We start from the raw sequence: 71542 nt of genomic DNA on the forward strand, positions 1-71542 counted from the left end.
GTTTTACGTTAAGACCATGGCTTTTCCCATATTTTATTTGCTTCCTTCTAAGAGATTCAACTTCTCTTCAATGTAAAGTGAGATTCATATGGTTCTATACTAAGACCATTACATTATCCCTTACTTCATTCACCATGTTATTAGAGAGCTTCCAATTCCTCACTTCATTAAGGGTCAGTGTCCTCAATGGCACACTTCATTGCTAGTATGCTTAGAATTTGCTATGATAGCAATTGTCACAATTCATATCATTTCTTAACTTGTTGATCTTACGATTTTATTTCACAAAAAAATCTCACAAGTAAAGGTGGTGTGATCTTTTAGACACCCAGCATCATTTTAATACCTAATCGATGTGGTATTCACAATTTTGTTCAATACCTACGATATTCTCCTTTGATTATTTTCTAATAGCTTATCTGTAATATGAGGTTTACGATAATCTGTCTTGATAAGAATAAAATATATTTCCTTCCATAAAAAGAAAAAACCACTTAGGTACTTTTTTTATTTTAACTTTCCTTTCCTATAATTAAGTTTCAAAAAGAAATTTTACTTCAATCAAATGAATCACATCTCTCTATTTTGACAATTTAATCTCATTAAAAGCAATTAAATGAATGGTTAAATGTTAGTAATTGTAAAAATATATTTAAAGATGAGTATTTGTCAATTCAGTCACTTTATTTTATATTTTAAAAATATTAGTAGTATTTATACTTAATATATAAAACACTTTAATAATTTTTATATTTTAAAAATGTCAATAATATTTATAAAGAAAAATATATTTAAAGGTATATTATTAATAATCAATTTTACTGTAAATTTTAGATATTAAAATAATTAAATAAATCAATCATGACCAAATAAATCAATCAAAATAAAAAAACTTAAATCGAATTAACCAAATATAATTAATTTCAATTTAATTTAACCTTTAAAAATATTACATTATTGTACATGTAGTATTTAATATTCTGAAAAGATGGCCATATTTCAAAAGATAAAAATAAAAAGACGGAAATGTCCCTTGACCATTAAAACTCTCCAACAGCAAACTTTGCAAAATTCTTTTTCTGAAACAATTTTCCATCTTCTCTTCAATTCTCTTGGTTACCGATGTTTTGATCACCAAACCCAAACCGAAATCGAAAGCGAACGCCAGGTGCTTCACCAGATCCAGGTGCTTCACCGGTTTCAGCCACGGCCGATCCAATCATTTCTCAATAGATTTTACTTCATTTGACGTGGGACGCGATCCACTGGATCGAAGATGCCGGTGGCCGCTTCTGCCATCTACTTCTTGAATCTCCGGGGCGATGTCCTCATCAATCGTCTTTACCGCGACGATGTCGGGTAACTCTCTCTCTCTTTTTTCCTTCAATTCGAGCTATTACTTTGATAAATAGAATTAACTTTTATGAGTTTGGCGTGAATGCATCTAGGTTTCTCCTAATAGCTAATTTTCTTTTTCTGTGAAACGGCGAGGTTTCAGTGAGTTTTATGACAATTCTTTAGTTTCTTTTGGTATTGTTGTTGTGTGCGTTTGATTCGTATAATTTTCCATTTAGGGGAAATATGGTGGATGCCTTCCGAATGCACATAATGCAAACGAAAGAACTCGGTACATGTCCCGTGCGACAGATTGGAGGTTGCTCTTTCTTCTACATGAGAATCAGCAATGTCTACATTGTAATTGTTGTCAGCAGCAATGCTAATGTAGCTTGCGCTTTCAAGTTTGTTGTCGAGGTAGTCAAAGATATCTTGCTCTTTGTGTTTATATAGAAAAGATTTACCTCATATTCCTCTGGAAAAATGTGCAATTTGTGTTTTTTTTCTATGGTAGTTGACAGTAACACTGTCGTTGTTGCTTCTTTTGCAGGCTGTTGCATTGTTCAAATCCTATTTCGGTGGTGCTTTTGATGAGGATGCTATTCGTAATAATTTTGTTCTGATTTATGAATTGTTGGATGGTATGTGATTTAAGGACTGTTGAATGTACCTCCTTCCTCATGCATTCTCTTGCTTGGTTTCTACTGTATTCAGACACTCTTCTTTTGGCTTGATGCATGATATTCTATTGCATTCCTATAATGTGTATTCACTACCTCTGATTCTTGACTCATGGTTTATGGACTGTGCTAGGGAGCTTAGATTGGCATAATTAGTGGTAGCAGCTGAAACATATGAATATTACTTGCAGACTCAATTGGTCAATTAACTGACAGTTAAATAAGTAAATATAGTTTGTCTCTTTTAGGTTGCATGCTAACTTCTATACCAGACATTTATTCTACAGAAAGGAAGGGTGAAGAAAATCATTTAACCGTGGGTTCAAATTGTTGTTTGATTGAATGATTAAACGTTTGATTTCTGCATTGACATTGCAGAAATCATGGACTTTGGCTATCCACAAAATCTTTCTCCTGAAATTTTAAAGCTTTACATTACTCAAGAAGGAGTGCGATCCCCATTTTCATCCAAGGTAAGTTGTATTTTATGTTGTACCGGTTATTGCATTTTCAGGATTGATGCATGTGGATGATACTTGTATGGAAGATCTAGGTCTAATTTGTGCTTTAAATTTCTATAAAGTTGCATTCTCATTAATCATTTTCATTTGCTGTGTGCAATAAATCAATAGCCCTCAGATAGGCCTGTTCCAAATGCAACATTACAAGTTACAGGTGCTGTTGGCTGGCGAAGAGAGGGACTTGTTTATAAAAAGAATGAGGTGATCTAGCTTCTGAGTTCTGTCAACTTCCTTTCTTTATTGAATGTGGCAATTCCGCTGGTTTTAACATTTGTTTGTTTTAGGTGTTTCTGGACATCGTGGAAAGTGTAAACCTACTTATGTCTTCAAAAGGTTGGTACTGGTTTTGAAAGTGTTTTTGTTTGTTGATACCTTTTGGTTGATCATAAACCATTTGGTGATTGCAGGCAGTGTTCTGCGTTGTGATGTTACGGGAAAGATTCTTATGAAGTGCTTCCTTTCTGGAATGCCTGATTTGAAGTTGGGCTTGAATGATAAAATTGGGCTTGAAAAAGAATCACAACTAAAATCCCGTCCTACTAAAAGGTGGCTTCAAATTGCATTCATGTTTCATCGTATTCTGGTTTGCTTTATTCGTATATCATCGTCTTGTTTTCTGTCTGGTCAATGTTGCATTTATTCTTTTCTAAATTTTTGTATGCTTTGTTTAATATATTGCTTCCATCTGCATGAAGTCAAAATTTTCTGATATTGGTTTCAAAGCATGAAAATTTAACTTTATGATTTCTATCTCTTACAATGCTACATTTTGCAGTGGCAAGACTATTGAGCTCGATGATGTTACCTTCCATCAGTGTGTAAATCTTACAAGATTCAACTCAGAAAAGACTGTTAGTTTTGTGCCACCAGATGGTGAATTTGAATTGATGAAGTAAGCTTAGGAGTCTTCTCCCATATTTTATTTTGTGGGTCAAGTTTATGTTATTTAATGTGTAACTTTAGTTGTAGCAAAGTTTTGTTACTTTATATAATTGTGACGGTAAGTCCGTTGCGTCTGAGACTGCCATGCTGCATTCATTCTTTGCTCACCATGTTACTTTCTGAATGCTTCTCTTGATCATATAGATGCCATTTGAACCTAGAAATCTTTTTGACATAGATTGTGAAAATGAATGCTTAATGGTGCGGGTCTCTATCTGTTGCCTTTTCTATTGGTGGTGAATGATCTCAGTTTGCTATGTTTCTGCAATACATAATTCTTTTATATATACTTGTTTAATGTTCCTTTTGACGTGATGAATGCATAGGTACCGTATCACTGAGGGTGTTAATCTTCCTTTTCGGGTTTTGCCAACAATCAAGGAACTTGGTCGAACACGGATGGAAGTAAACGTTAAGGTTTGCAATCATACATTTTGAAATTGGCCATAATGGAAGTTAATGGTTCCTTTTGGCTTATTTATATTAATATTTCAGGTTAAAAGTGTCTTTGGAGCAAAAATGTTTGCTCTTGGAGTTGTCATCAAAATTCCTGTCCCAAAACAAACAGCGAAAACGAGTTTCCAGGTCACATCCGGTCGAGCAAAGTATAATGCTGCTATTGATTGCTTGGTTTGGAAGTAAGTGTTTTCGTTTGTTAATATTCGCATATCTTCTGTGTTCCACTTTAATATTAAGAATCTGCCTGCCTGCTTTCTTCTCATCTTAAGAGTGGATTAGCCAAAACATTTTTTGTGTGCTGCAGCCCCAACCACAAACCTATCCGTGCACCAATCTGTTTGCCAATAGCCCAATGAGTTTATTATCCTTGACTAATCATTTGTTTTCACTCTATATATGGTTTATCTTTAGATTGAGTTGAGTCATTTCTAAATGATATATTCATGTGATTTTTTAGGATAAGAAAATTTCCTGGACAAACAGAGCCAACCTTGAGTGCAGAAGTTGAGTTAATTTCCACCATGGCAGAAAAGAAGTCTTGGACAAGGCCACCAATTCAGATGGAATTTCAGGTGCCTAAGTCAATTACTTTTTTACTGCTTAATAATGTTAGAGTCATTTTGCTTTGTTCTACTGCAATATTTTTTCTTGGAAAATATAGAAAAGATATTGCTGTACTTGAAATTGTTCCTTTAGTTTCCTTTTATAAATTTCAAATGAAAATGCTGTACTTGTTAACCTCATTGTTTATAATGTATGTCATCGGTGCTCTAGTTTTCCTTTTTAATCCTTTTAAAGGTAGTTGAATTTCCATGTATGCTTGATGAGTTGAAAATTTGGAATTGGGGGGTGCAACGTGGGATAGTTGGATGTTCAATGGATTATAAAGGGAATTAAGGTTCTATTTGGTTCTCTAAACACATCTTTGAAAACAAAACCTCTTATTTGCATTTTTGATGAAAATGCCAAAGAACATCAGTTCTGGGTGACTTAAGCAGGGGAGCTTGACACCTTACCATGGTATGGAAGGCACTTAGACAAACGAAATACAGATGTAACTTATTGGCATTTTTCTTCTCAGGTTCCAATGTTTACAGCCTCTGGCTTACGTGTCCGGTTTCTTAAGGTCAGAATTCTTGTGTATTCTGATTGTATACGTGATTCCTTAAGGTGAACGCTGTGTTGACTTCGTCAATATTTTGCAGGTTTGGGAGAAGAGTGGGTATAACACAGTTGAGTGGGTTCGCTATATTACCAAGGCTGGCTCATATGAGGTCAGGTGCTAAAAACATGGGTGCTGCTGTGACATTGTGTCACAGAAGTTGAACGGTGATGAAGATATTTTCTTGCTAGCTGTTTCAGCAAAGTGATTCTTGCATGTATTTTACCTTGTGGGCAAGGTGAATGAGCCTCCATTACCCACTAAAGGATGCAGCTTGTGTTCATGTTTCTTGAATTATTAGGCATTTTTTCCCCCTCATAGTGGAGTTTTGTTAATATGATTATTTTGAGTATTTGGTTGTTATTTTTCATGTAAAGGCTAGCCCTTATTTAGAACAAAAACACGGTCCCATTATTTCATGATGCTGTATTACTTGTCGCATATTGTCACACATATTTTGTTGTAACTATACAGAGTCAGTTTTAAACGAGTATGACCAGGGTAGCTGGAACCTGGAAGTTTGGATTTTGGAATTGGATTCATCTGAGGTCAGTGTAGATTGAAGTAGTGAATCCCACTGCTTTGGGCTACACATTGCTGCTCCCCTCCTAATGTTGTTGTGAAATTTCAAAATTATTCTCTTCCATCAAACCTTTATGCTTTTGCTTTTCTTTAGTGGGAAAAGTTCTTTTCAAGGTGCTGTACAGCAATGAAAGGGTTATTAGCATACCATTTTAAGCATCATTGCTAGTCTTTGCTCCATCATCCATGTTTCTGGGAGATTCTGAGGCACATCAATGTCTTTTACGCATAAAAAAAAAATATACATATTCAATTTCATTTTAGTTGTAGGTGGTTCAATGCTCTCACCTGGTCAGGTCGTGACCCCTGAATATCGAATTTGAGATTACTGTGGATGGGTTTTTGGCCTTTTCCCATATAGATTCCGACCCTTTTTAAGTTCAAAATTTTTTGCTCTTTGCAGGACAGCTTCCAAAACTTGTAGTATCCATTAAATGGATATGACATTATTATGGCAGTTACATCTGTATTTCATTCAAGCAAGCAAGCGTCCATCAATGACTGTACATTGCTGGAGTCTTGTTTTTGTCTGTCAGACATCACATAAAATCACTATCATATCTACCACATGCCCCAAGCCTACTAAAAATTTTGTTACCAGGTATTTGGATCCTTAGCAAAAATTAGATTCATCATCATTTTATTCTCAATTGCATGAACAAGGCTCCCAATCTTGGGATCAAAGTCTACTACTACCTTGCTTTTGTCAAAAGGGCAAAAAAAAAGAAAAAAAGAAGGCCAATCAAACTTCTTTTTTTTTTTTTTTGCCGACTACAACAAGCAATATGAATTCTAATGTACTATAAAATCTAAAATCAAATTCAAGATCGGCGTAGAATAACATAAGTATAAACTTTTGTGAAAGACAGACAGAGGTTTGGTTTACTTAGTCGGGGCATGTTCTGATCTCACTTTCCGCTGAAAAAGGGGAAAAAACACAAAACCTTTCATAACCTGCCACGTTACCTTGTCAAACATTACTGTAAAATTCAATCGGCTTCCCCACAAGAAATTCTGTGGGCAAATAAAGGGTGCTTTAAAAAAAAAATTTAGTATTAAAACCCTAAAAATAAAAATAAAATAATAAAAAGAAAGAGAAAACCCTACTTAAAGGGGTATAATTTTTATCTATTTTATTATTATTTTAATTTTAACTAAATGGGCTTATTTTCCGGCATTCATTCCCGAGTTTTTTAATTTTATTTGTACTCTTCCTTTTGAGTTCCTTCCAGTTCCCCAGTTCTCAAAGTAGATAACTCACACAAACTATTTAGAACTTGCTTCGCATTACACTTCTTTTTCGTTTCTTCCGTTTCGCATTTTCTTTGGAAGAAAAATAAAGAATTTTAGTTTCGAAGAGAGAGAGAAAGAGAGAGAGAGAGAGAGAGAAGATGGAGTCGAGAGAAGTACAAGGTCCGGCGGCAGGGGGATTACAGGTACAACAACCGCAACAGATGGTAATGGACCCACATCTTCATCATACCCTTCGAACTCCGGCATGATCAGCCCTAATCCGACGCCTGCCATCCCTCCTTCTTCCACCCCACGTTTCCCTTTCAACTCCTTATCTTCTCGCCTGCCGCCGCTGCATCATCAGCATCATCAACACCATCAACATCAGCAGCAACCCAAGCCGTTGGATTCGCTAAACTCCGTCGGGTTTGATGGATCGCCGCAGTTACGGTACAACACGGAGCCGGCCATGAAGAAGAAGCGTGGCAGGCCTAGAAAATATGCTCCTGATGGTAACATTGCTCTCTTACAATTGGCACCCACCACTCCTATTGCTTCTAACTCCGCGAATCACGGTGGCGGTGATTCTGTCGGCTTAGGAAGTAGTAGTGGCGGAGGTGCTGCGTCAGAACCACCTGCTAAAAGGAACCGTGGCAGGCCACCGGGTTCTGGAAAAAGACAGATGGATGCATTAGGTAACTAAGGGTTGAAGAGTCAAAGTTATAGTCTTTTTTTTTTATCATATTTTGTTGTATAATTTTTGTGTGTGTTTCTGTGAGCAGGTGGAGTTGGAGGGGTGGGATTTACTCCTCATGTGATTACCGTGAAAGCCGGCGAGGTGGGTTTGTTTTATAAGTAATATATGAAGTTATAATTGCCGTTGTTTCAGAGGGAATGGAAAATATTATGTATCTGAAGGCAGGCTTGAAATTGTGTGAGGGTTTCTTGGCTGAATGCTATTGTATTTGGGGGATAACTAAAAGTTCTTAAATTGAATTTTCAAATGTTTTAAGCTTCCTGTGTCGGTGAAATCATCCATTTTGTTTATTAGTACCGTGAAGGAATTTCTTCGAGCCCTTCGAAATACAGCTCTAGAATAATGATTTTGAAAAATTATTAAGTAACTCATCCTATAATTCCTAAGTGGAGCACTATCAAGTGATTTAGCTCTAACTGGATGTTTGCTCACTCCAAATGCTGGGCAATGGAAATTGTGTATAGCATGTGGAAAGTAGCTTTAGTCATGACATGTTTACCCTTTTCTTGTTGTCGAAGATTCATTGACAGAGATACTTCTATAATTGAGTGTTAAAGTGTGGTGGATGGATTAGTTTACCTCTTCCAGTTGATAACTTGAGGCAGAATGCATACCGTTATTCCATCACAGATGGATCTATCTTAAATAGTATTGCACGACAACAAACTTGCGATACTTTCTTCTTGGAAATATTCTGATTGCTTATGTTTGTATATCTTGAAACTTGTTATTTGTGCCTTATTGCGTAGTCTTTGGGTTTGCAGGATATAGCGGCTAAAATTATGGCTTTTTCACAACAAGGACCTCGCACAGTCTGTATTCTCTCTGCAAATGGTGCCATCTGTAATGTTACACTCCGTCAACCAGCAATGTCTGGTGGTACAGTGACATACGAGGTAACTTTGACATCATTTAAGATTTATCTGATAAAGTTAGCTTAGGCTTATTAACGCATCTGCTCAGCACCTTGGCTTAGATAGGATTGCTTTCATATTTCCAAGGCTGCTGAAGGACCCTTGACAGAAAAAAAGAGAGTTTCCTTTCTCTCTGTCTATGTCATTTGTGCGTATTGCACACACACCTTGGTGTCTTTCTCTCTTTGGGAGAATACTTTCTATATTTTAACATTTAATTTTAAGAAAATGTATTTTTAACCTATCATAAGTTTCTTGTCACATGTTAGGATCACAGTCCAATGCCCTCGTTAGTGTGGCTACATTTTTTTTTATCCAGTCCTCATATGTGCTAGTTGGGTTTTTTGGAGTATGGTTGTGCTAGATGAATTCTTAGATACAATTATTAGGCTTAGAGCTAAAATTTCATGTCAATAAACACATGGGTGTAATAGGCAGTCACAGATATAGGATGTTAAGGCCAACTAATTGAGAAGAGTGAGCTGCAAGTAATATGCAGTTATCTGATCCCTTCTTGGACCTTGAGGAGTTATTATGAGCCAAGGACAGTTCTGGAAGATCCTTGAAATTTGAGTCAATTGTTGTTTGCAAGAATTGGGGTAAAATATTGATCCTTTGAATGGATGCTCCCTCTTTTTGTTTTACCCTTCCATTCCCTATTATGCTGTTTCTTCGTAAATGCAACTAATTTGCTGAAAATACCATTGCCACCAATTTAACAACAGCAACAGCAATAATAACAATCTTACAAAATAAAACATAAAGCATAGCTGCCATCTTTTGAAGGATAGCTAACAAACCATCAAAACACTGCAATCCGTATGCATAGACACATATGTCCATGTAAAAAACACCATATAGATTGTATGTACCCAAAAAAAAAGAAGAAGAAGAAGAAGACAGCATATAGATTATATGGTGGGAAACCTTAAATTGGAAACCCATATGCCAGAAAATGATACACACAGACCCAAATGAAATGCAGTCTTGGGTCAGTCGTCTCCTATGCACTGCTAATTCATATTCAAAGTATCGAACATCCTCCATTAATAAGAGCTAGCAAAAATAAGGTTGATTTGAGAGCGAGGGAGTGGGTGAGCCAGCATGTGAAAGTGAGAGATTGAGAGGAGGGATGAATAATAATCCTATGCAGCCATGGTTTTTTTTAACTTACCCCATGGGTTCTATCACTAGAGTTTATTTCAGAGTTTATAGCTAATGGCATCAAACACACGTATTAAGCTGAAATCTCATCCTTATTTGGTTATAAAGACATGAAATATTTATTACCAAAATGGACTATACAATTTTAGCAGTTTGAATTATTTTCCCTTTATCAATTATGCGCAATTTAATTATGGCATAATTTTTTATTGCAGGGCCGATTTGAAATTATTTCTCTGTCAGGTTCCTTCTTGCTTTCTGAAAATAATGGTAGTCGCAGCAGGTCTGGTGGTTTGAGTGTCTCCTTGGCTGGATCTGATGGTCGAGTGTTAGGTGGTGGAGTTGCGGGGATGTTACAGGCAGCATCACCAGTTCAGGTATATCTTTCTTACTTTTGTGTTTGCAATTGCCTTGTTCATATGTATAATTACTAATTACCATAAAATTATAATAATGTGATGACATATTTTCTGCATGCACACCTCAGAAGCCTTGAGCAGCTTGGGATTGAAACTTGGTTGAATTTAGTTGTTTGCATCACAGAAGCCATTATTTACTGTGTAACCATGTGGGTATCAAAGGAAGTGTCTGACTTGTCATGGCATGGCAAATAAGTCAATGTGTTTCGTTCATTCTTGTTTCATGAGTGTGTTTTTTTATCTCCTGCCAGGTTATTGTTGGCAGCTTTATAGCAGATGGGAAAAAACAGAGCACAGATATTTTGAAAAGTGGACCTTCCTTACTAACACCAAATATGCTGAATTTTGGAGCTCCAGCATCAACGAGTAGCCCTCCTTCGCAAGGTGGCTCTAGTGAGTCTTCTGATGAGAATGGCGGCAGCCCTCTTAATCGGGGGTCTGGATTCTACAGTAATTCTGCTCCATCTATTCATAATAACAATATGCAAATGTACCCACTTTGGACTGGCCACACTCCACAATGAAGATGCTACTGAATTAACAGTAGAGCACTTTGGGCATCGACTTGGCGATTGTTCTTGCATAACAGCTAGAGATCAAATTCCAAATGCTAACATGCCTTAAAGAATAGGAATGGTAGAGATTCATTTTTCTTCTAGATCGAGTTTTTCCTTCTTCTTTTGAGTAGTTTTCAAGTTTTCTTCACCTCATCGAAACATGGCTGCTGTTGAGAGCTGAGAACATTCCTCCTATTTCTTAGAATCTCAAATTTACTTTTTCCGAGTATTGTTTCTCTACTGGTTGCTGTTGTTAGGTTTCAGATGTAAAACTCATTTTAAGAATATGATTATCACAGGGAGTCCTCCATAGCACATAATTGATTAATTAAATTTTATTTTATTGCTTTTCCTAACCAGTGTTTTTAGAGAAGAAATCTCTGAGATTAATTAAGATATCATACATAGTAATATTGTTATATTAAATGTTGCAAGATTTAAAAAAAGAGTAAATCCGTATAGAAAGAGGACAAAACATTGTAAGACAGTGCTTGCACAGTGCATGCCAGCCAGAGTTGTAAAAGCTGTGGACATGTTCAAAGTCTAGGTCTGGGTGATCAATCTTCTGGAATCCTCTTTGACAGATCCAAGTCATATGAAATCATGGAGCATCTACGACCAAGGAAAGACTTGGAGAGTGGGCTTTGGAAACATGTTCTGTCTTAATGATGGAAGTGTGAATAAATTATTAATGATCCAAGCCCATTGAAGCCACATGCAAAGCACAAGCACAGAAACCGCGTGAGGAGAAAGTCTGATACCACCCGAGGATTGTTGGGCGGCTCCTAACACACGACTGGAAAGTTGGAAACTGATTTTCCACCTTATTTCTTCATCATTACAATTTTATTATTCCAAAAAAACCTAGCAGGGTTTATGTATATATACAACCTTACCTAAATTCTTGTTATTTTCATTTTTAGCCTTCTGAACCTTCTTAATGATGCTTGATGAACTACCTCGTTTCCTTCGGTTAATTGACCACATTTGTATATAATAACACGAACAAATGTGCCAAGTGCCCGTCCTAACACATATGTGGAAATTAACAGATTTTGGTTGCCGATTTGGTTTACCTAATCTGTAAGTGAAGACGATGTTTAAGCTAAAAACCTTTTATCAATAAAATTAATGTATTGACTTCAATTTCATCGTGTTTTTATGATTATTCGACTTTGATTAAAAAATATTTACTTTTATGATTAAATTTTAAGAATAATGGATAAATGAAATTCTGTTTATATAAAAAATTTTATTATCCATTGATTTAAGGATGAGATATTTGCTTTAAAATTTTATTAAATTTAAAGTTTAACTAATATAATGTAAAAACTCTACTTTGTTTATGAAAAAAAATATGCATGAAAAAGTTTGATATGTAATAAAATCTATAAAAAAAAAAAGAAGGAAAACAAGTAATGTATTGGTGAATGAATGAATTGGATATATAGATAATATAGTGGGCGTTTTAACTCTATTGTTCATCATATATACACGTAGACACGAATTCTAGTAGGAAAAATACAAAACGCATAAATTTCAACGCGGACTTTTGCACATGACATCGTAATCGGACTTCAATCACAACGCTGCTGCTGCTGCCGCCTGGCGCGGATCCTACACAGATATTGTCTCTTCCCACGCGCCTCTCAATTCTTTGCAGTTTGCACTATAAAGTCAGTGCCAAGGGCCAAGTGTTACTGCATTTTTGCACCCTCAATTCTGTTTTGCTGAATTACAATCTCCTTTGGCATATTCTCCCATGAACTCAATGATTCTGGTAAGACTGTGCGTTACTTATTATCTTCAACAATTCAGCCCTCCTCGATGCCTTATAATCGAATATTATTAACTAAGTTGAGATTTAAGTACCTCAAAATTAGAGATATCTTACTCTTTATGTAGCGAGCCCGAGAATTGATGAGCACACTCGCATGGATTGAGAGTGGTATTTGCTCAATCACAAGTCTTATTCCAATTCCTACTACCAAAGAGATATGCTTGTACACAAGCCAACGGCTCTTTTGGCCAGCAAAACCCTTTTACTCCCAACCAAACTTTACTACCTAAAAAACCCATTAAAATACCTACTGCAATTTATAATACCTTTTCCTTTGCTTTGCTTGTAAATACTCCCTCCTCCCTCCCTCCTTCTCTCTCTAGCCGTTGCTTCGCCTATTCAACCGGAACTTGTCAAACACTTTCCCCCCAATCAAAACCCTTCACGATCATAACAACCTCACCAATCCCCGTAATTTTCCTTACCTTGAAAGCCCCACTTCCACATTTATATAACCTGTTCCATTGTCCTAGCCATAGCACAGCACGCACGGTAAGAGTCATTAGCGTAATATTTTATCTTCTAACTTTAGTTAGTTTCATGGATTGCTTGGTCTTGCCTGTCTCCTTGTTGCGAAGGCGCAGCACGACATCAGGCCTACGCTACCGGCCTCTGAGGCAGGATGGATATGGCGATTTGGACCGACAAGTGACGGTGGTGGTAGGGAAAGAGAAGAGGGAATTTTTGGTTGACCCTTTCGTGTTAGAGGAGAGTCCATTCCGGGCTTTGATTGACACAATGAAGAAGGAATATGGAAGTCAAGTTGATGCGAGAAGGGAGAAGAGGAGGGTGATTTTCGTGGACGTGGATGCTATCTTGTTCGAGCATATGCTTTGGTTGATGAACAATGATTGCTCTTCTCTGTTTCAGCTCAACCTCGAGGAGATAATCGACTTCTATGCTCAGGATAATTAGAGTGGAGAAGAGAGGTACATTGGTTTAACCAAAATGTGAGTTGATTGACATATCCTCCTGTAATCTAAACACTACAAGCACTCACAGAAACGGAAACAGTATAACTATTTCTCTCTTTATTCATCCTCCTCTTTCTCTTCTTTGCCTCCTTTCTTTTCTTTAATTACCAGGAGATTGACACTCCATTTTATACAAATTAATGCTGATTCCTTTCAACTGGTTGTTACTATTCCATCGATCCTTCTCCCAGGTTGTGATGCAGCCCTGTTCATGAGCTGTATCTTGCGTTTTACAGTGAAAAACAATAAACACGCTTATCTTCTTTGGGGTGTCGAAGAAGTAATAATGTTTCTAACTTGATTTCAGCTTCTCCAATTCACAATATATTTGGGTTAAGAGCAGTTCACGCAGATAATTACAGTTGAAAATAACCAGTACTAGTACTTAAGTATACTTTGAAAGTTTCAGCTCTCAGTTTTGCTAATTACTTTGCAATTGTCATAATAATACAACTTTGTTGCATTTGTATGAAATGATGTGAATGCCACAGATTTAGCCCATCTCTAACTCACGTAACCTTTAAGTACATTAAATCCAATCTCGATCACAGAGAGATAAATGTACTTAATTAAAAACAACAAGAGGTCTACACAATCCTTGATGAAACAAATGAACAAGGCGTAATGATCATAAACGCAAAGAAAACATAGGTGTTGTTTTCATGTGCTAATTAAGTAAACTATCCTGGACAAAATCTATCAGTCTTTTCTTATTCTTTTTCTCTTTCTCTTTATCATTCCAAACATATTTTATGAGTACATTAATTCAAACAAGACGTTAATTGAAAAAAATTATAGTCGAAAAAAAATCATAAAAATATCATGTAAAAAAATTAAAATCACAAAATGTATAGGTATAATTTTCTTGATAAAAGTATCTTTTGTCTAATTCCAGACTTGGACCGATCTGAACCAAAGTAGATGCTGAAAACTTTGGGTTTGTTGGTGCATTAAGAGAAAGGTTGAAATTAAAATTATAACCCAAAGAAAAGAGAAGATTGAAGTTAAAATCAGGTCAAATGTTAGAACTTCTATCGGAAAAGCTACCCAACACAAAACTTAAAGCCACAAATTTCTAAGAAGAATTTAGCTTCAACAACGATTTGACAGACAGGGAAAGAAAAAAGAAACCCTAACTCGTTTATGTATAAAATCCATGTGAGCATATCCAAACTGGAACCTGGGTTTGGGGTTTTAGGCCTACTGGAGTCATGTTGGGTTGGGCCCTAGAAAGCTTTCCATGACCAAAGTTCAGTTTTGCATTATGTATATTTTTTGGGATAAATCCAAGTGCTTCAAATGGTCACTAGTGATTCAAATATCTAAAAACCAAGTTAACCATAGATATATTCTTTTACTAAATTTGAAAATCACATTTATTAGTGTAATTCAATTACAGAATTCCTTCAAGAAGGAAGCACCACCAAATATCAAATTCACATCCATTGCTTTATTGGGGGGTGGGATGCGTCCTTTATGTTTTCTTTAGTATCTTAATGTTAGGGTATTGGTATGGAATAGGGGGTTCGGATCTCAATTTGATTAAGGCATTCTGTAATTGAATTACATTAATAAAATCTATTCCACTTGCAAAAAAACAAAATAAAAAAATTGAACTTCACATCAAAATTGGACCATGTAAACTTACCCTCATCATCTCCTTCTAGTGTTTAGATTCTGATTCACAGTCACATACATGAATGACCCAAAGCTGGTTTGCTGTGCAATTTTTCTTTCAACGCACAACACAAAATTCTTCTACTTTTCCAATATCAAAGAAAGAAGGCCAGGATATTTGATTAAAATGCTGACTCTTTTTGCTTAGGATTTACATAATTGCTAATTGCTTTTTAGTCAATGGTAATCATGATGCAGTTTGGAACTTATAAGCACTGTTGATATGTTGTTAGGGACAGCATCATTTCTTAGTATTTCAAACTTAATTTCATTTTCCTGTCGTGGATCGGATGAAGAATAATATTTTAATATTTAAATGTTAATCATGAATTTGATTTGTCAATTACTATATTTATGCATTTTTTTAGCATCATTAATCAAAGTTATTCAATAAAACAAACCCAAATTTGGGGTCAAGAAAGGGGACTCTCCGTGGTACGTTGTCATCATCGTTGTCGTCTACCCTATAATCAATGTCGTTGGGAGCCAGAAAACAAGCTACTTCTTGGAAATGAGGTTTAGCCCTAATTGATAATTGTTTATTGGGGGTTGAGAGTTGATTAAATTAAAATGAATAGAAAAAAAAACGAGGTTTTTTTCTTGTGAGAATAGAAAATTTTGATTATCCAGAAAGGTGACAGCTTAGAATCAAATGTTGTAAAGCCTAGGCATGATTTGATATTTAATAGGTAATAGTGTACGTATGACTTGGTCAGCTCTTGTTTGGAAAACCAGGTTTTGCTCATAATTGTTCTACCACACTTGCACTATTTTATTCATCTTTGGTATGCTAAGATCTTCATCTTCTAACTACTATTCAGCTAGCTTCTCAAAGTCATTTCATCATCATTTTGTTCTTTGCTTTCTCTACATCATCATCTTCATCCCTATCACCGGTTGGTTATTTCGGTTTCGACCCAATTTTACTCAATACTAGTAAGCTCAGTTAATGAAGATCTATATATCAAGCATGACTTAACAATTTAAGCAATTAAAAGATTTTTTTTTTCTTGGCATCTTCCTATTTTGATTTATCCAAAAAAAAAAAGAACTTTGGCTTACTTTCTATACTTAATTATCTAAACAAATTGACAATGATTTTATCGACCCAAATCTGGTTAATTTGACTAGGACATAAAACACTGCTACTTAAGTTAATTGTACAATGTTATACCAATCATGTCTAGGGGAATTTTGTTTGTTTTCATGTTCTTATCACAAAGAGCTATAAGTCTCACCCTCCGTTTATTCTTGTCATTAATTTAAGGTATCATATATATGCAATGCAAGAGGGTATAAACGATTCTCTTGTTATGCCACTTCTTGATGCTATTAGAATTGGAGGAAGGATAACTAACTACAAGCACAAATCAAATTTGATTTGGTTAAAGTAAAAAAAGAAAAATCAAATAAGAAAGAAACTGGAATGATGGAAATTCTATATATATCACCAAAAGTAAATAATCAAATTAATCAAGAATTGTAGAATTCTCTTGACTAAATTATGAAGAATAGACAATCTTACTGTAAATTATGTGTGCGTGTATCTATATATATATATATATATATAATTACTGTTTTTTTTTTAATTTGGTACATAATTAGAGATTGTTCGTAAGTAGTATAGTGCACCTATAGCCTTTAAATTAAGGGGTTTTATTTTCTGATTGTTATATATATGTATGGATAAGTTTAGAAGATAATTAACATAAATATAACAAAATCATAGCATTTCCATTCACTCCAAGGTTACCATGATCGCTGGTTAAGCTGTAGAGCATGTGAATTTGCTTCTTTTTTTCTTTTTGTGCAATTAGTTTGCTTTTGCTTTCAATACTCTCAGAAATTTTAGTAGATTAAATACTTTGGGAACACTTCTAAATATATCAAAACCAAAAGTAAATATTATATCACGCAAGGGATGGTTCATGAACTGTGTTAACTCTTGGGTATGTGTATTCAACTTCTCAGATATTAGTGTTTAGTTCAAAACAACAGACTGATCAAAACGAAACAAAAAACCCTGGAATAAAATGGGCATATTCCAGAACTAAAGTTCTTTAGTACCAAAGAGACTAAAATACAATTCTATCTTAAGACAACGCACAATGAGAATAATATGTTTCAGCAATGTTGATAATTGGCGCAAGGCAAGCATTTTCTTTCTCCATAAAGGAACCTTGGTATAAGGATTCAAAGTGGAGAATAGATTCATTCACTGACAATAATTTTTTACAAAATATATATTATTTAAGTGCACTATTGATGGAATACCTAACTGATAGTAAACAGACTAATGAAGATCATGGCTTATGTTATTTCTTAATGAAGCGTGGAAGCATTGATTTTGAAGAGGCTGTAATCGTAAGCAAGAAAGGAATCAGCATCAAGATGGATAAACAAGACCATTATTTGATCACAATATGCAATCAGAAAAAGCTTTTACGGCCAATTTCTTTCGCATGAGGTATCTATGTTATAACATTTGTTAAATCATTGTATCGCTATCTTTATAAACAGGAAATTCAGTCTTCTGATTGAACCATGGAAACTTTAATCCTATCAGTCAGATGGAGGATAATCTTATGGAAAATGCCCAACTCTTATAATTAATAGCTAAAAAAAAAAGGCAGTGATGGTATTTAAGTAAAAACTAAAAAAGGGTTATCGGATTTGGGAGCATGCATAGCTGCCAATGCTATGAATGGAGAGGACTGTTGGTGGAAGAAAGGCTCTAAAATCAAGTTTGTGCAGATGGAAAAGCCTAAATAAGTTAATATATCCTTTTCCATGTAAGAGTACTGTTATTCATTTTAAAACCATTGCCCTACTGTACCAATTCATTAACAAACACCAAAAAGAATATTTGAATATATACAGAGGCACTTGCTTTAATTAAAGATATTTAACATAGACTACCTTTATAATTAAAGAGTGCCCCATGAGTTCAAAACATTTTGACATTATTACTTATAATTCTTTAAGTATACAACTATTTATTTAGAGTTTTACTTATTAAAGCAAAAACAATGTTTAAGAAATTATATAATAATGAAGATAAAATAATATCTATAATTTTTTTTGTGAGGAAATAAAATCTGTCATCCATCCCATTGATAAGGAGAGGGAGAGATACTATATGTTATGTTTCTTTTGGTTCTCCCTGGAAACTATGCACAGGCTGATCTCTAGGGAATTCTAAGGAGGGTGTTGAAAGATTTAAGGACAACATTTTGATTCTTATAGTACACACTCCCACCCCAAATGGGTGTCCAAAATAATCAGAAACAGAAGTACTGGAATCTGAGTAGATAGCCACAAAGCAACTGTGCTGCAAGCTGAATGTATTTATGAATGACTCTTGGCTCAACTTTATATAAATTTTGATCACCTAAGCTAATAAGACGCCATCTCTAATTATGTGACCAGAAAAAGGCTTCTGTTACCATCTTGTTCATGGAGATATTAATGGAAGCTTGTTTTTGAAACAATAATGGGTTTATAAAGGAGCAGTTTTGTACTTGTTAATGGAGAGGGTGCTTAGATTTTTGGTTATGTTTTGGTTTAATTCAAAAAGATTTTAGAAGAGAAGAATTTCTTCTGATAGAAAAATATATGTATAGGAAGGAGCTTATTCCCAAGAGAACTAGATATCAAGAAAGTTAGCTTGAACATCAATGCAAAAACTCATGTTGGGTCAGGCACCATCCGATCAAGAAGAATCCCCCTGCGATGAAACCCTTGCTCTTAATTATATTTTATACTGTTTTATTTATTCTCTCCTGAAAACAATGCAAGAAACACAATCCCATGTTACCAAGAATTCTACAAGATTTGCTTTGGAAGCCTTTACTACTTTGTTAAGTCTTGAGGAGAAGCTGTTGTAAAGAAGGAGGACAAGAATGGTATGTGTTGGTCTATGTAGGGGATGAAAGACAGATGTGATGCAAACTTAAAAGATGAAAATTAAAGAAAGGAAAAGGAAAAAGGAAAACCCTAGTTGATCTGTTAGTAACACTGAAATTCAGTGACTGATATTATCCAACAAAGGTTAATACATCATCAAACCATTTCTTATAGAGAAGAAGAAAGTCGTTTCACCATGAACAAGAGGGACTATTTCCAGATATCATAGAGTCGAAAAATCCAAAAAAAAAAAAAGAACAGTTAGAAGAAAAAGAAGAACTAAAACAAAGATTAAAGAAAAAAAACCCTAAAATTAACATCAACATCAGAAGAAGTGGAAGTGGAAGAGGAAGAAGAAGCATGATCATGATGATGATGATGACGATAACTAGTCCATGAATTTCCTGACCTTTATGATCCAAGAATCCCGTTTCCGTCAATGCAAACTGCTTCTCAACAGAGCTTGAATTTTCCATCCATAGATCACATTCCACCCAAATCTGTCAAAACGGAGGCCTACCACCTGAGTTTCCTGGCCATCCTTCAACCGGTAACTGGACATTGGGAGGCATATTGAGCGGCAAATTGAAGAAAGGCAACCCCCCTGCGCCAGCTCCCGCATCAGCAAACATGTTATTTCCTCCTCCACCTCCGCTGCCGCCGCCGCCACTTTGCATCTGCAGCTGCTCATCTTCATCCAAGGGCAGCCTCTCGTAGGCTACATTTGTAAAGGATGCAGCTATGACAATAACGGGTCCTGCCGCCATCAGTTCCCCAACCACACTTCCTCCTACAACCTGGCCTTGTCCACCAGCCAAAAAGATTGTCAAACTGGTGGCACCTGGAGGAGCTGGTGGTGGCAAAAATGAACCTGAAAGTGATAATATTTCAAATCTGCCATGAAGAGTAACTATAGCTCCAGCTGCAGCCGGTTGCCTAATGCTCACGTTGGTCACCGTACCACTCCCACTCAGTATACAGATTCCTCTTTGCCTTCTCCGAGCGTAGTTTGCAACACAGTCAAACACATCACAGCCGTTCCCAACTTCAAGAATGTGAGCTCGGAGCGTGTTTGCACTCTCCCTTGTGATGATGACTGGAGGCTTCGGTTTGTTTTTGGAACCCGGAGGACGGCCTCTTGGCCTGCGGGCTACAAGGTCACCTGGGCCTGAGTTGCCTGCGTTGACTAGGTCCAGAGCTTGGTGAGAGACATCGTCTTGGTGATGGTCAGCCGAACCATACTGAGAACCAACTCCTCCACCACCAACACGGTCGTGCGAAGCTTCGTGGTCTTCAGGTTCAGGTTGGTGTTGGAGGTGAAGGTCGGGTCTGTGAAGCTGATGAACGTAGCGAGAAGCAGTGCCTAAATCAAGACCGGCCATGCCAGCATCAAAGGACAACAGAAAACAAGGAAAAACAAAGGATTAAAAATAAAAATTAAAAAAAATTATATATACTTCTATAAATTAAGTTTAGATTAAAAACTGTTTATGGGGGTTTGTTTATTTTAAGGGGAAATTATAAAGAAGAGGAAAAAGAAAGGGAAAGGCAAGGTCTCTCTCCGGGACTCGAAAGAAATAAAAGATTTGAATAGAGGCGAAGAAAGGGTTTTCCCTTTTTTTTAAAAAGAAAACCAACAACAAGAGGGGAGATCGAGTGCAGGGACAGGAAAGGGAAGAGGAAGGGGAAGAAGAAGAGGACGGAGAGGGGACAAAGTCTATAAAAAAAACGCAGTCATTTCTCACCCCCAAAAAGTTTAAATATATACATAAAATAATAATTGGTTGGGAAATTTTTTTATTTGCTTTTCCTTATTTTTTGAAACACAGGCTGGTGGATGCCAAGCCCATTCTCAATTTTCGGAGCGTGGACTCCCAAACATTGAGCGTATGTAAGTGTGTATATATATAAAACAAATTAAATTATATTATTAAATTAAATCATATATAGATCAAGAAATGAGTGACCAAATAGAGAAAAATATTACTACTACTTCAAAGAAGCTTTTATTCTTCCTAAAGGGATTTCTTCTACATTAATTATCATGTCACCGTGAAAACTAATCAAAAAATTAAAAAGAAAACACGCATAAATAACAAATGAATGTTTTAAATATAAGTTTCCATTCTATATTACACATATATTCATGACCTTCCTCTTTTTATTAGTGGAAAAGTCCTTTAATTAAAGAAATAACTTGATGCAGAAGCCAAAATGGTTTTGAATAAAAATTCAAGAGCTTGGGGAGAATTTTTTGAAAAAGATGACGAAATACATATATGGCATATACTTTCGTAATTAAGTGCTTGATTTTGTTATTAGATTGGATGGTGGGAGGGGCACGCGGGAGAAAGAGTGAGTAAGGGTGGTTGTTTCTTATGATGTTGTGATCTAATGATAAGAACATTTGAGCAAATGAACCCTAGACGGGGGAGGGCGATTGTGTGGGTGGGGTTAGATGATAGATGTTGGTCATGGGGGTTTGGACTTTGATGGCAAGGAAGAAATCTTAACCATGGTTAGTATTATACAAGTTGACCAAAGTTCGGGTTAAGAAGAGAGAAAGAGGCGCAATTACACAAAAATTAGATAAAAAAAAAAACCAATGGGAGCAAGTGGGGAATGGTGCTGCGGCGCCTGGGTCCCATTGTTGTCGCCTCCTCCCACTCCCTGGACGGCCCTCTCCTCCTCCTGGCCGTCACTGCCCCTTGCTTTGCTGAATTTGTATCATAATTTTGTACTATCAAATATCAGAGATTAATTAGCATGCATCTCGTTTACAATTACTAAATTCAATGCTTTTTATCAATTGGTTCTTGACTTCAGTTTGTTCCTCCTTAAGGGGAAAATTCAGTTACTTTCTTTTTAGGCAGTCTTTTATTTTTAAATTTTATATTGGTTTTATACATAGTGAAACTAATGCTTATTCATCACATAAATTATAACCCTCTTTCATGAATTTTAATTTGTCACTTTCATATTAAAGTATTCTATGATCAATTGCTGGGTTATGCTAATTCCATAAGACGACAAAAGTTGAGGAGCTAAGACCTAGAATTTAATAGTGACCCAAATTTAATACAACTGCTGGTTGATTTGGGTTTAAATATACACTATTTGCTGCTAATTAATTAATTACAAGTATGTCCTATAAATCTTTAATTAGTTTTTCCTTTCCCCTCTTAGGTACAAGGAGACGTGCAAGCTCATGCTGAGCAGCCCTTGAAAGTGAAAGCCTAACCAATTGCCATGACGCCTTTGGAAGTTTAATGGTGGTCGGACCGGGCAGTTAGGTTTTCTTCTTAGAGATTAGGGTTTCATACTTTGTTATCTATATTATTCTATATTTTTCAACAATAGCAAATTGAGATCATTAATCAGTGTTCCAATCCAATGCCTGATGAAATCATGGGCTTGTCATATACATTTGCGAATTCGCCTGATCCATTGATCTCTTTGATTTCTTTTTCTTTTAATTTGAAATTATAGAATAGATTAATGTTTATTAACAAAGGTTATTTAAATCTCGGGTCTACATTGGATGCCGGACCACCTGTTCAAGAAGGCATATACAACATAATAAAACTACAAATTTAATTAAATGTACTACTTAAATAATTGTGCAATTGATAAGACCCTTAATTTATTCAGTATAAGTTGCTCAATAAATTAAATATTTGACGTTTATAGAGTGCCAATCTTAATACAACATAGGAAGACATGAGTTAAATTTGGTGTATCCTTTTCCCTTTGTATATATATAGCACGACACAAATAAAAATTTAATTATTAGGATACAAATATATATAATTAAATAAGTCAATGAACATTATTATATATTATAACACATTCATAAATGGTAAACCACTTTCGATTATTTTGTTTGTTGGCTTTGCAACTTGTTAACTTGCTAATAACAAACTGTATCTTGTTTTTATATATATATAAAAATGAGAAGAAGAGAAAGGACCTTCTTTTTTGATATGGGAATGGTCACAGTTGATAACTATTTAAGGCAAGTTATAATTAGTTTTTAATTCGAGTGACTTATGAGCCAAAAAAAGTAATTAACTTGTAAAATATTTTGTTTATAATGTAAAATTTATAATTATGAATGGTTTTTTTTATATAATTTATATACAACATGATTTAGCTTCTATATAAGAGTGGTGCTATAATAAGAATAATTTAACAAAATCAGAAAGCAAATATTTAAGGGTTACTTCCTTCCATAGTTGAACCATTGGATAAGAAAATAAAAAAAAGCTTCCATGATTTTAAAAGGGCAAAGCTAGAATAAAACAAAACGTATGCATTTAAATGCTTGAATTAGCATATGGTCTCCACAAATTACATTGATCAGCTTCCACAGCAATCATGTGTCCAATGGAAAGAGTGAGCAATTTTGTTTGGAAATTTTGGTTTTGGTGTTCAAGAGGCGAAGCTACAAAGCAAAGAAGTCGGCATTTGCAAGCGTGTAAAAGTCTAAAAGGCTCCCAACATAGGGATTTTTATTTTCTTGCATGTGTTCTAAATTTCACTTGACCACACTTACCTAACTCCATATTGGAAACATGTACAAGTCAATCAACAAAGAAGAAAAAGAAAGAAATTTTCTTGGTTTGAAGCAAAGTACATAACTTTTATATATTTTATCTGAAATCAAAGAAAGTGTTCATATTCCCATTCAAACCACGAGGTCATATCGAGGCGTTGAAATTTACCAATGTAAATATTTGACTAAATTAATTCCCTTTATTTGACAGTAAACTACTTTAGGTAGCAATTTTTTCTTTCCTTAAGTAGAATAATGGTAAGTGGCCTTTGCAAAGCTATTTAACTATTTCTTTTTCTCTTCATGAAAAATATGTACATATTAGCTAGGCCAGTGCCAAAAGCCCAGTTAGGATTTCTCTATCTGCCGACTTTTTAAACCAAGAGTATGAGCTTGCTAGCTAGGATGCTTGACAAAAATTTTCCCCTTATGTTTTGCTTGTATATGATTAACGTCCACTAAAATAAATCCTAATTTGACTTTAATTATATTTTTTTAGATGACATATCATTTTATTTTGTAAAATTTTAAAAATCGTAACTATTTTAAATTGTAGTTACACTTCGTTCACATTAATTTAGTAGTAATATTAAGAGTACAATCTTTATTAATGTAAGTTATTTTTATAATTATATTTTATTTATAATGCTGTTAAAATTTCATCTAATGTAATTAAATCTATAAATATATTGCAAAAAATATACAAAAAATATTACTAAAAATATTTCAAATGCACATTTTAAAAATGTATAATCTTAAATCAAATTTGTTGTAATGATAGTGATATATATTGTATATAATACCATTAACCTTCTTTCTCCTTTTCCCATTCTCAAATTGTTTCTGTTGATTCGGAGATATCTCTAGACATTTTTGTTTACTTGTATCAATATCTATCTTAAATTTGGAAAGAGTTGTGTCTTTTTTATAATATTGGGTTGGGAAAAAGAGGGAGCAAGAGAATAGGCAGTGGGGTTTAAGGTATATGTCCGTACCATCACGCCCATCATCAAGAGTTAAAATAAAAATAAAAAAAAATTATTGTCGCTCATACTATTTATTTTTTTAGAATTTTTTATTATGTTAGCAGCAATTTATACATGAAGACAATCATTGTCGATTTCTTAGTCTCAAAAAAGTTCTATACTAAAAATGAGTTCTTAAATAACTGAAACATATATATATATATATGTTTATCCTCCCAAACATACTTTGTACTAATGAATTGATTGTTTAATTACCATTGTTGTTGTTGAAAAGATTAATTAATTAATTAGTTAAGCCAGCATTACAACAATATATATATCTAACAAAAGAAATAAAAAAATGCTACTACAATAAAGTTGCTCATGCACACTTCTAGGAGAGACTAAAGTTGATAGGTGAACAATTTTTTCTTCTTACTACTTGTTCAATGTTCACAAAACCATATTCCTTTCAAAGATCATCATAACCCTGATAGGCACTATCAAAGAAATTATGAAAATATGAGTGGTCCTTTCGTGCTTAAATCTCTTCGAAAATCTCATGTTTGAATTTTTAAATAAAAAGAGTAAATATATTTTTGAGATAAAACTGTAAGAAAAATAATATTTTAGTCTAATAATTTATTTTTTTAAACTTAATTAATTACACATACGGTATTAAAAATTAATTTCCACCCATTTTTTTTGATTGATATAAAACAATCTCAACACACTTTTGTTATTTTCCTTTTAACAATTAAAAGATACAAGATTGTATAAAGAAATATTTATCTACAGTTACAGGTGGGAAAACAAGAAGTTAGAATAAATGTAAACTTAAATAAATGTATGGCAACAACCTTGGTTTAACATTTAGTTATTATAGTACACTAAATTAAAAGGAATTGGGAGTTTTGGGAAGAACCCCTACTTAAGGCGCGTTAGGATCACATTGAGATAAATGGAGAGTAAAGGTGGCCGGTGAAGGTTTCTTGCTTGTCACAGATGTTTCTTAGTTCTTTAAAAGGACCCCAGGAAAGAAAGAAAGAGAAGAAGGTTTTGACATACGAATCACTAATGTCAAATCCAATTCTTGGATCCACGTAACCTCGACGCAGACTCTAGGGTTTATATACCTTGTCGTACTATTTCTTTATAAAGTTTTTTTGTACACTCCTTTTAAATGTTCTTGAAATGATTATTTTATACTCATTTCATATCTATATATACACACATGCATATTAATTATAAGAGAACTATAAACTCATTTTTAAAATATGAAATTATTGAATGTAACGATGTGTCCGTTTAACAATAAGTTCATTATCTTATTGGACAGTAATTTGATTTGAATACCATTAATTATAATGATTCAAGAAGACACCAAGATTGACCAGTAAATGAAGAGTGTTTAATTTATTCAAAGGTATAGTTCTAAAGTAGGTGAATTTGGGGAGGGGGGTTTGCCAATTTAAAATTTATTTGACTTGCAAATAGCAACATGTCAGGCTAACTTAACCCAAGGCTAAGATTGGCCCTCCAAAAAAAATAAAGACAAAATATAACTGGGGATCGGATATGTGGTGTAGGAAGTCATAGACTTTTGTACTTAGTGTCATTTTGTTGGAAATTATACTCACCTGCCAAAGCTGAAAAAATTGGCCTTTGATTATTGGTTGAAGTTCATCGTTATCTTTCTTCAAATTAGTTGACCGGAGTCACACATGAACATGCAAAATCAATTAATGAATGTGACTTCTTTTTCTTTTTTTAACAGGAGAAGAGTACTTGAGACTTAAATTTAAATATCTACCTACAATTTTCAACCCAGTTAGAGATTTTAATTTAAAGGTTTTGAATTTAAATTCTGAGATTGAAATAGTAAAAAAATTATTTATTATTATACAATCTAAATAAAATTGATCTTCAACATGATAAAAAATTTGTATATAATTTCATTTTATTTTTATCAAATTAACAAAATTTTTTAAGTATACTAAGTTACATTAGATACAAAATTTATTTATAGTAATAGAATAATCTGATTAATTATTTTAAAAAATCTGCTAGCATTTCTTCTCATGCATGGGGTATATAATTTTTTTTTCCATTCTTGTAATAGGAAATAAAAAAAAAAAAGGACTATGTGTGGTAGTTAATAGTCGTGAAGTACAGGGCACAGAGTTCCTCGGACAAAGCTTAAATTGTGGTGGAAAACCGTGGTACGAGGTTGTGAACTGGGGAAAGAACCATGCCCATTCTTTAAGCTATTTCCAAACCGATAGAATCCAGAGCGTAAAAGAAAGAAGGAAAGAAAGAAAGCAATAGTTTCAAACTGTTTTTATAGTTAAATAAAAGTCTAAAGTCTATGCAAATTTGAAAGGCTAGGGTTTCTCCCTTGGAATAAATTAATTGCTTAATTAAGACTTGGCAACATTTGCCTTCTAAACAAATAAACAAGGACCACCAAATTAAAAAAATTCTAAGATGCACCAATTGTAAAATTAACACTTTCAAAGTGCAAGTGGCACATTGGACTTGACGTGCCGATTTGGGTTTGGTTACAAATTGTGTACCTAAATTGATTTCAATGGTCAAAATTTGTAAGGTGACCCTAATTTTCATACTTTTGTCAAAACTTAATTTAGTAACAAAAAATATGATCATTGAGAAATTAAAAATAATATGGGGGGCTCACGATGTTTGCAAAAACCAATGAGGAGACTTGAGTGACAGGTAAAGAGAGAGGTGAAGGACGGGTTCAGGAATGAGAGATTTTGTGATCACAATGCAAAGCAACAGGGCATGTAATTCGATCAGTCGGGGTGGTCAGTCGTCAGTGACCAAAGACCAAGGAAGCTAGCTAGTAAGAGGAAGAGAGGACAGTCTAAGGAAAGCGAAGTAGGTGGTTAAAAGCTGGGGCTAGCTGTCTTTGTTTTCATGAGTAAAAACTGATCGCCACCTTCTCTCTCTTCCTGGGTGGAGTCTGCAGAGTGAGCGAAGGGGTTGTGGGGGGGGGCGTGGAAGAAGTTGCAGTGTAAGGTTTGTTGAAGGGGAGATCACGTGCGGCCGGTGTCCAAAGTCAAAACGCAGGGAAAGGCCACCGTATAGCTGTCGGCCACGAGGCAGCTGTCACTTTCATCGGGAATTGCTCTCTCTTTCTTTCAAAAAATTTTTTCTTCCCCTTGAATTCCGGGGGGACTCTGAGAAACCAAAGCCAATAGCCCTGCAATTACCTGCCCCACCATTTGATCACCTTGCTTGCTTGCTGCTGGCCCTTTCTGCACTACTGTTTCTACCATTAAATTGTCACTCGCATTTATGGTAACAAAACCCAAAAACAAAAGAAAAAATGTACCAATTTTTTCATAATTTATGCTAGTAACAGCCGTTGGTTCATTGCAATATTCATAAAACTATTTAAACAGGTGATTGTTGTCAAGGAATAAAGTTCACTATTTTTAAAATAGAAAACCCTTTTTTCTTTCGTTAATCAAAATATAAGATTAAAATATAATTTCTTAATTCGTACAAAATTGAGGTTTCCCCTATAATTAGGAAAACAAAAATAAAAGCTGTGGTTGTGGTTTGCAGTACGGAGGATGATTGATGACACGCGAGTAATGAGTGCGTGGAAGAAATTAATAAATGTCATTGACAAGTCTGATATTCCTGTCCTGGGCAGGTAGCAAGTAATTTCTTTCTACCTAGGTTGCTTTGGCAAGAAAGAAAAAGGCATAGCAAGAACCTTATCCTTTCGAATCCTAGAAAAGTGCATCCTCTCCTCTCCTCTCCTCCCGCCCCCTGAATTCTAGGTCCCCAGAGCTGAGCTTCAGTTCCTGATGAGTCTCCACATCAAACTTCTCCTTCACCGTAAAATCTGTAGTCTCAGAGGTTGGGCGAGTGCGTGTAGTATGACTTTTTGGGTCACAAAAGCCAAACCCACGGGAGGGCTAAAGAACCTTCAAAAGAAACAAAGGTAAGGAAAGAGAGGTTTTTTGACATGTGATGGAGACATTGAGGGATTTGGGAAGCAGAGTTGGTGGATCTTCCAAGGACGGATCGGGTCAAATCAATGAACCAGGTCAAGCCCTTTTGGCTTTTTCTCATCCCCCTTCTTTCTCTTTCTCAAAACAACACAACACCAAAGGAAAAAAGTGTCAACGAATTACCATTGGCTAGGCTCTGAAAAATACGATGGACATCTTCCCATATTCACGGGCTGTAGCCCGTGAGAGATGCCGTGAGCTGCTCTTGCATTGCATGGGGGGTTTCCCAGCATTCTTGTTCGTCTCTTGGACTATTCCACTGAATCTGCAACTTGTAATTCTTTCTATTAAACGTGGATTAGATATTGGATAGTACGGTAGCTGGCTATTCTTTTGGTTTGAATTAACTCCTACTTGTCCAAATCATGCTTTTGTAACTCATCGTAAAACGATGCGCCATTGATTATGATTTCTTGTTATCTAACCACGACATTAAATGCAATTTTTAGTCAATTACTTCAAGCTTGAATTCCAAGTGAATCCAAAATTTGGTCAATAGGAGGGATCAAACCCTTCTCTCGGAAAGCCTAAAGCCTCCTATGACTGACAAGCTCTCCTTCGTTAGTTTTCATAAGTTCATTGCAAAGGAAATTAATGCATTCAATTTGTAATCCTACGAATAGGTATAATCAAGACAAAAAAATAATCTGATGTGCATCGCTTGGGGCTACTACAATAGGTCAAAGAACAACATTAATTTTGACCTTTACTGAGGAATCTTGATTCTCTTTTCATTTTAAGATGGTAAACTTTGAGCTGCGAGATGTGACTAGGGAAAGATCAATCATAGTTGTCTTCGTCCCAAATTGACCACCTCAAATAATTGAGACCACTAGGCTTCGTATGATTCTTCCAAGTAAGTGCTGGCATGGAGTTTAAGTTCATGCGCTAATTTGTCGTCTTTTAAAATAAAAAAAATTAACAATATCTTTTAGGTAATTTCAATGAAAACATCTACATCAACCAATTAGACCGCGTCTTTGGACTTGAAACATGTAATTAACTTCCCTAATCTATGCTTAAATCCGGGGTCCCGCTAGTTTCTGTTTCTTTAATTCAACTTGATTAATTTAATAATCCATGATCACACAATCTTGCTACCAAATATCGGCTTAATGTATGTAATTCATATGGAAAATTTTTTGCTCCTTCTTCTTAATTATGATGACAATCTCGACCGTCGTGAGGTTTTTGGTCTCTATGGTTCACACAAAAAGCACAAAGTATGAATGAGTCTTTTAATCACTGATTTCAAATTTTAACTACCTTCATTTAAATAATCAAGACTTAACAAAGTGAACAGTTTCAATATGTTTATTTATTTTGCTTAAGATCAAACAGAAAGATATAATGAAATATTGAAGAACTGTTTCCTTAGGTATTGATTAGTGGTGGAGTTTCAAGGATTAAAAAAATACTAGCTACTTTCTCTGATTTTTTATATGTTTTTTTTAATTATTTTGATTAGGAAAGATTGGGATATATAAATGAAAAAGCCTAATCCTCGGATAAATTTTCTTGTCCAATCATTACACGATGAGCACGTCCTTCCTTAAGGTTTGTAAAGAGAAAGTATAATATATATTAAAAAAATAAAAAAAAAATCTGCAGACCCTATTGGATCTTTCTACTACAAAGTAACATTCTCTTTTTCTTATTATAAGTTAAATTCAATTAATACAATTACTATATATGTTAGTTTAATAATTCTCTCTTTCATCAAAAAAGAATATTATACATATGAAATAAATAAAGGCTCTACCATACAAGGGAACAGCCTCATTTGGTTTTAGTATATATTAATTTTGAACAAAAGAACATAACAGATCATTGATTATTAAAATTTTGAGGTCAAATATTAAACTATGTCCTGGGTTTCCAAAAAGGTGGTTTTATGAAATATTATCACACTGAAAATGAAGGATGTGATGCTTATCATTATAAATATGCAATTTGAATTTTCAGCAAGCAATGTTGGATCTCAGTAAATCTTCACTAGATATTGTAGGATACTAAGATTTTTTTTAATGATATAAATTTTCTTTTTTTGATTTAGGACATTAAATAAGTGAGAAGTGATTAAAAATAAGGAAAAGGTATTAATGATAGTGTCTTGGACTCTAGAGTACAAATAACAAAAGATATAATGATTTGTCAGTAAATCAGTCAAATTCTGATTTTACACTATGATTTGAAACAATTGATTATTTTCATTTATCCTGATATTTTTTTTTGTTCCTATAGCATATTTGAATTTATCTTGTTTAATTTCTTCTTCATTTCATTTTTGGCTCTATCACATGGCATGGGATGTTTCTGGGGGGAAATCATGTTGCTTGATGAATGTAAGGTCCACATGTATACATATATTTGATTTGGAGTTGTACAGTATATAGATTAGGATAAACAGAGAGAGAGAGAGAGAGGGGGGGGCGGGGGTGTTAATCTTCATATATATATGTTTATATAGTTTTTATTTTCCCCATCGTATTAACAAAATAAAAAATGTGAATAAGGTCAATTTTAGTGATGTTGCATATGCTTTTCCTCCCATTGTTTCATATATAATTTGGGGGGTGAGGGAATTTCTGCTTGGATTTTCCTCTCTCTGCATCACATTTCTATGGAAGTGCCTTTGATGTCAATTCATGGGTTCCATTTCTTTTACATCATAGAGGGTGTTAAAACTGACCACCTACACAATCATCTATGAAGCTTGCTATTTCATCAAACTATGATACTGCTTTTCTTTTTTCAAATGCTTAACCAGCAAGCAAGGAGAAGACATTTTTTGGGAAGCATGGACTGGATAAATATATATAACTCAATTACATTCTTAACAACCATGGACTCTTATCATCTACTTTTGCACTTTATATGACCCAGAAAAAGTGTGTAACTTTAGTTAAATCCTTAAATTTTGATAGACTCATTTCCTTTTGATTGAACTTAAAAGTACCTACGACCTTAACAGAAATCCAAGATCTCATATAGGAACCAGAATTTCCTACACCTTTTCCAACTTATAATTATTGATCAGTCACAAAAAACTCCCAAGAGAATTCTCCACATTTTCCAAGTTGTGGCAAAATTATACTATTGGAATCTGTCTTGTTTTTTTTTATGACTCTCCTTCTTTGGGTCAATTGGGAGGCCTTAACCATTATGGTATGACACTGTTTTCAATCATTATACAGTGAAATGGAAAATTGCTTACTGTTTTTTCTATCAAAAACACACATTCATATTCAGAAATCTGGAGTAATTAAAACTGATTATGTTATGGGATTTGGAGGCCATATGATACCAAGATTGCAAGGCCCGCAAGGATCAGGCCAAAAGGGAAAACTATAGCTTTACTCTGTCTGAGCAAACAATTCCCATTGTAAATCATATTAGCTGTATTGCTTTTGAGAGACTTGAAAACACATCATCAGCATCATTTTGACAAAACACAATAACACATCCAAACCATCTTTTTGAAAAATGCTTCACTAAAGCCAACTTGTAAAACAGCATATCTATTATTCAATCAATCATAGTTTAATATTAATTCCTTTGTAGCTTTCAAAAAAGGCCCTACAATTAATAAAATAATCTGCATAAACAAACCCATTAGCGCATAGATTCCATGGTGTTTAAAATGTTAATTAATCAAAAAGAAAAAGTTAAAAAGGAAAAAAAAAATCATGGGTACAACACTATGAGCATGAGGGAACCACGTGGATGATTAAGACTTCATTGTCGTTTTATTATCATTTTGCGTGGACTGGGGTGGGCTCTATCTTCTCCACTTGCATTACTTTTAAAAACATCTGGGTTAAAGAAAAACTTGTATTTAAGATATGGTCAAGAAATCCAGGCAATTTAATTTAATTTTTTAGCTGTGGAATTAAGGAAATTAATAACTTAAATCAACTATTGCCTCCTCATCCAATGTTTTGCCGCATTCTTAAAACATGCTAAATAGCATGTAATTAAATAAGAATGATACAGAGAATTTAATCTTAAGAAACCTTTCCTTTTATTGATAAACGTTCACCCCATAAAAAACTGCCTGTCAGCTTGTTAAGAGGACATAATTTTATCAGGGTCCTAACTAAGAGACACAGCAAATGTGATGTTGCGGTTGCGGGGGTTGGAATAGAGAAATGAGTGCTTTTATTTGGACTCGGCGCTTGATGAGCTTACTGTTTATCTCTTCGCGGATGCAGCAGCTTTTGTGTATCAAAGCAAACATCGCTTGCTTCAATGCATGTTTTCCCTTAGAATGCAGGATATGCCTGTGCTCTTCTTCAAGCTATTACCCTAGCTTTTAGATCAGCTTTTGCACAATTACCCATAGCTTAAGCTCATGTTTATCCAAATGGATATAGAAATTAATCAAATTCGGTTTGTTTCTAGTAAGAATTTTGACCCCCTACCACTTTAATTTCCTTCGTCATATTTGGCTCGAGAACATCCCTAGTTTATTACTTTTGAGAAATATCGAGACATATCAAAGTTTGTCTGTTGAAAAACATAGTTGCCATTACCATTTCTTTGAACAGCCTTAACACCAAGTAATTACAAGATCAGATGAAATTAATTAGAGTAGTCAAACTCGAGTAAATAACATAATCCACAATGATTTGGTAGAGATATGCCCACAAGGGCACAACAACCTGATAATGTTAAATTTATCAAGTAGCAAAGTTCATAGTAATGATTTGATTTCCCAAATTTAAGGCTAGAAGGTTGAAGAAAATGGATAACTTTTCTTAAATTAAGTAGTTTGCCCATCTATAAAGAAAATAAATCAATAAAATTAAAGAAGTTTGGCCATGTGATTATTTTCCATCTCTTACTCAAGTCAGCCTACTATTGATGATGATTGCATATGATAACTACTAAAACAAAATTTATTTGTTAAATATTATCTTTTCAAGAATTATTCAACTTTTGTGCTTTTGAGTTCGGCACTTCATGAATTTATATTAAAAGATTATACAGATCCCTTTAATTTGTTCTCTTTCCTTGAAATTCTCCCTTTAATTCCCTACTAATAGGTGGATGCATGGTGTCGAAAGTGGCCTTCGATTTGACATGAATGTAATTAAATACTCCCTTATTTCCCTCACGCTACCAAAAGGATCCATAAAATCTTAGAAACCAAGGGCAAACTAATAAAACTAAGATGCCACCCACTCGACAATCTGCCCAACAATTTTTGTTTTCCTAAAATGAGTAACAATATCATTTTGTTCAAATAGTTGAATTGTTGGATAACTCGCAAATGATATAAATATGATAAATACTAAATTTATAAATATTTATTTTTACAAATAATTTGACAATCAAATGTGTTATTTAATTTTTGACAAAAAAGAGTCATTATTACGATGCATATGAAATATTATATAAAAAGACTAAAATGTGAACATCATGGGTTATATAATGCCACTAAGAAAAGCTTGAAAAATGGTTAACCATCATTTGTTGACCAAGAAAATTAAGAGAAAAATCAATATAGATCAAAGAGTGGAAGATGGGGAAGCAATTACAACGGAGGGAGGAGCATATAAAATATTATGAGCCATGAAAAGGTCCAAAAGTCATCACTCAAAGTTTGCCACGTGAACGTCTTGAGCAAGTGTAAATGAAGAGGCCCAAACACCGAAGCGTTCCCATGTGCGTTTTGGGTTCCGGGGGGGGGGGCTTATTCCTTCCACGCTCCCACGTGACAACCAGTTTTTTGCAGCTCTTACAGTTCAGATCTGCTGGGGTCCCCTCTGCTTCTCGATCCATTTCGTGCTTTCTGATAATTAAACCCAAATTTTAACAATTTATTAGGACCATAATTGCAATTAAATGACCACTCCAGCGTGAACGATGCACTGATCAAATATATCTTCTAGTGTTTCCTCAACCTCCGGAAGATAGTTACATTTCAATAAATAAAAATCCATTGGGACAATTTAGTATCTCATTTTATATCTTTTTCATGGTTTGTTTCTATTATAAATTTAAAATTTAAAATTTTTTATTGATCACATACAATTAAATACGTGACTTAAAATTATGTAAAAAATTCCGAACGAGACATCCAAAGATGGAAGATTTGTACAATCTCGTCTTCTTTCCTCTTACACCAATTACCCTGATTAAGTCCATAAATAGGATTCTATCCTTATGCTTTGGTTTGAATCTCATCTATTTGTGGACTAATGCAAGTAAGATGTTTCCAATAACCAATTTCCTTGTCATAAGAGGTTTAAAGTTTGGGTTTTGAATGGAAAATCGTATAGTAATGCAAAGGCAGCAACTATGAAAAGTATAAGAAGCACCAGCAAGGGATAGAAATCACTTGGCTGGGACTAGCTAGGTAGACAGAAACAGAAGCACCTCGTTCCAGACCCCCGGCCCCTTGAAGAAAAGCATTTCTATTGCTTTATAACTTCAAGAATTGATCAAAACCCATCATTAATCTCAATAAAACAAGTCCTTAGCTCCAAAAGAAAGATCAATGGAGAGAGAGAACGACTATTGTGCCACTGATAGCGACGACACCATTTCTATAGCTTTTTTGTTAATTTTTTTAATATGAACCCCTCGAAGCTTTATTCAATTGGGTTTCTTCCAAGAGATAATTAAGCCTTTTCATGAATGGAACAGGAACCGTTTCCCAATATTAAACTCAAATAAAGTCGACTAAAAAAGCCTTAACAAGAAAGATTATATATTAATTAAGAGAATATAATAATAGGGAAATGGAGGTAAAGCAAAAGAAAGCATAGTTAATGGAGCCAAAAAAGTCCAAATAAGAGGCCTCCTTTTGAGAAGCGGAAAGCATATGCAAATGCAAGCTGGGGTACATGGTGCCAAGAGTGGGTGGAGAGTGACGAGCCGTGAGAAGCGCTCTTTTCCTCACTGCGCATTGATTCTCCATCTCTCAATACTGCTGGCACAGTTGGTGCGTGGCCGGTGCTAACGCCCTCAAACTTGTTATGGACTCCAAACACAAGGCTCATTGAGCATTACCCATGTTAATTCCCTAAGGTCAACCAGGGCAGCTCCTCGTGTGCCAACATATGCGGAGAGAGAGAGAGAGAGGTCAGCCACTAAGAAAGATTGGCTTTCAAATTGCTAAGGTTTACAAGCTGAGGATGCCTTGACAGAGGTGAACAAAATAGAGATAAGATAATCGAATTGAGTGCGGGCCGGATGAAATGAGGAAGCTAGGATGAATATGCATCAGCATGACAAATAATTAATCAACAAAAATGACTCTGAAATAAATGCAAGTATGCAACAAGTTTCAGCTATGATTGTGAGATAATATCATCTGCTTTTTCAATCCATTCATTCCTAACTTCTGTACCCGACTCTTTGGACAGTAATTCATCTTCATGACATATTCTTCTTGACCAACATTTCCCCTCAATGTCATGCACTCAGCCCAATGTGCTAGTAGCTTCTTCAAAAGAAATTGTTTTTGGTCCATCTACCAGGTTACCAAGATCAGAGGTTGTAACTGGAACCTGGGTTGAACCATCATCAACTATTCTTTCTTTATTGCCCGAGAAAGTTTCAGATGGCTTGTAGCGGCAAAAACGATCTTGATCATGCGGTACACCACAATTTTATCTACGAAATTTGATAAAAGTAACATATACACAATGTCCAATGCCATACCAGATACATACATCTGTGCTACATCAGACTTTGCGGTTGGTTAACATTTCAGTGTATTTAGGTTTTGCATGGCTTGCTCGGTTCTCTAGAACAAAGCTCGAGGACTTGGTCTGGTTGCGGATTTGGTCCACTGTTAGTCGGATAGGGACAGCTTAACCTTAAAAAGCCCAAATGTATGCACTGGTTCGTGGCTTACAATGGATCATCAAAGCTCCAGCCTTCCTGGCAAGCTAAATGATGTTTCAGAGTCCATGACTCTTCAATCCTCATAAAGACTCGAATTGCTCTTACTGAGCATTTTCACAGCGTGCATAGGAAAATGAGAACCGATTTTTCGCTACCCTCCAAATAGTTAGTACGAGGTTCTTGTGCTTCCTGAAGTTCTAATAATTTGATTAAAACATTGAGTCATTGACAAGGTTGCATGGAAGCCCCAGAGATGCAAGGAAAATGAAGACGCATTCATGATCTTTAAAGCCCTATATTGAAATCATTGGGCACCTCCAGTAACAAAGTATTAGAGAGGAAATTTTCAGCAATATTGGTGCTTAAAATTTAACTTCTATATGATTGGCGCTATAGCTAGCTGCTTGAAAAAAAAAATACCCTTGCATTGAAATTCCCCAGACTAATTATTTGTTTTTAAAATTACATTTAGTTAATACTTTCAATTTTTATTTTTAATTTTTTGCAAAAAATAAATTACAAGCAAAAAGTTAGAAATAGGAAAAAATATCAAAGACAAATAGCAAAAAAGCAAAAACACCAATCACACAGAGGCTAGATTTCTAGAAAGTGCTAAAACTGCAATAAAATATGCACATCTGAGGAAATCTGATGCTACCCAAAGAAATCTTAGATATAGCAGAATGAAATAGATTGTAGAGCACTAGGGTAAACCAAGAACAAGGCGATATAAAACGTTCATGAAATTCATGAAAGATGGCTTTCCCTTGAAAATAGATTCATTAATAAATATCTTAACATGCTTGTGATAACACTAGAACAGCATGGAATCTCCAAAAGCTAGTATTATAACTGTAAATTATGCAAACTTAGGAATGAGACGGCATTACAGAGAAAATACTAATCTTAAATGGGTTTGTTATCTTGTTTTATCCTACAGGTTTTGGTTCTAGTAACAATTTAGAAGATAGTTGAGGCTCCAAGTAATTAAAAAGAAAGAATAAAACAGAAAAAGACCATAATAAAGAAGCTATTAGAGATAAAGAAGAAAATCTGGGCATCTACCTGGAAATAAGCTTATGAAACTGAAAATTTGAAAAGTATCATGCACATTAAGACGAGAACCACAACTAATTCTCTTTCCACTACTTCTTTTTAACACCATCCCTTCCCACCTGCTGTTTCATATCGACTTCGGATCCACCCTAATGCATACTCCAGCAGTGAATTTGTCATGTGTGACACATAACCAACATTTGTATAGGCAAATAATCACCTCCCACGTCAAGTGGGAAATGGTATTGGTAAAATAATAAATGGTACGCAAACACAAGAGAAAGGTCAACGATAAAAAAAAAAAACCCCAAAGAACTGCATATGACATCAGTTTTTCAAAACATCAGGTTATGATGCTGCAATTAAATTAAATGATCCATGCAGTTTCATCATCCACCAATTTGTCCACCAAACCAGTAAATGTTGACAACCATATTAAGGTTAAGAACATGTCCTTTAGAAAAAAAGATAGCAGTAATTAAGGCATTCTTTCATGAAGGTAATCTTACAGAGAAAAGATAATATGTGATTCATATTAACTATTTGTATGGGTCTAACAGATATGAATTGCATACACCATCTATGAAATGATAGTATACCTAAATTTATTGGAAAATAATTTCTAAAATATGACATGCTGATCTCTTCCTCTTTGTAAGCATTTACTTATGTAACAGGGAATGACTAAGTTGTAGCGTACACAAACTTCTACAAGTCACTTACACAAGCTTTGTACCAAGAAATTTGGGCATTTCTTATTCTTGAAAAACTGAAAGGTACAGTGATTAATGTCGCTAATTTGTATTACATATGGCAGTTGACCCATTACATCCAACCTCACCATGGAGTTAATGAAAGAATTTGATGTAATTCCTAAGACAGTTCGTTAACAAAGTTCGGTATAGAGGAATGGCACATGGTGAGGACAAATCCTAATGTACAAAAATAATAAATCCCTATCCTACATTCTTGCTTCTTTTTAATTTCACAATTCACACATGCACAGATCAGGAAAGACTGAAACCTTCATGATATATACTAAGATTGAAGCTCAAATAAAAGTGAAAAAATCTTGGAAAAGCAATTTTTATTGGTACTTTCAAAACTAGAAGTAATGAGGAAACAAAACTCTTCAGCCATCTATCATAAAAGGTCCCATGTGCTACAAAAAAGAAAAACTCATCTGTTACAATGCCTTTCCATAGCCTAACTCAAAACAATCTGACTTAACTGTAGAAGAAAATTTATCCAAAAATATAAGTCTAGTGATCCAAATTTTCCACATACTTCAACTCCCAAATCCCATTCTTTGAGATTGTGGAAAAGACTATCTCTTTCTATTCAACACCATCATATATACTTCAACAAAAAGATTGAATAAACAATCATCATTTTCTTTAATCCCAAGTGAAGGAGCAATACCATCCAAATAAAAAAAAATGGTCCTGATTGGGTAAAAATAAATACAACCTTCCAAACCACTGAATGTTATTTGAACTCCACAATAGACTGTCCAGATTCCAGAAAAATCTCTGTAATTTATTAAACACATTACCACAAATAGATGCAAATAGATATTTGATCATTGAGTGTATACAGGTTGCAGCTGACTTAACACCTTCAGAGTAACACCAAATTCATACTCTCCAAACCCTATCAACTACAGAATTCAAACACCGTAAACCGTAAAACAACCAACAATAAACTCCAGTAAGTCATTGGCAAATGGCAAGAAATACACTTTACAAGCTAAAGTGCAAGCCAAATCCCAACCCTTTAAAACTATCCTGCTGGAAGTCCTTTACAAATTTCTACAATCTCAGAAAGCACTTGAAGATAAACTGGACAATTACCAAAGACAAAAGATGCAGTCGCACAATGTTAAAAGGGAATGAAATATGAGAAATAAGCACATTCCTTGTATCCAACTTGGCACTTCAAAAACTGTGTCTTTTTTTTTTTTTTCATCTAATAAGTGCCTCCATATCAGTGTATAACTACAAAAAAGTTTCAGACAGACTATGTTTTCCAAAACTAAAATCAATTAAGGTATCCACATTTATATGACCAATGCATCTTGGTAATTAAGACTTTACAGTTCACACCATTTTACCTGAACTTGTAGGCTAGCTCGAACAAAATCTTAAGTTCATTAAAGGAATTTCCACATTTCTCAATCTTCTTTCCGTTTTCTCATGCATGATTTCTCTGATGATGGCTCGTAGCCTATATCTAAAACCTTTAAACTTATTAAACAGACTAATAGATGAAAATATATGTAATATCATGTTTCCCTCAATGGGGAAAACACTACTTTGCCTCTTCTCTTCCTACCTTTTCTTGGGATACCAAGGAAAATTGACTAACAAATTTACTGAAAGAGAGCAGGGATATCTAAGAAATTCTAACAAGCTCATCTTGCAATGCATATGTTGGATACCCAAATATTAGATCTCTTAAAAATGGATATAAACCATAAGTTAGAAATTCAAAACAAATCTACGAGTCCATCATATCCCAAAACCCATCTATAGTTTGATTGTAAGTTTCCACAACACACCTAGAGATCTTGGAGATAGTATCAGATAAACATGTGATGTCATTAATTTCTAACAATTGGTAATTAGACAAAATTCCTATTATAAGCCTCTATACTTGAACCAGAATTACTTATGCCCAACTGCTAAAAACATAACAGGTTATAGTCAGATAAAATGAGCTATGAGGAGTGCAATGTATATATATATGTATATATATGTATATATATATATATATATATATATATTGCTGTTGCAATTTGCTTAGAGAAGCATCTTTTCTATCTCTCCTCCCTCATGTCATTCAAGGTGACTTTTTATTATGATAATGAACAAAAATTCACAATTCCAATGGAATAAATAAGCGTATGACAAGCTTGATGCAAGCCATGGTAATTGTCCCTCTTTCAAACAATTGACAGCACCATTTCAATATATCAATATCAACAATGAACACTTCCAACTCCTACTAATCAGTCACTGCTTTGAGAAACTTCTTTACAGATTACACTTTCAGCAATGAGTGACACTAAAGTACTCCACCAGTAAATTAAAAATCCTACTCCATTTGCCATCATTGTCAGTTTTCAATTAATTAAATTTCCTCCTTTCTCACATAAGAAGGGGAAAAAAAACCATCATTTGAACTCTAAAACAAGAAAATAGATCACACTCTAAACTCTACAATACTCTACGAGGGAAACTGACATTCGGATTTCCACAAATGAAATAGCAATTAAAGGCATCTTTCTAAATTTGCACAAGAACCCACCAAATTTAGAGGTAATGTAACATTAAACGATGATCTTGTAGAAAGGCTTGAATCAACAACATGCTTCTCATATTTCATCTAAGAATCTCAAAAAAAAGATTAAAAAAAAAGATCGAGGCTTCTCATATTTTCACCTAACAAGGTTGCACTATCCACGAAAGTTTAAGAGATTCAAGAGCTAAACAAAAAGGAAACCATAACGATCATAATATTGCTAAAATAACTCTCCTACAACCAATAAAACAGGGTCTAGAAAAAAACAAATAGAAAGAAAGTGAAGGATGGAAGCACTGACCTTTCATGCGCTTTGGGTTATTTGACTGCAAAGACAAGAGAGCCATCAGGCAGCGTATGGCTACCGAACAAAATCATCAAGGAACAATAAGAGACAAATAAAGGGTGGGTTTGTTTTTTTGTTGTCTGAATGGAGGCAAAGATCCCTCATTAGAGTTCTAGTTTTTGAGTCAGAAAGGTTCAGCTCAGCAACTGAACAGAACCGAGGGGAGAGACTTTCCCGTACTTTCAGTTCACAGTATAGAATCTACAAGGACACATTGGTACTTGAAGTATTTGTGAGTCTCCATATAATCATTTTCGTTTCTCTTTCTTCTATTGTTTTTCATTTTTTTTTTCATGCCTTTTTTTTGTTCTTTTTTTAGAACAAAATCTGGGAACTAGGCAGTGAAGCATCCGAATCCCAAACCAGCATTGAGTAGATTTGCTGTAGCTTGTAGCTGAACTGGAGACCAACTAAACTCAACCTTGCTTGACCCATAGCCAAAATCTACCGTAGTTTTTTACTTCAATCTCAGCGGTTCATTGCCACATCCACGTCCACATGGACCAAATCCAACTCGCTGTGGTTGGTTTGGCATTACCGTTGAATAAGGCAAGGGCCAAACTGTGATCTCAATGCAACCGTTCATTGCATTCAGCCTGCTACCTGTCACATTGAATCAGAGTTATGTTACACTCCAATAGAATTCACCCAGTCCTTCCCCGTTTTATTTTGCACGGATGCGATCCACAACATAATGATGGGCCTAATTTATTTATTTAGGCATCAGGAACTGGGCTTGTATAACTGGGTCTCAACACCAATCTTATCCAAATTTGTACTATGTTGGGAGTGTGTAGAATGAGCTATGGCCTATGGGGTAATGACTCGATCTCTTCCCAATGCTAATCAAACAGAGGTACGAAGCCAACTAGAAAAAAAAAATTTAGGAATTCAACTAGATTGCGTCAGTGGGGATGTCATAGGATTTTGACACATCAACTCCATTTTTTCTGTTACTCGAGAAGAGAAAAAGATGCCTTACCGGCAATCCCCAATATTATGAGATACCATGTATATACTTCGTCCCCTTAGTCTTTTTTATTATATATTATTTCACCTTACAAAGCTTTTTTGCAGCCACAGAATAAGTTCATCTAAGACAATGAAAAAGCAGCTTTTCGTGTAGTCATGGATGAGAAGTTCAAAATTTTGGACTTGCTGTTCTGACATTAATTCTCAACTTACTCCATGCAGTAAAAAATACGAACATATAAAATGTTAAGTTTGTATCATATTTATTTTTTCAATATTTTGTGTGTATATATATATGTATATATATATGAAATACGTTTTTAATTTTATTAATAAAAATAAACAAATTCATTATTTAAGTAGATAAAGAGATAAGAGCCTAGAGTCTTTGTCAATTGAATATTATAAATTTAGTTATATTCCTCGATCAAATTCTTTGATTTAAAACATATGCTGTTAAAATTTGCTAAGCATCAATACTAAAACATCACCTGTTTGGATAGATACAAGGGGACAAATTAATTGTAGTACTAAATGATATAGGATAGATGTACACAGAGCAACTTGATGGAGTGACTACATTTCTGCAAACTTTCCTTCTTTTTATCTTTTTCTTCGCGGCTTCTTATCGTTGTCTTACTGGAAACCATGCATAAGAAATGAAAGCAAAAGGGAACTAATCATGAAGAATATCCTTCCCAACGATAAGAGCAAGATTAATCCGGTCACGGATGCGGGAGATATCACTAAAAGGCTGTCCCTAAGTAAACCTCGTTACTTACTATGAAAATCAAACATAATTAAGTAGTTAAACAGAAAAGGTTTAATTAATTAATTGCAATTAAAACTGCTTAAAAGTCAACTTGTTGGGTTAATTAATTCCAATCTGTAGTAGGATACGGCAACAAAGGGAAGGAACTAAAAGATATATTAATTACTAAGCATGGGGACAGGGAAGTCTGTTACGGGTTATGACTAGGAAGAATTCCCCCCCTGTTGGCATTTGACGGCAAGAAAACAGGACGATGCAAACAATGGAAGACAAAGTAAGATTAGTGTTTTCTTGTTCAAGTCGAAAGGCGAAAACAGCTATGTCAGAAAGGAGACCATTTCTCCCTATGATCATCAATTTGCTTCTGTCTACTTCAGCTTCCTGACATATTGATATTAATTTACATAAAAACAAATAAAAATAATCACTTGAGAGTAACTTCGGAAAATCATTAAATATCTTGCTTTTATGTTAGATTTGTTTATGGAAAAAAAAAAAGTTTTCTTAGTAGGAGGGGAATTTATGCTAATGCAACGAGAAGAAACCAACATGATAGAGAATTCAGATATACTTTTGTATTTAATGTATAATATTGACAGTCCACGTCCAAGTTGAGAGAGAGTGGGATGGACAGGGCACATTTTGATTGGAAATTAATACTTTGATAATTTTAATGTTTTAAATTCCGTACGTCGTTGAAAGGGAATACATATAAAATAGGGAAATGGAATCAGACAAACTAACACTACAAAAGATTAATTGTTTTGCATTGCTTTCTAATATACAACTAAGTTGGGTAAAGTTTTTTAAATGAAGATATTAGGTTTTCAATTTATGAATAAATAAAAAAAATTATTAGGAATTGAAAATCAACAATCAATGATATATATATATATATATATATATAATAAATATTATGTAATGGTTAATGTTGAATTATGAGAAATAGTGTAAGGCTGAATTAAAATAAAAGAATAAAATGTTAAATTTATTTCAATTGTTGGAAGTCTTGTGAATGTGACATGATCCAAAACTTTATATAAATGTTTTCCTTTATTAAAAAGTTAAAAAACAATTAAATCTAACAGTCTCATATTATTAATATACAAAATTAACGTTGAAATAAGCCTTCTATCTATTAATATTAGGTTAAAGACTTAAATCAACATAATGTACTCTACGTCGACTATCAATACAGATATATATAAAAATTCACAAAAAAGTGTTAAAAATAAAAAATAAAAATTGAAATAGGATTGGGAGGATGTGGAGGACTAAAATCATCTATTTCGTCAAGGTTCAAGTGAGTGTTAGAATAATAATAATAATAATAATAATAAGGTGGGCAAAATCTTGTACCTTACCCAATCGCTTTTTCATCCCTACACTAACATCCACTCAATAGGGAAAATTAATCGGCTCACTAGAAATGAATTTGATAAATAAGAATGAAACGAAACTTTTGGAAGATGAAGAGAAGATATATGTTTATATGTGATTTTCACCTCTTTATCAGAAAAAAGGTCTAGAAAAGTTTTTTGTTCCAATTTTAGTTTAGAAATTTTGGAACTAAATGAGGCATGTAAAACATTTCCATGGAACAAGACATTCAAGTGGAGAAAAAGAATGTTGATTATACATATAGTCCTATGCTTCTTCGCACTTTGGTTGTTTGGGCATATATGGTGGAACTAGCCACATCACAAAGTAATTGGGAACAAAAAACGACAACAGCATAGCATCGGTTATGCTAGAAGCCAAATGCAAGAAACTTCACTAGCATTACCAATCTCTTGTATGTTCTGATGATGCCATGTCAATTAACTTCCATTCAGTCGGAAGTACTAAATAACAATATTTTACTTGTCATTTTTTTCCTTTTTTTTATTATTTTTCTCATTTAAAAAGAATTTTTTTTATTAATATCAAATAAAAATCTTGACACAAAAATTGTCAAGCACTTAACACTTAGATAATTGAAACACCCAAAAATCAACTTCCAACTTAACAACCTACAAAGAGAATATCAAATTTCAATATCAAACTATCATCAACCGTAAAACATTTCTACCTTATCAAACCCAAATTTAATATGAGAATTTACAAAAGCATTAGTTTTTTTAAAAAAATATATATAAACAAAAATAAAATAACCAATAAATTTTTTTAAATTATCGATCTCATTAAATACATATCATTTATCATACGATTTTTATTGCTCGCCGCACACCCATACTTTCTAGTGTGGTTCAACATTGAGTGACTTGCTTCCAACCCATGATGAAGAACTAAAGACCTGCAAACCAACTTCAATAGCCATTAATTTTGTGAAATTAGAATCTCGTATTCTCATAGGGACAAAGAAAATTTCAAATACCGAGCCATTTAAATCTCTAAACACTCCTTCACAACCCGGCAGACTCGATTCGCCTCTTGCCAAAACCATCGGCGTTGTCTTTCAACTCATCCTCGTTTGGAGGAATCTAATCAACCCCTTTTGCTACCATTTGTAGATTGACAGACATAACAATAATTCCAAGATTCTGACCATCATCCAAGTTCATTTACACGGTCATTACTTTCAGTCATCTTAATCCAAAACATTAACCTCATTTTTTGTCGTATAAAAACTTCATTGGGATAGGGTTACATAATAGGAAATATTCCTAATATGGTAACATTTTTTTTCCCAGCCAATCAAAGATTTCATTTATAGTAAATATAATTACAAAATGTGACAACTGTGTTGCTCTTAAAACGATAGATTGTGTTTGATTCTTTATATAGGTAGTTTAGATTTGAGTCCTTATATGGGTAGTATAGATTCAAGCTTTTAACCTGTATTTGGCAAGATATATGGTACGTGTATTAATGATTTATTGATCAAGAGAAATTTTGTCATAAAAAAAAGAAGAATTTTATATGCCACCATTTTAATTTTAGTTTATATTTGGTTTTTTGGGAAGCATCTGTGATCTTCATTGTATTTGAGATGAATTTTAATTTTAATATTAAATGGAAGAACAGAAAATGCATGAGGTGTCTGAAGCAGTAAATAGATGGCGTTGCAGCCAAAGTAAGACATTGTCCGTGCGCACAGAGGATAGCTAGTTTGAGTGGGCAAGTTATTATGTTGTCAATGTTGCAAAAGTCCAAATGCTAGCTACAAGATTTGGGTGATATGCCCGGTGTTAGGGTTTTATTTTGTCTCTACCTTCCTTCGTTAGCCCATCCCCCTTATTTAACCCATTTTCCCCATTTCATTCCTCATCAACCGTCTATCACCTATCTTAAATGTTTCTAGTACCATGGCTGCTGAGCTTGGCCTTCTCTCATTGAACCAACTTCAAAAGTTAGCTCAGTCTCAACAAAACCAGATTCAACATCAGCCCAATCCTAGCTTAGCGCCCGCCTCGTGGATGTGGAACCCTAAGGCACAGCCACAGGAAGACGATGATTCGTGGGAGGTTAGGGCCTTTGCCGAGGACACGGGCAACATCATGGGCACAACTTGGCCGCCCAGGTCTTACACTTGCACTTTTTGCAGAAGGGAATTCCGGTCAGCTCAAGCCCTTGGGGGTCACATGAATGTGCACCGCCGTGACAGGGCTAGGCTTCACCAAACGCAGCCCAGCGGTGCAATCAATCCAACCTCATCTTCTTCTACTACTTCCTCATCTACCCTCTTAATCCCGACTCAAGAATTCGCCACAAATGGAGGCTTGTGCCTCCTCTACCAATTACCTAACCCTAACGGGGTTTTCACTTCTCCGCCAATGAATGCATGCTCTAACGATTCACCTTCAACTCTTCTCTCCATTTCACCGTATCCATCTAAACAACCTAATGGCAGCGCCATCTCTAAATTTTCCGGCAACGCCTCAAGGGCTCAACAATTCTTCTTCCCTCTGTTACTCAAGCAAAGCTGATCCTTCAACGCAGACGGTCGGCCGGAAAATTGCCAATCAATAACATTGGCAACAGCAGCAGCAACAACTGCAAGGAAACATCCATTGAAGAGCTTGATCTAGAGCTTCGACTAGGGCATAGACCAACAACATCCTGAAATGGGAAAAGTACAAGAAAAATCAAAGAGAGTGAGTGTGCAATTATCTTTACATATATATATTTATATATTTATATATGCCAGTTTGAGGAAGAGTGCCAATGAATTCTTTAGATAGTCTAGTTTTGATTAACTTGGTGTGAGATTTTTTTGTTTTTTCAATGCTTGAAATATGATTTTTCATTTACTATGTGTGAAGGTGCTATGGAGAGAGCGCAAGAAAAGCTAAGCAAAAAAGAAAAAGAAAAGCACCGTTTCAAATGTAAAAATTCAAAGGAAGAGAAGGATTTATTTTTAAGAAGAATAAATGAAAACAAGATTAGGGTTTGATTGAGTGATAGACTGGTAAAGTTTGCAGTGCAGGGTCATTTTCTCTTACAGGTTTTTCTGAGTGAGTCAGTGTCTCTCTGAGCATATATTTCCGTGGGGATTATTTCTATTAAGGCTACATGATTCAAGCCTCTGCTCACATAAAACTACATAAATGCCACTTTCTCTCTGCATTTAGTCACTTGGAAAATTACTACTTTTACAGAAAACATTTATAGATAACACTCAAGAGGAGACAGATAAGGTCATTTAAGCAAATTCTATGAAGGGTTCATGTCCCATGGTTTATATGCATTAATTGCTCTTTTGGGAAGGGAAAACAACCCTTTTGTTTATAAGCTGATCATACCTCCTCATCATCAGGTGTCTACCACAAGAATAAAATTCATTATTATTTTCACGTAGTACACCAGAATAAATTCATTATTATTATATTCTGGTACCATTTTCCTTACTTTCTTTTTCCTTTTTTTTTTTTTTTCTCTTTCTTTTGGATTCTTCTTCCCCTTATAAGTCATGCCAGCACCAAAAAAAGGAAGAGAGGATAAGGAGCTTAAAAAGCTTCTAAACCATACACCCTGGCTCTCTATACCTCCTTCTGGTGCTGATCAAGCGGGCTAATACTTTCTTATTTTTAAGAGTAGGAGGGAAAATCTGTGAAGATGTGATGTGTTTTTTTACTTTATGAAGTAGGTTGTCAAGTAGAGAAAGGAAAATATGTGAAAGAAGAACCAAAATTACGAAAGGTTTAATGCTTAACAGCGTTTGCCATTAAGGTTGTGGAAAATTAATGTGGGGAAAAGGAAAAACAAATGAAAGTGTGTTTTAAACCACAGAAACAAGTCAAGACCATTCTTGCGGTTAAGACAGTGCTTGGCCATGGAAAATTCCATTCACACAAAACTGACTCGCGCAAAGAAAGCCAAAATCAATCAATTTTATCTCATTGGGATTTGTGAATTGCAGATGAATATAAATACTTGATGACACAAAAACGTGGTTTCAACTTTTGATATGTTGTTTGCAAATAATTACTCTTGTTTCCTCCATATATAGAGATTTCACGATAATGTTAGTATCAAGTCAACTTTTACTACGTATCCTACAACAGTTGAAGGTGACTTCTTTAAACATCTTTTTTTTTATTTGTAATTATCTTACGTGTTTCTTAGAAGATAAAATATATCGAGTCTTAAATTTAGAATTTCAAATTTATACATTAAGTACATTTTGAACTATATTTCTCTTGAAATTCTAATAAAATTTCTGTAATTAATGACATACAAGGATCAGGGAGACGAAAGTGAAATCTAGTTGGGGTGTTCTTAGATTTTAAGAAGTCAAATATTAACGAGCGATGCACATCTTTAGAGCCAAGTGTCAACCCATCGAGAAAATTAATGACCAAAAATAAATTAGCTAGCTAGCCAAGTACCTGCTCAACTTATGCACCGTACGCTCTAGGTGGCAGCTATCATTATAATGTCGATTTCACGATAACAAAATTGAATCATGAAAATGAAGTTGGCATTCACAAAAGCTCGCATTAATCTTGAATCCCTTTATTGTGCAAATTTATATATAAGAAAAAGAAACACACATTGCCCCCAACTGTAAAAACTCACAACTTCCAAATTTTCTTGCCCAAACTAATTTGTAAGAAAATTGAAGTTTAAGGGGGATGAAGGAAGGCTAGCAAAACAAGAAACAACATAAAAGAACCACATGCCTATACAACCAACTAAATCCACCTAACATCACCCTTTTAATGTTATATTTTGCATGATGTTGCACATGAGATATGTGTAGTTGAGAATTGAAAGTTGCTATCAATATAATTGCATTCCAGGAACACAATACGGATCAGCTTGATAATTTTGCCAATTTTCTACTTTTCATTTAGAATATATTAAAACTCCATTAAGTTATTTTTCATCTAATTTATAGCTCTTTCTTAATGCATTAAGTTATAACCAATTTTAAGATTATTACCGATTACCTTTATCATCTCACCTAACTGACCAATGAAAAAATTGTCAACTTTACAAACAAATATATATTGATATTCTTACAAGCATGTATCCTTTTCTTTTCTTTTTCGATACACAAGGAACTGTTACATGTCTATTTGATAGAAATAAAAATAAGAGAAAAAAAACATTTGATCATATAAATTCAAATTTGACTTAACCGTTATTATTTAAGAGATATTTTATATATATTTGAAAAGCTGAAGTTTAATTCAATAAGGGAAGGCAACAAAAAGGGGTGCCTCCCTGCATGTACAAAAACTGCAGATAACCAAAAAAGATGTGCACAAGCAGATAACCCCAATCTCAAGAGGAAATCATCACACACGTATATGTATCAGAGGTAGCTCAACCCCCACCACTAAAGAGAAATTGTATTTTAAAATTCGAATCCCTTAACCTCCTCATTGTATAAATAGAAAATGCACGAATCATATACACTTTGTGATGGTTCTCCAAAGTTGCATTTCATATCATCTATCAAATGTTCCCAAAAGGACGTGATTCTCTCTCACGTTGGAGCGTGGCATTAAACAAGTAGCTCTCCAAATACCTAAAACATTTAAAAATGAAAATTTTTGCCTTGATTTTGATCTGTGCAGCTGCTTGCATTTCCGCCATTGCCTGTTTGATCTCTGGTTTTCATCAAATCGCAATGCTATATATATATATATATATATATATAGATTCCCAATTTAATTTAGTTGTAAATATCAACCTGCCTCTCATTAACTTAATATTATTGTCACGCGGTACAGAATAAAATGTACATAATTCAGCTTCGACAAACTGTACTGTGATTCGAATTTCAAAACATATGCTAATATCATTATAGGCATCTGTTTTTTGGGCTACATTTTAACACCACCAACTATGTCCTCTGCAACAATTGCATTAACTGATATATCTGCAACTTCTTGCAATTTCCATTCACTCCTTTTCTTTTTAATTTCCCGAGCCAAAGAAAGGTATTGTAGCATTGATAACCAAATGCAATTTTCATAGAGTGTGCAGAGAGATATTGTGACATTTGATTAGTTTAAACATCTGAATATTGTAACAATCGTATTGGGTTTCCACATTTTTTTTCTGTGGGTGCGATGGGGGTGAAATGATGAGAGAAAATGCACTTGATGATTTAGAGGGGTGGGGGGATGGCTGGTTGGAAGGGGGGGCTAAGCCTTGTTCTGGCTTGCAGTACTGACCGGTTAGTGCCTAGTCGTCAATCTGTTTTATCTTTCTTTCCATCGTTTCTTTTTGTTTGTTATGCTAATTTTTACTTTTGGGTGCTTAAACCAGTAATTGTCGGCTTATGTCGTTTCTGTTGGAATACTCTTTCTAGGCCTGCAATGCAGCGCTGTCCTACTTTCCTACAAGGCTGCAGCTTCACCACAGCAGCCAGCTTTCTCTCTAATTGCCAAAGTGAAAACCAGAGTAACAAACATTCTCCTAAAGTCAGATAAATGGAAAAATTTAAAACTCATTTCTTCGATCCATGTCATTTTCTTGTTTTCTTTGAACTGTGCCCTCTTGTCACCTCAAAAAAACCTTGCTTACATGATCAGAGAGGGGAGAGCTCCTTACAGAAACTTTAAAAACTCAAACTATCCTTTGCATGTGTATTCCCTGTCGAGCTGTACTGTTCTAAGTAAATGATCACGCATTTTTAACCATCTAAACGGGGAGTAATTAATTCTTATATCTGTGGTCCACTCCATCCGAGAGAGGTGAATGAACAGTGACCCACAAAAACCCATGGCCTGAAATTGAATTTGGCTAAGCTAGCCATGTGAAGGCTTCATGACTTCATGTGTATCATGTGCTACTGTTAAAGAAAAGCACACACCATTCTCTTTGTTTTCCCTAGCAGATCCAGGCGATTTTACTGTTAGTTTTGCTATCTTGAAACTTAAAGATAAAGCAGACGGAGAGGAGTTAGCCCCCAGATGCTATATATTACTTTGCTCGTGAACATGATATATCACGGCGCCCAACATGGAATATTCCTCTCTGGATTATCTGATAATTAGGATGAATTAACCTGCAAAAAAACACAAGGAAAGCACACAATTACACATCTCTGCTAGCTTAAAAGGTAGATAAAGAACATATATATGCTTATTGGTTCTGAATATAAAATGTTTTTGCATGAAAGAGTAACATGTTTCCAAAGTTATCTTCGACGAAAAGAGATTATTTATTACATCTAATAAAAGAATCCTTTTTTCTGCTTGTTTTTCAACAAAGTATATCGAACCAATCACCAAGAAAACCCTATAACCACGTAATTTGTAAAGTCAAGAAATAATTTTTCTAGTAAAATGAAAACCGGTATACTTTCCCAGACATAATAAATGTAGTATGTATGTACGATGCTGAAATATATTTGCAGAGTCAGTAGCTGGTGGTATTGGACCACTTCACTGGCTGCATCGATGTTCGAGGAGTACTTTGATACAATTACAAGATCCCATGGTTATCTCCTTATTTTGAGTTAAAAATGTTTGCTCCCCTCACCCTTTCCAACTTGATTTTTTGTCCCTCCTTGTTTGTTTCCCACCGCAACGTACAAATTTGTAAAAGTACATTTCCATACATCTTTAATTACCCACTTTTCCTTTTGCTTTCTCTTTTAACCTTTTTACCCTAACCACCACTTTTGTTTTCTTATTTTTCTTATTCCATTTCTTTAGCACTTTTGAGTACTAAAGCCATAGAAGAGCTTTATATTGTTGCAGGTGCATATGGGCATTAATTAGAAATCTCAAGTAATTTATTGCCTTTGCCCCTAACCCTCAAATGTTCTCAATGGTCGCATCAGAAGATTTCTAATTACTCTCTTCGTATATATGGTGAATTACAATTCTATCTCAAAGTGATAAATCCTACTAAGACTCCTACTTATTTATTCGGAAGCTATTTAGTTTTTCCAAGAAATACTCAGCCACAGTGGGGTGGGACACGCATCACTGACGAGAAAGAGTACCTTCAGTGAAGACACTGAATCTATGTTTGCGAGACCTTTGTTTCTTCAACTTCTTACTGCTCGTACATTATCCTTTCAGCCTTTTGCCCCTGACTTCGACCCCACTCAAATCCGTAGCCAGCTAAGACACCACATTTATAGGCCTGAGATTATTTTAACTACTTGCTTGGTCCCCTCACCCTCCCCAGTCCCCCTTTCCCTTTGGATTTCTTGATAAATATTGATCATCGTCATCAATTCATCACACACAAACACAACCAACAAACATGAACCACCGAAGAGAAATCCATCAACCAATCAGCCATGAATACTGCGTCCCCCTTAATTCATTTATAGGCCCTCTGCGACAGGGTTTTCTTTCATTTCTTTCTGAAAAGAAAACCCCATTTGACTAAAGCCCATTTAAATGCAAGAAATGAACACTGATGCTTAGACTTGCAAACAAGTACTTTACACTTTTTATTTTCTTTCATTTTCTCTTCTACTTTTTCAACACCTGAGAGAAACTCAGCAGGAAAGGCTGAAGAGGAGTAATATCGACCAAGATTCTGATAGTTAAAAAGTTAAAGAGATATACATGAGTGGTGGGGTCGTTTAGTTGAGAGTGAAAAAATGCAGTAATGAAGATGCAGTGACTGAGAAAACAAATGCGTGCGTGGGAAGGTGGGTTTTGAGGAATAGTCATGGTCAGTGCATGGGGCTCGGATTCCCAGGTCACCCCTCCAACAAAGTCAGTAATCATTGCCTTTCCCTTATCTTCATCTGCATGGGAAGCCCCTGCCTGTAGCCCTCTCTCCTCTCTTAAACAATCACTGTTACTACAGTGACACTTCTTCTATAAACACTGCAAGCACAACGAAACTTGTGTCGAGCTTGCTAGAGGTCGTGTTTTAGCAACAAAATCCAGGCGCAGATCCGCAGATGTTCGCTTCTTTTCTCAACTTGTTTTGCTGCCATCAATAATTAAATGTTGTAGTGAACTTACTATAAGTAGTTAATGTGGTATTTGCCTAATACTACTCATATACGGTACTATGGTTTCAGGTCATATATTGATAGAATATAGTCTTTTTAAGGCAGAAGGTAGAGCAATCCACAATTCGTTTTTATTAAAAAAAAAAACTAAAACATGCCAATCAACCGTAGTTTAATAGCATAAGTATCATGGCAAATAAAAGGAGATCATTACAAAAAAACATTAAAGGTTTTTACTTTTATCAACCCATTTGCTTAAGCCTTCACTTATATGCAAATATAATTGAAAAGAAATTTTAAATTTGATACTTCAATATAATTGAAAATAAAATAATATATTGTATCCATATTTAACAGTGAAACATGTTCAAAACCACATACACACTGACACATAAATATATATATATATTTCAAGATTTAGTTTTTCTTTGGATTTTTTCCTAAATTAAAGAGAAGTCATTATTAAACAAATGCATATTAGTAGTGGTAACAACAACATGTGAAATAACAAACATTGTGCTTTAGGTACTAAGGCTCATATGTCAATGCAATGTGTTATTTATATGAATATTTCTTTATTTTTCCAACAATAACTTCCAAGCTTCTTTAGGGTCCCTAACTCATCCAATCCAACTAATTACTTTATCACTGCTCTTAGTCTTATCTAAACCTCCCGAATAATCTCAGTTTTTATTTTCAGATTTCCTCATTTAAAAATGCACTCTAACTTCTATATAACTTCTTCTTTACCCCTAAATGAAGTATGCGAACAAATATATGATCAACTTCTTTAGAACTAGTTCATGGTATAACAAAAGTAGACACAAATTAGTCAGGACCTCGAATAGCTCCAAACAGAACCCGACCACATCCGACAAAAGGATTCTTTACATTGAATGAAAGCTGATGCTGCTGCCATGTCTTTAAGCTTTTTGTATTTGCCAGGGAAACAATTATGGCGTTGTGTGTCATGACCGTGAGGCTCTTTTGTAAAGACATATAAGGGACTGGAAATGGCAATCACAGCACAGACTAAAAAGGTTACCATTGCCACAGATTCAAAAATGTGCAGTACCTTCCATCAAAATTGGTACCCAAAAAGCTGTCATCAGAATGCACACAGATGATGCTTCTTGGAAACTCCAGCAAGTTAAATTATGAAAGTAGCATGTTTCTAAAGAGACGAAGTAATCCTGATAGTATCTCGTGGTGTTTAATTAGACATAAATAGTTAGGATGAAGAGGAAATTGTACGCAATGAAGAGGTATAATGCACTTCCAAACTTTTTTGGTAATAAAATTTCTTCATTTAAAACTTAGGAAACAAAATTAAAAAACAAACGGGGAATTTTGAGTAGCCATGAACAGCCAAGTTGCCAACATCATTGTAAAGCAAAATTTTCCATGACTAAACTTTCCCATGTCCTTTCCTTCTTAACCTCCCTCAACCTTGAGGCTTTTTCTGTCGCTGGTATTTGGACTATGATGATCAGTGAATTTGTTTGACATTGTGTGGATCAAAAACAAATGGTAGTATCCTTTCCATCCCTTTACTGTTAGTTGGGCAAAGCATCATGTTGGCCCAATAAGTTTCAATCTTTAGGTTCTAATTTTTGAATTGGACCAAATCCTAGCCCATGGAATACTTAATCCTATGTCGGCCTGCTTTACATGCACCCTTTTTTCGAATGCAAAATATAAATCATAGGCTGTCCCCGGGATGCAGAATCAGCTTCCGAAACGCAAACTCTCCACTTTCATCCGAGTCTACAGCCAAATGGCAACTTCGAACGTGAAACAAACACTGGGCAATCTGAACAAGGACTCGTTTGTGTCACTTCTAAAGAAGGTCATAGGAGAATCCAAGTTTCTTCAAAACAACCCGCCGGAACTGATCCCAGAAGAAGACAGGGTGGTGAAGCATGTACTAGATTGTCTCCTCCCTTACAGTACGACAACTGGTGGAGGACCTTTGGTTGTTAACCATGTTACTTATTTCCCCGGAAGGGGCAATCTCATTGTGGAGTATCCTGGGACTGAGCCTGGCAAGATCTTATCTTTTGTTGGGATGCATATGGATGTTGTTACCGCTAATCCTAATGATTGGGTAATAACTCTCTTTTGATTTTTGCTTTTTTCCCTTTTATTTGGTTTCGGGTTGCTGCTTTTTTATTTTTGTATAAAGTTTGAAATTTTTTTGGCTGCTGGAAGGGATGGTTGTTATGGCTTTTGGGATGATATTTCTTAATACCTGGGTTTGTTTTGCATTCGATATAGGATAGAGGTGGTAAAGGTAACAATTTTCCTTTTTCTGGGGCGGGGTTTGGATTTTGTTTAATATTATAGATTTTGGCAGTGTAAATTTGGTTAATTTTAAGTTTTCCATTGGTTAGAATTTGGTTTTTGAGACATCATAATTGACTGTTTGGAATTAGCTTTTGCTACACTTTTTTTTTTCTTGGGATGAATTTAATCTGGTTTGCTTTTTTCTTCGCTGTTTATGGGATTGATTTGAATTGGCTTCCATGCTTGAATTGATAAGTTACACTTCCAGTTTTGTGTTCACGGAGAAAAGAATAAGTTTTTGCCGTATAATCACTGTATTTGCATCGCTTTCTACAAATTTGTTTTGCATCTCTCTTCTTATTAGCAGGATTGATGAATCAATCAAGACTTTGGTATGTTGACTTCTGTAGGTATACTCAGCTTCCAGAAATGGCATTCACTTATCTTGAAGATTTATTTTTAATTGATGAACTTACGTTGGTTTTCCACTTAGGACTAATGGTTTTAGGTTCTTTTAATATTTGTTATGGTTTCCTCAGATTTTCCCCCTCTCATTATGTCAACATTAATACTTCTGCATGTGCTCTTAAATAGTAGCAATTCTCGATGCTCTGTCAATTGAGATTAGCCATTTCAAGTTACTGTTTGATATTAGGATTATAGGTACTTTGATATTAGAATTTGATATATGTTGAATTTTGGCAGGATTTTGATCCTTTCTCATTGAGCATTGATGGTGATAAACTTCGTGGCCGTGGAACTACTGACTGTTTGGGACATGTTGCCCTTGTAACTGAACTCATGAGGAAACTTGGGGAGACAAAACCGAAACTAAAATCAACCGTTGTTGCAGTTTTTATAGCCAATGAAGAGAACTCAGCAATAACTGGAGTTGGTGTTGATGCACTAGTGAAAGATGGTCTGCTTGAGAAGCTGAAGGGAGGCCCTCTGTGAGTACTTACATTTTCAAAGAAGAAATACTGAGTATTAATAGTCTGAAACATGTTTCTGGATGCTGGTTATGTCACATTTTATTTTGTAAAAACTTATTTGTCCTCTATCTGGTAAGATGGCAGAAATAATTTAATTCATATGATTTCACAGTTTCTGGATTGATACAGCGGATAAACAACCTTGCATTGGTACTGGTGGTATGATACCCTGGAAACTTCATGTAACAGGGAAGCTTTTTCACAGTGGTTTAGCACACAAGGTAGACCATATTACCGCATTTGTTATGTAGCCTATGTAAGTAATCATTTAGCACAAAACCATAAGCTATGGTATTTAAACCTAAATCCTAGGTAGAAGGAAAGATAAGGAACACTCTGAATGTTAAATCTGAAAATTTTATTTCACCACAAAATCTTTAGTCTTGATTACAATCTATTAAACACCATAAGCTATGGTGTTTAAACCTAAATCCTAGGTAGAAGGAAGATAAGGAACACTCTGAATGTTAAATCTGAAAACTTTATTTCACCACAAAATCTTTAGTCTTGATTGCAATCTATTAAACTTTGTCTCCGAGCAAGCAACTTGTGCCCCAGAATTAATTTACTTCTGGAACCTACAATAATATGACTCATTAACCCATAGGCATATTCATTTTTATACCCAGTAAAGACCCTAAGTATAAAATTGGCTAATTCAAATCAGATCATACCCTATGAAGCAAACAGAATATTCTAATATAATCTATTAAAATGGTTGGTGCTTATCCTTGAGAATCTCTCTATCAAACTTTATTTGCAGTTAGAAGATTTTAGCTGACTGATTGGGTGGTTCTTGATGAAAAAAAGGATAGATATATATGTGTTTTTGTTCTCCATTTGTTTTATTAACTTTGAAGTTTTTGATTATCTGCAGGCTATAAATCCATTGGAGCTGGGCATGGATGCACTTAAAGAAATCCAGCTTCGTTTTTATAAAGACTTTCCACCCCATCCAAATGAGCAATTATATGGATTTGCTACACCATCAACCATGAAACCCACTCAATGGAGTTGTATGTTTTAAGCCTTAGATCAAGTTATTCTTGAAAATAAAGTCAGTTCATTAATGAAATTTTTCTTTGGTGCAGATCCAGGTGGTGGAATCAATCAAATTCCTGGAGAGTGTACACTATCAGGAGATGTCAGGTTTATATTATTGTCAGAGTTTTTAAAGAGCCTGTAGCATAAAATGTTATCTTACTAAGGCCCTTTTTTTGGGTTGCAGGTTAACTCCTTTCTACAAGTAAGTAACCCTCCAATTATCCAAAAGATTGGACCAACCATAGTCTGAGTTTTTTGTTCATTCTTTCAAGTTATTTATTGTTGAATGATTACTGTTTCTTTTCCAAATAAAATTGCTAGTCAATATTTTCTGCTTTGAAATATTATCGTACTGTATTTCAGTGTAAAAGATGTAATGGAGAAGCTGCAAGAATATGTAGATGACATAAATGAGAATATAGACAAGCTGGACACACGGGGTCCAGTTTCAAAATATATCCTCCATGATGAAAACCTTAGAGGAAGGTTTGTCCTTGATCCCCCCTTCTTTATTAAGCAAACTTGCTTAGATGTATGTAGTCAAGCTTTTCATATACTGTATCTGTTCAAGAAGAATCATGTTTTTTTGCCGGCCTTTCTCATCTATGTTTGTATACTACAACTTTTTGAGTTGTTATGTGGTACTTTGTTTGCAGCCTTACATTGACTTTTGATGAGGCAATGTCTGGAGTTGCCTGTGATCTTGATTCCCGTGGCTTTCATGTACTGTGCAAAGCAACTGAAGAGGCAGTTGGTCATGTGAAGCCTTACTCAATTACTGGAAGTTTGCCACTCATTCGGGAGCTGCAAGTGAGATATATATCTTTTAGTAGTTCCTGCTCTTCTGATCTGTTATCGATTTAGCTAATTTTTTTTTCCTCATCTTCTGTCAGGATGAAGGTTTCGATGTTCAAACTGCTGGCTATGGTATGATAAAATTATTGCATTTGAACATTTTGCATTTAAGTCTTTCAAAATCTATTGTAGAAATTGAGCAAGAGCCTTTACAACTGAATGGAATTAGGGCTACGTATATAGAGCATTAGACAATTTTTGGGAAATTATACGGTTTTACTGCTGCTGTTAAAATCCATAATCACATCAATCCCTTTTTTGTTCTTGTCATGTTCTATTTGCTGGATTCAACTGAATGGAATCATTAAAATGTTACTTCATACTTATTTATAGTTTTTTACGGTTAGCGATTGTAAATATCTGACATGCATCTGTTTCGCAAACATGTACGTGCAGGTTTAATGGCCACATACCATGCCAAGAATGAGTACTGCCTTCTTTCTGATATGTGCCAAGGCTACGACGTGTTTACCAGCATCATCTCCCAGTTAGAGAACTAATGCAATAAAGTAGATATGTGTTACTGATCCCAATCGATACGCATCATGATCATTCCCCTATAAATGAGGCAACACAATCATATGATATTCGAGCAGTTTATATGAATATTACGACGGAAGTGCCCACTGCACACAGCTTATTTGTCGGCTTGTTTAATGTGGGTCTTACTCATTTGGTATCTAAAAGCATCCATTCTTCCAAACTTTGGATGGGAATTTGGGGTTTTCTCAAGTCAAGCGCTCCATTTTAGCTATGTCTGATGTTCTTGGGTGAAATTTTTATGTCAGAAATTGGCTCAACGCGATGTTGGTAAGCAGTTGGGCAAATAGGGAGGAATCAATATTGAATAGTAGTTGTCAGGATATCCACTCTATGAGTTTGATTGAAAATTTTAAAAATTGAATTAATCAATATTTTATATATAAAAAAAAGGTTTAATCCGTCGATATATATTTTAAATTTTAAAAATTAAAATAATTGAAATAAAAAACTGAATCATCAATTGAATTTTTCTCGATCTAAAGTTTTGTTTGCTAGGAATATGATTGTTGAATATTTAATTATTAAGCAGATAAATTTGCAGGGTTTAATAATAATGCGGAAAAGTGATTATTGTTAAGGATGTGATTGTTGAAAAAATTATACTGTAGTGTTTGATTTAAAAATATTTTACGAAAAATGTAATATAAATTTTTCTTTAAAGGACGTGTTTTGTGGATAGCTGCACAAGTCGCTATCAAAACATTGCTACGATAATAAGTAAAAGCTGCACAATTGCCTTACGCCTTCTTCCAAGGCTGAAACTGCTTCACATGGCCCAAGAGGCCACGACGGATCCAGATTCAAATGAAAGACAAATCATTTCAAAGAATCTGTTCCGCTTACATTATAAAGTTTAGATCAGGCTTAATACGAGAATCGAAGAAAATGAGTAAGCAGTGATTAAATTCAGAAACTCGTAAATTACAATTGAAATCTTCTTTCTATTTGCTTTCGGGCAGATTAGAGGCTGCCTGCCATTCTCGGTAAGAGTAATTGCCCCCTTTTGCAGATTTACCCGCCCAACGTGCACTGGTATCTCATAGAAAGAATGAATTGGAAAACACCATTATTCCATATCACTTCCATGGCTAGCAGACTTGCAATGACGAGACAGAAAAGCTAGCAAGCTGATGCCAGCCACCTTGGAGAACCTTTCTTTTAGTTTCTTTTTGTTCCCATTGTTTTTAATGCTAGAAAAATCTGGCATCAATAGTGAAAATTTCATTTATTGCTTGATACATTGGACGTGCCCTAACCTTCTTCAGCACGCTGTTAGTATACGAACGTATTTCTACATTATAGAACAATCCTAATCCATAATATTTCTAGCTTTCTAGACTGTGTGTAATATACAAAATTCCTCCCATCAACAGCTCCTTATAGTTTGTTTGAGCTCTTTCCTTCCGATTTAAGCTGTTGAATTCTCTGGCGTAGCCTTCGCCGGTGGTCATGTATCTTCCAAAGACCATGTCCCAAAACAACAGCGGAGTAAATACCATGTGTGATAATGGGTGCAAGAATGTTGTCCGTCTGTCAAGGTTGCATCAGAATATGAAGAACCCAATTAGTATGCTGTTCTTATAAATAAATAAATTGTTAGTTGCTTCATTTTGAAATTATTCCTCAACTAGTTTAATAATGTGAAATGTTACCTGGATCCATTCAAATCCTAGGTAAAGGGCCAATATTCCTTCCAAAAGGGGAGAGTAGATCTTCTTCATTTGTCTCCTCTCATACCAGGCTGCAGTGCATTTACGTAAAAAAAAATTAGTGAGATGAATACTTGGAAAAAATTAGTAGTGCTAAGTATGCATAACCTTTCTCCCACAAGGTTCTTTTGCCTAGGGGAACATCTCTAAATTTAAGAGTTATTGAAATAAGATCTCATAAATCTATGAGGCAAGGGAAACTGGAAACTTCTAGTGCACATGTCTCTATATGGATGGAGAAACTATTGGTTATATTAGTTAGGTTTATTGGTTCTGGATGCGATTATAAGCAGGTCAGGTATTCAGCTCTCTATCAAAATATATATCAGGGCCTGAAGACAGATAAGCCTTTTAAGACCTTACAAAAAAAAAAACCATTGAATGAATGACATTCTATTTTTGGGCAGAGCAAGCACCTATGAATAGCTTTTTCAGATCTTCACGAGCAGGGCGAGACCGTTGAACTGGTGCAACTACATAAGTAGGATCTGAGGAAAACCAGAAAAGCAACAAGTAAATTAAAACTGAACTTGATGATAAGTAAAAAATTTCTCAAAAAGAACACTACAGAATCTACCTTTCGGAGAGGCAGCCACATAATAAAGAGAGCCTGTAAGAGCAGCCGTTATTACAGCTGCAAATGCCTGAGCAAATGGGACAAAGGGAGGCAGCACACCAGTCTAAAATTGGAGAAACAAAAAAAGTCAGAGAGTTTAGTTGCAAGAAAGATTTGATCACCACATAATAGAAGGTATAATCTGTGGAACGGAATGTATACCAGAGATGCCATTCCTTGAGCATCTGAAACCAACTCAGTGCCTCTCAGGAATATATCAGCTAATGCTCCCTATTTGTTAAAACAGAAGCAATCGTTATCATTTAATTGTCATATGGATAGTAAGGCATTGAGTAGAGGTCACAAGACAGATATGAATGATCTTAAAACTATAACATAGAAATTTACTAAGTATGCTATAGCAAGCTTCCTGAGAAGATTATAGCAGAATAATTGTACAACTTTGAATGCTAGATCTCCTGGATAGAAATACTTTTCAGAATTGCCCTATAGTGATTCAACATTATATATTTGTTTAACATCACAAAATAAGATAAAAAGGAAAATTTTTCAAGATGACAGACCTGAACAGCAGCCCTGTAGAAAAGCTCCTCCCCAACTGAGCTGGCAGCAACCATAAGTATAAACTGCAAAATTCATGCAAGGTGAAACCAGGTCCTCATTGCTTCATTAAAGATGAAGCATGAGAAAGGGAATATCTAAGCAGCAAATATGTGTAAGATGGTTTACCTGCCAAGGTGACATTCCATAAAAGAAGCTCCTTAATTCCTCATCCTCCACATCTCTTATTGCACGAGCATGAGGAGATACTTTAACTACTTCATCCTGTAACCTCGAAAATTCCTCACAATATAAGCACCAAATTCCAAAGACACTTCTGAACATTCAAGTAAACTGAAAATCCATGTTAAATTTGGATTTTATAACAGCTAGAAAACTTGACTTGAATATATAGTCTTTCTCGAAATTCCAAGGACTTAAAACAAGCACATGGCAAACAGTTTTATCCATAAAACTCCTAATATCAGCTGTCGTTTACCAGTCAAGATTCTTCAAGCAATGATACAAATCCAATTATAAAACTGATAAGCAAATAATGAACATACATCTAATATGAAAAGAAGGGCCATGATTGGAGGAACTGCATAGCCAAGTCCTTCAAGAACAGCATCTAATGAAGGATGAAAACCTCCCATGCTGTCGATTCCAGTAATTGAACATATAAATCTCCCAGCTAGCGCCATTGCTCCATATATCCCTAAACACAAATATCCAAAAAAAATCAGAACTATTTATTGCTATCTACACGCAGCTTTTATCCCCTTGAAGAACTAATTAGTCTGTTTTACCAGAAAAAAAAAAAAACCCAAAAGCACCAAAATAACCTCAGAATTCACAAAATTGAATAATTGATAATGCTTTAAATCAAAAATAAACGAACTTATTTATTCTAGTAAGACGAAGAAAATTGATGTATTATGTTGAAAAAAAAATTCAAATAGCAGGCATTTATGATATCACCCTTCATCTCCTCGACGCAAAAGTCAAAAGTACTATGTAAATAGAAAACTATGGAAGACGAAAATTGATTGAATTTCAATTGAAAAGCAAAATCATTTCATTCGTTTCAAAAAGGGAATAAGGAAAAAAAAAAGGAACTCTACTTCCTTGGACCATTTCCTTTAAAAGAATTTCCTCTTTTCCTGTTTCTTTCGCTTTTAGAAGCTCAAGCTAAATGAAAAGAAAAGAAAAGTCTTTCCTCAAAATTACCGCTTCCTGAAATTCCCAAGGAAAGAAATACTAAAAACTTAAGGCTTTTACCTATCTTTTCCTCAAAATTCATCAATTTGGAGCAACCAAAGTTTTTCAATAAAACCCAAAAGGAATTTTATAAAAAAAAAATGACTTTCGAAATGTTACCGATTCCATAGCTGAGTCTAACAACTGCACCAATCTTATCCCAAACCGGAAAGTCTGCAGCTTCACCAAAGCTTCGATCCAGAGTGGTCACTTCCATAGCACTTCCAGCAAACCTCTCTCTATCCTTAATCGCAGCTTCACCACTCCGTTCCACGGACGCCTTTGCGCACCGTATTGACATTCTCCTCTTCCTCACCCCAAACTCACAAAGCAGCTTAACATTCCAAGAAGAAGAAGAAACGCAACACGAACCCAAGTACGACGTCGTCTTCGATGTTAATGATAGTATTGGAACCTCCATGTAGACCTTTTTCTTTCCGCCTCTTTCTTCCTCTTCTTCTTCTTCTTCTTCTTCGTCTGCGTCGTCGTCGTCGTCGTCGTCGTCGTCGACGTCGACGAAAAATTATTGGCCGTTTGCTTTCCTGTTTAGAATAAAGTCATTTTAAGAGAGTCGGGAGTTTTTGTCATGGACTTTTAGGGGCGTTTGATCATGATCTGGCGGCAGGGAAAGAGGAAGGTGGGGTCCGCGTGGTTGCTTGATATTTGTGTAATCGAATGGGGCTTTCTTTTATCCGTGGGATTTTGGTGGGAGAATCTGAGAGAACCAATGCATTAATGACACGTAGAGATAATGCTAGCCCCACTGTTGAGCTCCCACTTTTTTTTATTCGATAATTAACGTTATTGGACAGTTGAATATTCAAGTTGGGAATCATGTTCCACGTAATTTGAATTTGTGGTGATAGATATATGAAAAATAACGAAGGGAAATATATATATATGAAATAATAGTTTTTTTTATTTAATGAATTAAAAATTTTACTTACACATTTATGTTTTTTTTGTATGATATTTTGTAAATTTTTTTCAATTAATATTATGTAAATAAGTCTTACTTTCATAAAAAAATTACATTGTTTAAAATAATGAGTTGCTAATATTGCAACAAAGATCATTAGTTTGCAAGATTAGAAAATATGAATCTATATTCATGAAATAATAATTTATAAAAATTATTGTTAAGATTGATTTGAATATGTCTGTTTGTAAGATCAAGAAACATGGATCTATTCTCATGAAATAATAATTTATTTTTATTTAATGAATTCAAAAATTAGTCTAATAAATTCAACTTTAATAGGCAAGGTTTTTTGCATTTACAATTTGATAAACTCTACTTACATTTTTTTTACTTTTAAATTTTTCAAATGAAATTTGATGATATTTTTTAGTTAACTTTCGTGTGAACAATTTTTCTTTTCATAAAAAATTACACTGTTAAAAGTTTGAATTTATAAAAATTATTGTTAAAATTGATATAAAAATGGCCTCTTTATAACATTAAGAAATATGAATCTACACGCTTCTAATAGTTTATACTTATTTAATGAATTAAAGAATTAACTATTAATTAGCTAATTAGATATAAAAAGATTAATAAATGAAGAAAATTTGTTCAAAATGGTACTACATGTCCTTCCGCTATCTTGATATTACGAGGTTGTACTTTTCTAGGCGTCGAGCAGCCAACTTGAAGTTCATTAAATGCAAAAACAAAAAATTCTCCTAAAATAAATGCAACAAATACATTAAGTTAAGTTCATCAAGTCCCTCTTTTGCCTTACTTAAGTCATCTAATTTAACCATGCAACTACATGGACCAGGGCGGAGTTAGACTTTTTTAAAAGAGAAGTAAGATAGAATAAGATATTAAATAATTAAAATATATATAATTTAATTTATATTTATTTAAAAATTAAATAAAATTTATAAAACTTTTGACATGTACAAAATATACATTAATAGTAATAACGATGTTTTATATATATATATATATGACTGAATGAAAATATTAAATGAGTCTCTTTCATTCTTTGCGTGTAAAAGTGAAAATAAAATAATTTTTTAAACTCAAATAAATTGTCTCTTTACTTCTGTGTTTCACATCAAATGGGTAACTTTTTGAAAAAACTTTTCTCTTATTTTTTATTTTTTTTAAATTACTAATTACATATTGGGTCAAATTATTAAGATATAATATATTATAATAGATTGTTGGGTTGGACTGTTAATATATAATATGTTATGGTATATTTAGATTTATATTAAAACTTAGTGAGTTTAGATTAATAGACTCATTTTTATTTTTTTCAAATTTGATAGGTTTAACATATTAATTTAAATTTTATTTATTGGGCTTAATTAACAATATGTTGGTCATACTGACTCTAATTTTATCAAACTGTTTGAGAAATAAAAATAATTTTTAAATAAAAAAATATTTTTAAGGTCATTAAAAATATATATAATAAATAAAATTTTATTAAAAAAATATAATCATTTCATTTTGTCAAATTGTATGTATATTTTTGTTACTTGAAGCTTTCAACATACATGTCAAAACACATTGGTTATTCTAAATAAAAAATGATACATTGATAGAATTATAAGTAGTACTACAACACTACAATTTATATTTAAAAATTACATAATAATTTATTAATTTTTAAATATTAAAATTATGAAAAATAAAATTCGCATAATAAAAAAAAATCAACATGACAAATAGAAGATATAATCTACATATGACAAAATAAAAATATATATGATTAATGGTTCATAAAAATTTGTAGCAAAAAATTTATAGAGATTTAGAACATATTAATAATTGAATAGAAATGAAAAAATAAACAAATATAAACATAAATATAAATTAAAAGCAGAAAAAAAAACTTTAAAATTGAGTCCAGTATATGAAATTATTTTGTTATTTTTTATTTGTATTAATTACTAAATAAAAAATTATTTAATGGGAGCTATTTAAAAATTTTATATAATATAGAAAAAATTTTAAAAATTTGGAAGGAGGCTTTACCTTTGTATATATACAATCAGAGATAACAATTGCATTAAGAACACTTTATAGATATAGATGTATATGTATATATCATGTCAAACATTTTAAAAGAAGTAAGTAAAAAAGTATATAATGTACTTTAATCTCACATTGTGCAAGTAAGTAGATCTTGAGAGGCTTATAAGCGCAAATGTTATACATCCCATCAAGTTATTTTTTTTAAAAAAAAAATAATAAGCTTATGACTAAGTAATATCAAAATATATCCAATATAGACTCGATCCATAATCTATGACAAATACTTTCAAAATGAGATAAATAAAGTTATTAACGATGATGACGATATTATTAGATTTGAATAGAGAAAAATATCATGTCAAATGTTTCAGAAGAATAAGTAAACTGTTTTAATTTTCTATTGAGCAAGTAAGGAATCTTGCACTGGAAAACTCATTAAATTAATCTTACAAGTAAAGTTTTCTACAGTATAATGTGTTAATTGATGTTTTCAACTGCAATCACAGCAAACACAATTAGTATTTGATATTGAAAGAAAAAGGAAAAACATACGTGGTTGGGCCAAAACAGAAACGGCAGCTGGCCCAAGGACACCTCCAGATCGGGCCTAATTGAGAAACAAGAAGACAAACTAACCTTAACGATGGTTCACTCAAAAACAATGGACTTATGGTTTCTATAAAAAAGATGAGAATCAGGAACCTACGGCTGACAGACCCACGGAACTGAGAATCCAAACTTGGGAAAAACGCATCACATTCTTAAATTTGTTACATTGCAAGAGTAACTGTCAGATCTGTTCCAACATGGCTGGGGACTAGGGACTTTTGAGACGCAAGTCTTTCTGTTTTGATGCCCCAAATTAGGCCCAAACGAGCAACCAAATTGAGGGTTCATATTTGATGGTTTTGACCTTGGCTTCAAGCTTACAATACAAATCTTGGGAGCTTTTGCTTAACCAATGGCCATAAGCTGTCTGTATCACGTGACCACGACATAAAAGAAAATGTGTATCACCTGTCATTTGTAATTTTCTTCTCCTAAGTCAAGCAAGCCTACGCATCTCTCTCTAGACTTTATTCTTCCTCCTCCTGTCTTTTTTCCATTTGCCACCAACTTGCATGCTTTTTGCTACATGGAAAGTGGAATCCATTCAATTTCATTACGATTTTATTTCTTTTTTTTAAAATTAAATCAATTCGGGTAACATCTATCTTGACCCTCCTCTTTCATCAAACTTACGTTTGCATTGAGAAGGTGAAAGGCTTCACATCTAAAACAGGACACCAAATTAATTAAAGAAAAACCTAAAGAACATACCTCACATGGCACGTTAATATTCAAAAAGATTAAAGAGGGGTGTGCTGATTATCCTTGTACTAAATTGAAGGGTATCGCGTCAGTCCTGTTTTTATTTTTAATCAAGTGGCATGGCACTCCACTTTGAGTACATATTTCACTTTTTCCCCATGCACCTTCAATAAAACATGGCCAATTCCAATTAACCCCCATTATTCCCAAAAAATATATATATACAATGACTTGTGATTAATTGGTGTGTGTTAAACAATTGCTAATATAAATCAACATTATATATATATATATATTTGTTTACAAACCACCTAATCATGTGGGAATAAGATCTCGTACTACTTGTTTAATTAATGGTATTAAGCATAATAACAGCAAAAAACATGCATGGGGAGGGAGAGAATAGTTTGAAAATGAATGATGAACAAAGATTATACATGTTGGTTTGTGATATTTAATTTAATTAATTGTCCAAGATTCCTTTTAAACCTAATTAAAAGGATTTAATTGGAGCACTTAACCCTAAATGGCATGTCAGTGTATGATATTCCAAGACAAGCAACGCGGTAACGGGAGCTAAAAACCAAAAAAAGGGAAACCAAAAGGGGAAAAAAAACTTAATAATGATACTCCTACTATTTATTAGTACCCGTTGGAATCAAATCAAAGCTCAAAAGACGAAAGCTTTTCTACCAATGTTTTGTTTTTTTTTTTCATTATTTATTTCGCATGCTAGCTGAAAAAGACTAGGGAAAAAAAAGAGTCGACTTCACCAAAATTAAACTCATTAATTTGTTAACAAAATCCATATATATGAACACGAGATTGAGTCCAATATACCTGAATAATAACCCTGGATCACGAGTCTTGGTCTTGGTTAATAATAGGGTAATCAAAGCGAAATCTCGTGCTTACATATAATAAGTAGGCCCGTCGCCCCTTGAAAATATTCATTTTTCTTTCGTTAAATTCTTCCCTTTTTCTTGTCGTCTAATGGTTTTTTTCCTTTTTTCCCACGAATGCTATCGCATGGGATGATGCAATTTGTAGACTTTCCAGGATATCAACTTTCTCAACATTTGTATTTTTTATTATTATAAAAATTGACAAAAAAAATGGAGGATTGGGAAAATATATAAGCTTATTAATTTACTTTTTTATTTGTAATGGAACTTGATTGGCTAGAAACAAAGGGCACTAAAATCCAACAAATTGGCAGCTCATAGATCCTTGTTAAACACTCTCCAACAGTAATGAATTCATAATTTTACATTAAATATAATTAAAGAATAATTATAAAAATAATCATATCATATATAAAAATTTTATACATATGGTAATAAAAAAATAAAAAATTAAAAGATAGAGATCATTACTATCCGTCATCACCTTGACTCCACCAATAATCTTTAACATTTTATTTAATCTAAGTCTATATGTATAATTCTCTAATTGCTTTCTTCATAAGAATTCATAAACTACTTCATTACTAAGTCAAAAACTAAAAATATAAATGATTGTCCATCATCAAAAGAGATAGAATTATAAATAATTATAAGAATCGTGTATGCAGGTGTATACATACGATGTGTATGGTTGTGCTTGAATTTAATTTGTCATTCTTTAACATTGGACATTCGATTCGATGACCATTCATTTTACTCCATAAATAATTAATATATTAAATTAATATTTATATAAAACAGTTATGATTATCTGTGCTTGCATGCTTCTTATAGTTAATTAAGAGTTGTGAACGATATTAAGTATAGAGCTCTTATGAACATGAGCTGTAAAGCTATAGCACTGAGTTTTACTTAAAAAGTAAGTAAAACAAATCTCTTAAGTTAAAGAAGTGAGAGAACACAGTAAATTGCTTAACTAAAAACTCCTTGATTTTATTACCTTTCCATGTGATATTTATGGGATACCAACTCCTTGGTTTAATATCAAATTAAATTTGCCAACTAATTCAATTGTCACGCTGCTATTTCCTGCAATATGTTTTTATGCATTCCTTTTGCATCGCCAAAATTTCTATTATGCCATTGGAAATTAAATGTGTATCTAAATGCTTTATATATACATAGTCTGAATTTATGACTATCAAAAGCACACATTTAAGACCAACATCTTTGGCAGGTTGGCTCTCACTCTCAATCCCTATCTCCAATATTTATACCATATGAATTTAAATTTAATATTCTATTAATTAATAAAAGAGATACTAGTAATATTTTTGTTTTGGTACGTGTGATTTTGAGGTACAAATAAGAGATACTACTTTATTTTTTGATTTCATAAATCTCACGTTATCTATTTAATTTAATATTTTATAATTTTCATATATATATATTTTGGCGTTTCTTTTTATGGGTTGGTTTCGTAGATATGGTTTTTTTTTCTTTTTATATCTTAATTACGAACTAATTAACCGGTTTAAGAATATATAAAAAAAGAAGTTGTACGTTGGTAACAAGCAATAAAAGAAAACATGATGGGAAAGTGGAATTGCACTAGAAATGATCGAAGAAAGCCTCTATCTTCTTGAAACTTGGAGCATCGTTGTAAAGATGATCAGAATCTTCACCTCAAAATTCCCCCATTTAGGCAAGAAATTATCATCTCCAGGAGAAGCCTGCCTTTTGCAGAACAAGTGCTTTTATTTAAATGTTCCCTCACTCGCCGCCATAAAATTGCTCAAAAATGCTCTACATACATGAATTTTTCTAATTCAGAACACATCCGTCTTGCATGTTTTTTTATTTTAAAATTAAATTTTAAGATAAATATGAGTTCAAATCTAATTTTTTGAATTAAAAAAATTGATTATCAAACTTCGTGCATGATAAATGTTCCATCGCTATTTGTGATAAAATTGTTGAAAATAATCTTCATAAATATTTGATCGAAGAATACATGCATGTACCATCTAGTAAAAAATATCTTAATGTTGTAAATATAATTGATAGGGTTTAAAGAAGGTAATTATGATAGAATACATTTTTTGCATGTCTTTTAGTTTTTTAAGTAAAATTCAATTGTACGGTAAATACCGATTTAAAATATAATTTTTAATTTGTAAATACATGCATATATTATCAAATCACATAAAAAATTATTATAAATGCATATCTAATTTTTAATTTTTTTAATTATGCATAAAGTAATTAAATTAAACAAGGACACATAATTTAACATTTGTCATTAGAAGGAACGGTGAACCAAATCCACGAAAAAGAATTAAAAAAAGGCAAATAGATAATGACATTCCTTATGAACAAATCCCACCGCCCTTGGAGTCTCCCACGCAAAACAGGTCAAGTGGGTGTTGGTGCATCACCTACAGATTCTAGCTCTCCCCCACGGCAGACGCGTGTCACTTTCCCATTGCCTGGAACTAAAATAATATCCTAGTACGACACGCACAAGGTGCACGTTAGCATCCGCTTCGGCCCCACGCGTGACGTCCCCGACTTCCCGTTAACCAGGTTGCAATCCAATGCGGGCACTGTGACCCTATTTTGCCACTCGTGTCTGACCACGTGTCAACAATATTAAAGGCTGACGCCACGTGCAATGCCCGGAAACCCTTAGCATCTAGAAAATTCTGATTAGTTGAATATTAACGGCGTAGAAAACATGAGAGCAGGTACGGCCTGGTAATACACCGACATTACTACGAAATAAAATTTTATATATTGTGAAAAAAAATCTAGCTTCTCCTCGTTTAAAAGGCAAGCCAATAAAGAAAATTAAAATTGCATATTAATATATATTTTTTCCTTTCAAAGGGACTGAAGAAGAGAGCAAAGAAAACGTTGCAAAAAAAGGGAGGATAGCTATAAACGGAAGGCAAGGATAGGAAAAGAAGTATTTTCTGGAGTTAATTCCTTAAAATTTGATTATCTGGGGTCTTATAAATTCTGCTTCTTTGTCTTCCAATTGTCATGTACTTGACTTTTTTTTTTGAAGATCTTTTTTGAATGAGTTAAGGTTGTCTTGTCTGGGCTGAGTGTTGTACTTGTGTTTTGGTTTTTCTT

At 34.1% G+C, this 71542-nt stretch overlaps 7 protein-coding genes and 1 pseudogene across 10 annotated transcripts in view; 6 read left to right on the plus strand and 2 right to left on the minus strand.

Annotated features, from left to right (window-relative positions):
• Positions 1-1068: 1068 nt before the first annotated feature.
• LOC110411570 (Clathrin adaptor complexes medium subunit family protein) lies at positions 1069-5750 on the plus strand. The gene is made up of 13 exons (XM_021421796.2): positions 1069-1359; positions 1575-1752; positions 1886-1976; positions 2394-2488; positions 2648-2737; positions 2821-2869; positions 2944-3082; positions 3312-3428; positions 3805-3895; positions 3974-4116; positions 4395-4509; positions 5019-5063; positions 5143-5750. Exons 1-13 carry the CDS (start codon positions 1277-1279, stop codon positions 5221-5223), a joined length of 1317 nt encoding a protein of 438 aa, XP_021277471.1. The 5' UTR covers positions 1069-1276; the 3' UTR covers positions 5224-5750.
• A 1017-nt stretch (positions 5751-6767) lies between these two features.
• LOC110426183 (AT hook motif DNA-binding family protein) lies at positions 6768-10965 on the plus strand. Its single transcript, XM_021441345.2, has 5 exons — positions 6768-7609; positions 7697-7752; positions 8436-8567; positions 9965-10126; positions 10420-10965. The coding sequence occupies exons 1-5, from the start codon at positions 7180-7182 to the stop codon at positions 10690-10692; spliced, it is 1053 nt and encodes a 350-aa protein (XP_021297020.2). The 5' UTR covers positions 6768-7179; the 3' UTR covers positions 10693-10965.
• Positions 10966-12793: 1828 nt separating this feature from the next.
• On the plus strand, positions 12794-13696 carry LOC110421758 (auxin-responsive protein SAUR77). The gene has a single exon (XM_021435426.2). The coding sequence runs from the start codon at positions 13106-13108 to the stop codon at positions 13478-13480; it is 375 nt and encodes a 124-aa protein (XP_021291101.1). The 5' UTR covers positions 12794-13105; the 3' UTR covers positions 13481-13696.
• Positions 13697-19335: 5639 nt separating this feature from the next.
• Positions 19336-20778, minus strand: LOC110416242 (AT-hook motif nuclear-localized protein 23-like). The gene has a single exon (XM_021428162.1). The coding sequence runs from the start codon at positions 20502-20504 to the stop codon at positions 19626-19628; it is 879 nt and encodes a 292-aa protein (XP_021283837.1). The 5' UTR covers positions 20505-20778; the 3' UTR covers positions 19336-19625.
• Positions 20779-46196: 25418 nt separating this feature from the next.
• Positions 46197-47439, plus strand: LOC110423330 (putative transcriptional regulator RABBIT EARS; annotated as a pseudogene).
• Positions 47440-55105: 7666 nt separating this feature from the next.
• On the plus strand, positions 55106-59320 carry LOC110414746 (Peptidase M20/M25/M40 family protein). Its single transcript, XM_021426145.1, has 10 exons — positions 55106-55494; positions 56379-56623; positions 56778-56886; positions 57543-57681; positions 57757-57814; positions 57894-57911; positions 58073-58195; positions 58366-58519; positions 58603-58636; positions 58961-59320. The coding sequence occupies exons 1-10, from the start codon at positions 55108-55110 to the stop codon at positions 59062-59064; spliced, it is 1371 nt and encodes a 456-aa protein (XP_021281820.1). The 5' UTR covers positions 55106-55107; the 3' UTR covers positions 59065-59320.
• Positions 59321-60022: 702 nt separating this feature from the next.
• LOC110415039 (uncharacterized) lies at positions 60023-63699 on the minus strand. The gene is made up of 9 exons (XM_021426516.2): positions 63314-63699; positions 62500-62651; positions 62123-62218; positions 61957-62019; positions 61595-61663; positions 61394-61496; positions 61233-61304; positions 60760-60848; positions 60023-60637 (listed from the first exon to the last, which is right to left on the minus strand). Exons 1-9 carry the CDS (start codon positions 63612-63614, stop codon positions 60485-60487), a joined length of 1098 nt encoding a protein of 365 aa, XP_021282191.1. The 5' UTR covers positions 63615-63699; the 3' UTR covers positions 60023-60484.
• A 7522-nt stretch (positions 63700-71221) lies between these two features.
• The window catches only part of LOC110415240 (protein PARALOG OF AIPP2-like), a 7197-nt gene continuing 6876 nt past the window's right edge, over positions 71222-71542 (plus strand). Inside the window, exon 1 of one of the 4 annotated variants that reach the window (XM_021426839.2) lies at positions 71222-71354. The gene's annotated coding sequence lies outside the window, so the exon portion shown is untranslated. Of the gene's footprint in view, positions 71385-71432; positions 71452-71542 lie in introns of those variants that run through there. The other 3 variants (XM_021426847.2, XM_021426855.2, XM_089785029.1) reach the window with 3 other exon arrangements.

Source organism: Theobroma umbraticum, unplaced genomic scaffold, assembly GCF_002168275.2.
Source record: "Theobroma umbraticum cultivar Fairchild unplaced genomic scaffold, ASM216827v3 scaffold_30.0, whole genome shotgun sequence".
NCBI classification, from domain to species: domain Eukaryota; kingdom Viridiplantae; phylum Streptophyta; class Magnoliopsida; order Malvales; family Malvaceae; genus Theobroma; species Theobroma umbraticum.

Bases quoted from the DNA above. Each gene is read 5' to 3' on its own strand.
- LOC110411570 (XM_021421796.2), top strand. From the start codon at position 1,277: ATGCCGGTGGCCGCTTCTGCCATCTACTTCTTGAATCTCCGGGGCGAT. The intron at 3,083-3,311 runs GTGGCTTCAAAT...TACATTTTGCAG, and splicing joins AAATCCCGTCCTACTAAAAG to TGGCAAGACTATTGAGCTCG. The intron at 4,117-4,394 runs GTAAGTGTTTTC...GTGATTTTTTAG, and splicing joins ATTGATTGCTTGGTTTGGAA to GATAAGAAAATTTCCTGGAC.
- LOC110426183 (XM_021441345.2), top strand. From the start codon at position 7,180: ATGATCAGCCCTAATCCGACGCCTGCCATCCCTCCTTCTTCCACCCCA. The intron at 7,753-8,435 runs GTGGGTTTGTTT...TTGGGTTTGCAG, and splicing joins TTACCGTGAAAGCCGGCGAG to GATATAGCGGCTAAAATTAT. The intron at 10,127-10,419 runs GTATATCTTTCT...ATCTCCTGCCAG, and splicing joins AGGCAGCATCACCAGTTCAG to GTTATTGTTGGCAGCTTTAT.
- LOC110421758 (XM_021435426.2), top strand. From the start codon at position 13,106: ATGGATTGCTTGGTCTTGCCTGTCTCCTTGTTGCGAAGGCGCAGCACG.
- LOC110416242 (XM_021428162.1), bottom strand. From the start codon at position 20,504: ATGGCCGGTCTTGATTTAGGCACTGCTTCTCGCTACGTTCATCAGCTT.
- LOC110414746 (XM_021426145.1), top strand. From the start codon at position 55,108: ATGCAGAATCAGCTTCCGAAACGCAAACTCTCCACTTTCATCCGAGTC. The intron at 56,624-56,777 runs GTGAGTACTTAC...ATGATTTCACAG, and splicing joins AAGCTGAAGGGAGGCCCTCT to TTTCTGGATTGATACAGCGG. The intron at 57,682-57,756 runs GTATGTTTTAAG...TCTTTGGTGCAG, and splicing joins GAAACCCACTCAATGGAGTT to ATCCAGGTGGTGGAATCAAT.
- LOC110415039 (XM_021426516.2), bottom strand. From the start codon at position 63,614: ATGGAGGTTCCAATACTATCATTAACATCGAAGACGACGTCGTACTTG. The intron at 60,849-61,232 runs GTGCTTGCTCTG...AATGCACTGCAG, and splicing joins TCTGAAAAAGCTATTCATAG to CCTGGTATGAGAGGAGACAA. The intron at 60,638-60,759 runs GTAACATTTCAC...CAACCTTGACAG, and splicing joins TAGGATTTGAATGGATCCAG to ACGGACAACATTCTTGCACC.